The sequence below is a fragment of the Euphorbia lathyris genome, chromosome 4 (genome assembly GCF_963576675.1).
Source record: "Euphorbia lathyris chromosome 4, ddEupLath1.1, whole genome shotgun sequence".
Taxonomy (NCBI): Eukaryota; Viridiplantae; Streptophyta; class Magnoliopsida; order Malpighiales; family Euphorbiaceae; genus Euphorbia; species Euphorbia lathyris.
This window is the reverse complement of record NC_088913.1, coordinates 40,086,203-40,158,291: the sequence shown is the minus strand read 5'-3', so window position 1 is coordinate 40,158,291 and position 72,089 is coordinate 40,086,203. Positions and strand designations below refer to the sequence as shown.

Here is a 72,089-nt window from a genome sequence, read left to right as displayed (position 1 = left end):
GGTAGATACAGAAGAAGGTACTCTGTAAATACTCTTGGTACTGAGTATAGATTTGTAGAGGAAGGTACTCTGTAAATCTATTGTAAGAGTTTTGTGCTCTACCTAAAAGAGCTCAGTAGTGGATTAAAGCTCGGAAGGATTCCGAGGACTGGATGTAGGCAGGAGGCCGAACCAGGATAAATCTGCTGAGTAACATTTTCTAACCCTCAACTCCTTATATGCTTGCTTTATATTGTTCCTAGTAAAACGCTTAACTAAATTAACGCTGAGTTGTGCTTATTGATACTGAGCTCAGGAATAGACTCTTTAGTGCTATCTCTCGACTCAACGATAGAAGCAACCTTAGTCTTTGATTAACTAACGTTGCCTCTGACCTCACTCAATATCAAGTGCTAAGCATTAAAAGAAAAATATTAAGTGATATAAGAACTAAGTCAGCCTTTAAAGGATAAATTTTTTAAATAATTCCTTATCCCATTAGGAACTAATCCTTATATCACAAGGGACCAATAAGATCTTGGCCAATTACATTATTTCTTGGGGATTGCGGTCACACATCACAAAAATGGCCTATTCTTGTCTCAACACAAATATGTCGAAGAAATCATCGAAAGGGCTGGCATGTCTGCATGTAAGCCCACATCCACTCCTGTTGACACTAAACCCAAGCTTAGTGCCACCATGAGTACTCTCTTTACCGATCCTTCTCTTTATCTAAGTATTGCAGGGACCTTACAATATCTCACTTTCACCCGGCCAAACATCTCCTACGCGGTTCAACAAATATGTTTGTTTATGCACAATCTTATGGAGATTCACATGCATGCCCTTAAAAGAATTTTTTACTACATCAAAGGCACTTTGACATAAGGTCTCCATTTATATCCCTCCTTTATCACATCATTTTTGTCCTATACTGATGCAGATTGGGGCGGTTGTCCTGATACTCGCTATTAGATATCAAGCTATTATGCATTTTTAGGAGACAACTTACTCTCTTGGTCCTCCAAAAGGCAATCCATGTTGTCTCGGTCAAGTGCTGAAGCATAATACCGAGGAGTTGCAAATGTTGTATCCGAGACCTGTTGGCTACGCAACCTTCTACTCGAACTACATTATCCTATTCCAAAAGCTATTATAGTGTATAGTGACAATGTTAGTGCAATTTATCTTTCAGGAAATCCAGTGCATCATCAGAGAACCAAACATATAGAAATGGATATTCATTTTGTTCGCGAAAAAGTAGCTAAAGGTCATGTTCGTGTTCTTCATGTCCCCTCACAGTACCAGATTGCAAATATCTTCACCAAAGGCCTTCCCTTGGTTCTATTTGAGGATTTTCACAACAATTTGAGCATTCGACCGCCTCCTGCTTCAGATTGAGAAGGTGTAATAGACTCAATAATAGAATATGATAGTCAAACTTGTATTTAGGAATGTTTTGTATATATGGCAAGCATATATTTGTAGTTAATGTATTAGCATATTGATAGCCTTTGATCATGTAGCCAAGATAGTATATGTAACCCCTCGGGGAAAGAATCAATCAAGCAATCATATTCTCTCAGGATAGACATATGTGGATGTTAACCTAATATTAATTTTCTGCAGCTTTACGTGTATGTTTATAATAATTTTGTTGTCATATGAATTAATTAACACATGAACATTGGGTTAGCTCTTCCCTTTGCTAATTGCCATCAACGTGTTCCTAATTTATCATTTATTTGGTTTTATGAATTGAAAACTATATTAACACTAAGATGTGATTGAACAGTAGTGACGAAAGAATCATATGGTTGAACATTAGGTAAGCTGCAACTGCAAAGAAAGAGTTAACGGCGATTGTTGGCAACATGAGTGGCGTTGATATGCAAATGGTAAGTGAATGACCCTCATGATGGCTGGAGAAAGAAAATAAATAAAATAGGAAAGTGTTTTTCTTTAATGGTAATAGTCAGACAAATTGAAGAGATTTGGGGATCTAGATGTTTAAGGGGAGGAGTTAGAGAGAGAAAGGAGTTAGAGAAGAATTTGTAGAAAAAAATAGAGAGAGAAAGGGAAAGATGGAGAAATAAAGTTTCTTTATTTAGGAATGAGGTTATTTTTGTTATTACACTATATGTGGATCCCTTTTTATAAATGGATAAAATAAAAATGATGAGGTGACACTTTGACTTTGGGTTGACTGATCATTTTAACCGACCATACACCAAAGTGGAAGGTCACCTATAAAATCATATATATTAATGAGAGATATTGAAGGTTGTATACCAAAGTGTGAAATGAAGCAAAAGTTGTACACCATTGATGAAATTTACCCTAATCAGAATTGTGATTCCTCAAACATCATAATTTTCCCTGATATGTTTGCATCTCTAGTTCTCATTTTCTCAAATGTTTGAAAGAAATTGAGGTGAGAATTCGTTGTGGCTTTTATGAGAGGTGAAAATGGAAGATGACGGGGAAAAGATGGGTTGTTAGAGAATTAGATTTCTTAAAATTGTTTATTTTCATCCAATTGATTCGTGAGTTTTATTTTGCGTTATTATGCACATCGCTACCGTTGGAAATTTCCAATTTGAATGGAACGAGTGTCTGCAATTAAAATTCTGGAATGACATCAGTGGGGCTAGAGAACTCTAACTCTGTTATTTTTTCTCTTTAATTATCTATCTCTCTTTGTTGAAAAAAATAAGGCCAATGAAGAATTGGAGAACTGCAAGTTTGGGTGAGAGGTAGCAGTTGAATGACTATAATAACTTGGAAGAGGACTGCAATAACTTGGAAGAGGACTGCAATAACTTGGAAGAGGTTTCCATTGAAGATTGTTTTATTAAGATTCGAGATTTCCATAGACTAATTTTGAATTAGATCCTTGTTGTCTCATGTTTTTGTTAGTGTGGAAATTAGTATTGGAGTTTTATAGACATTCGAGTTTAACATATTATTATTGTCTTTGCCGGTGACAATGGCAACAACACCGGAACAGAGTTGAAAATGGAAGAGAGAAGGCTAAGAGAGGAGTAGGAGAGGATGATGTGTCTATGAGATAGTGTGTGAGGTGAAAAATAGAGATTGTAATTTAAATAGAAAAAAAATTATAATAAGAAACCGATAAATATACCCTATTGACTATTTGACCTAAATTGCCATATCAGTATTTTTTAACACTGTTAATATTTTGGACTCTATTTGTTAACAGAGTGAACCTCAAGGTACCCGTTTGCAAACTTTTAAACCACATAATTTATGTTTGAAAATGGCTCAAACCACAATGTTTATTTTTATATTTTTCTTATATTATATTATATTTTTAATCAGTAAAAAAAGAAGGGAGTGACACCTTAACTCCATCGTTACTGTTTTATATTATTTTTCTCTTGCTTTGACTCATATAATGACAAGAGTATACTAAAGATGAAAATTGTAAAATATATATTAAAACTATGAAGACAATTTGATGAAATACAACCAAACCCAGCACTTATAAAGAGTTCAAACAAGCTAACAAGTATAAGGAAAGAGATTTCCGCCCTTAGAGCTACCTAGCCAGACTCAAGTCATTGCGTCGAGTTTGGAGTTGGAACTTTTAAGTTTGAGGGGGAAAGATGGAGTCAAGACTTGTTCCATGGAGATGGCAGATATTTGGGATTATCATGCTCTTAAAGGGGAAGGATAAAAAAAAAAGGAAAAGCTCAATGCCTAGAATTAGATTCTAAGTTAGTTTATATAAGAAAATTAGGACATATTGGAATTGAAATTACATAAAATATAAAGACTGAAAATGCATCCAAAACTTAGAAGACTTTGAAATTTGGTGTTGGAAAATGAAGCCTACGCGAAGGAGGAAGCACATGGAGATAAGATGTAAAAATACTTCTAATGTTTATACCTAACATCTAAAAAGGTACAATTTTACCTTTAACATTGGCAGCAGAGAGCAATTTTACCCATAACTTTGACAAGTTGAGTCAATTGGAGAAATTATTCATTAAATTGTCTTCTCAATCATGAATCATGTCATTTACACTTCATATGCGCGTCATTTTATAACTCATTAGTAACAGATTGCAAACACATGATTAAACGTGAATTTTTTTTTATTTTAAATATACTATATTTTGTACGAGTTGAAAAAAAAAATTCAAATATTTTATCGAATTTAAAAATATTAATATTCAATTCTATTATTAAATCACAAAAAATGTCCTTACCAAAAAAATCACAAAAAATGTGAAATCTTTCTTTTAGAATCAACTTACGTCAATTGGTGCAAAATAAGAAACAAAATATATGTGTTTTATAATAATGTCTCCAGTTGACCAAACTTGTCAATATTAGAGGTAAAATTGCTTTTGACTACCAACATTATGGATAAAATTGAACCATTTTAGACGTTAAGAGCAAAATTGTTGCTGTCTGTAAATGTTAGAGGTATTTTTACATCTTATTTATTTTTATTGTTGTTGTCGTGTGACCAAGAGGTCACGGGTTCGATTCTTAGGAGCGGCCTCTTGCCAAATAAATTGGCAGGGGAAGGCTTGCCCCCAGTACACCCTTGTGGTGGGACCCCTCTCCGGACCCTCGCTCAGCGGGGACGCGTAGTGCACCGGGCCGCCCTTTTTAAAAAGTAAACTTCAATTACTTTATTGAAATTAAACAAAACAATATGGTCTGACCCTTCCATAAATTTCAATGAACATTTAGATAAATAGAAAAAGAATTTTATTTTTATTGAAATAAAAAGTAAATTTTAATTATTTTTATTGAAATAAAACAAAACAATATGAACATTTACCCTAACGGGGCGTTTAGTATTCTATGGAGATAGGGATAAGGATAAAGGTTGTGATAGAGATAAAGATAAATGGTTGGGACAAGGATAAAAATATGATAGTCGAGAATTATTATTCAACGTTTTGTATGTGGGATAGGGATAGAGATAAAATAATACATTTTACTATTTTAACCTTATTTAAACTACATAACATTAATTTGAATGATAAGATAGATTTTTCCATTCTATTAAAATCGTAGGAGCTTATCCCACCCCCTCTTGGGTATAGGATTTGAGGGATAAGAGGCTTATCTCTCATCTGTCTCAGTCTTCTATCCCTCAAACAAACACAGGATAACTTATCTCGTGTTTTTTTTTATCTCTATCTCACCTCCTATATCCCTTCTAACAAACACCCTATAAACAATTTAGATAAATAGAATTTTTATTTTTATTTTTATTAAAATAAAAAGTATATATCACTTCTAACAAACATCCTATAAACAATTTAGATAAATAGAAAAAGAATTTTATTTTTATTGAAATAAAAAGTAAATTTTAATTATTTTATTGAAATAAGACAAAAAAAAATATGAACATTTACCCTAAACAATTTAGATAAATAGTAAGTAGAAAAAGAATTTTATTTTTATTGAAATAAAACAAAACAATATGAACATTTGCCCTAAACAATTTAGATAAATAGGAAAAGAAGGGGGTTACAGCAAAACTTACAGCAAAACGACCACAGTGGGAGTCGAACCCACGACCTTCTGATCCGAAGTCAGACGCGCTAATCCACTGCGCTATGCGGTCTTGGATGTTGGTCTTTTAAGTATATATAATATGTAAATAGAATCTGTTCACCCACGGTCTGAATACTTAATTTAGCTATTGTGTGCATGTGATTAAATTTCAGAAAAAAAAAAATATTATAAACCACATTTTTCTCATTTTATTTTGTTTGAAATAAATATTTTTATCATCTCAATTTACTTAAGTGAATTACTATACCTAGCCACAAATTCCTATCTCTAGCCTCGGGAATTGACCGAACTACCCTTTGCACAAAAATTGAAAAAAGACAAAACCTCTCAAGAACCCTATACATTCTTCGATCAAATCCTGACTAATTTTTGAACCAAATCATGGATGATGACAGAGGCCGGAAAGGGAAAGCGAAAATAGTAAGATTTACGGTTTTATTTTGTTGATTTTCGCTTCGATTTGAGATTTGTGGGATCTTTTCAAAAATCACTGGAATCGCAGTCGGGCGTATGAACATCACGCCCGACAAGTGGTTCCGGCGTAAGAACATCACGCCCGACCAGTGGTGCGGGCGTGATAGCCACATGCCCGCACCATAGGTCGGGCGTGATGTTCAAACGCCCGAACCATAGACCGGACGTGATGTTCATACGCCCGAGGGTGTTTTAATTTTTTAAAAAAAATTATATTTACATTATTTACATTTAAATTAATTTAGTGTAATTTATAATTTATATGTTACAATTTTAGATTAACTTAGTGTAATTTTTTTGTAGACGGAGCAGCCTACTAGGGGTGGGAAATCCATCCCGTCATCTGCTCGTCGTCTAGATATGGACGACGATGATGATACACCACGGCATACGAGATTGCGTGGTATTGATATATCTACTCGTAGGCGGTGAGGGGCTGCGACGGAGCAGGTGAGGAGGGGGCCGATTGTGGATCAGCACGATATTCATGGATCAGAGGGGGCGACAGATTTTGGTGACAGAGAGCCAGATAGCGATTCTGTGGAGGACTACCTGGATGTGGTAGCCCAGGTACTGCGACAGTCTGCAGCTGCACGTGATCGCGAGGGTGAGGATATCGATGAGCAACCGACCCCGGTTAGACAGCCGGCCCAGCGCATAGGAGGTCGCTTTGCGAGTACATGTATTTTTTAGTATAATTTTAGTATAATTTTATAACTTTAGTATAATTTTATAACTTTAGTATAGTTTAGTATAATTTTAGTATAATTTAATAGTTTTAGTATAATTTTAGTATAACTTTAGTATAACTTTAGTATAATTTAATAGTTTTAGTATAATTTTAGTATAATTTAATAGTTTTAGTATAATTTTAGTATAACTTTAGTATAATTTTAGTATAATTTAATAGTTTAGTATAATTTTAGTATAATTTTATAACTTTCAGGGACCAGCAAACGTCCCAAAGCTAGTGAGGACGAGAGCTGGATAGTTAGTACACCGGTGGATGGTGGCCCTGTTGATGGTTCCGTGATTCCTAGTTTTCTGGGATATGTTGCCTCACGGATGCTGGGAGGAGAGCTTCGGTCGTTTCTGACATGCTACAACAGATCAACAGCATGTCAGAATTTGTGGGTGTGGTTTTCTGGTGCGTCACCCGATGTAAGAATAATTTAGTTTGTCAACATTTATTGTAATTTGTATTTTTAACTATAAACCTAAAAAACATTCAGTAATTGTATATATGTAATTTTACAGCTGAAGGATATAATCGAGAAGACTGGTTTGTCTCATCTTCCACATATCATGTTTAGGAACCTCGACACTCCGCTGTTGACTACGTTCGTGGAGCGGTGACAGCCCGATACGAACTCCTTCCACATGCCGTTCGGGGAGATGACTATCTAGCTGCATGATGTATGTCAGATTCTTCAGATCCCGATCGACAGTGCGATGGTGTCCGAGTCTCCCACTACTGACCGGCTGCATGCTATGTGCATGATGATGTTCGGGGTGGATCGGGAGTAGCTTCTATCGCCGAACCGACATCTCTGGAGTGGTGGAGGTGTATTTGTTGATGCTGTACACAAGCTTGTCATCCAGGGTAGGGATGACGCTACTCGGGCCACAACGTAGATGTGGCTTATGCTCGGATCCACTTTGTTTATTGACAATAGTGGAGATAGGATTAGGCCGGCCCATCTTGTTGAGGTTTACGGCGGTGTCAGAGGGGCAGCTGGATTTTCATGGGGGTCTGCTACACTTGCCACGTTGTACCGGCAGCTGGGGTTAGCGAGCAGAGGAGACTGTTCTGGTATATGCGGATGTTTGACCCTACTACAGGCGTGGATATACGAGTATTTTTCGGTGTTCCGGCCGCATAGACTAGCTCACGTGATCCCAACTGACCATGCCCGTGCACTAAGATGGGAGGTCGGGGTACCAGGCAAGACGACCACCCGACTTGATACCATACGCGGGCAGCTGGACCGTATGACGGCAGCAGAGGTATTTTATAAAATTTTAGAATTAATTTAAGTATTATTTATAGTATATTATTATTTATTATTGAGTATTTTTTTTTCAGGTGACGTGGTTGCTTATGGTCCTGTCCCCGATGATGATCGGCTTCGAGTGTCATATGCCGATTGGATACGGTGTAGAGACATCGTCGAGCCGTATATGCCCGATCGAGCGATGCGACAGGTCGGATATACTCAGCCTATCCCAGCTGAGCGTATTAGACCTGATAAAGCAGTACGACCATAGAGGTCTTTATCATACAAGCTCACGCATTCCTCTGTCACAGTTGAGGATACCTGACGGAGATTTCCATCGGCTCGGGACATTGATCGGAGGAGATGCCGGCCAGTTGGATATGATCCCACTGTTGGTCCCTAGTAATTAGTTCCAAGGGGGGGGGGATAGGAACTAATGTAACTTTTTCGCTTTTAATTATACTGACTTAATGTTATTTTAAGAGTTTGTTAACTCAGCGTGTTGGTCAGCACGGCCGATTGATTAGTTAGACAGTTTTAGTTCTATGATGACTAAGACTGCTTGACTTGAGAGTTGGGAATTGACACTTGAGAGGTCAGCTTCCAACTCAGCACTCAGATTTACTCAGTTTCAGTTTTAACAATTTATATGCTGAGTAAATGTTACAGGCAACGCATGCACAAATATATATATATATATATATATATATATATATATATTGAGAGAGAGAGTTTAGAAGTTACTCAGCACGACTTATCCTGGTTCGGCCTCTCTACCTACGTCCAGTCCCCAGTTCCTCCTGGGATTTTCAATCCAATACTGAGCTCTTTCAAGGTAGAGCACAAACCCTTTACAAGGCAGTGAGTATGCAAGAGTACGTCCTCTATTCGTCTACTCAGCTCCTACTAAGTACTACAACCCAGCACTTAGATTTTTCTACCACTGAATGCTTACAACCAAGCACTCAGCATACACTCTCAATATTACAATTGATAAACACTTGTTCTCTTTTCAGTAAAGAACACTTTAGAAGATTACACAGAATCACTCTAGCATTTACACAAAGAATAGAAGGTTTGGTGTAAGATCTTTGTATTTGAGTGCTTTGAAGATTTCTCTCTTGGATCTTTCTTGTTTTTTTGATTCGGCAATGATCCAAGGCTCTTGATTGTCCTTTTATAGATGGAAATCTGCAGATGGATCATTTGAATTGTTTTAGCCGTTAACACCAAAACGGCTCTTTTAGGGAACATCTTCTGGTCAGCTTCAGACTGTTCCGCCATTCCCTTCCTCTGTTTTCTTCAGGCGTCAGGTTTTGTCTTCTTGCATCAGACTTGTCTTTTTGTGCCAGTTGTCTTTTACCAATAATCCATTGACCCATGTTTCTTGGAATTAGTCTTCTGTGTATTTTTGAGGCTTCAATTATTGGTGCAGAAGATTGGCAGACTTTGTCCTTTAGTGAACGGATCCTTCATGCTGTCCTGACTGTCACTCAGCTTCACTCGTTATCTTCGAATGTTCAACTTCCATGCTGAGTTCCTTCTTAGTCAGCTCCGTTCTGTTTATATGATTCTGAAGGAGTCTTCTAATTTAGTCAGCTTCATTCTGGCAACTTAGAAGGAAGCTTCTGATGCTGAGTTCTACTCCACTCAGCTTCTATTCTTTTATGCTGAGTTCCGCTTCACTCAGGTCGGCTTATGCTGACTTTTGTCCTGTCTAACTTTATATATATATTTTTGCACTCAATATTGAACAAACACATTAGTACAATTAAATCAAAACATTTAAATTTAATTGCCTCTTAATCATGGATGATTTTGTCAAATCAAAATCTTGTGGAAAGGTGTTTCAACAAACTCCCTCATTTTGATGTTGGCAAAATACATAATTATGGAACTCAGTTATAAGTTACCCCATGATTGATTTATTTTTGAAATGACTCCCCCGTAAGGGTTGCACATATTGTCTTAACTTAATTCTAAACCTTCCAAGATTTAATTGAATTAACATTAAGACATTTGTGTATACTGACTTAGTTTAATGTTAGATTTTTCAAGATCTGAGCGAATTGGATTTAAGTCAGTTCTCAAAAATATTAGAAGTATGTTATTACTCAGTTTATTACATAAGTATTTTGGTGTTAATGTATACTGAATATGTTTTACTTCTTAATTTGTTTGTTCAATTTTATCAGCCAGATTGAGAAAATGGTACTTGTCATAGATTAAGCAAAAACATATGAAGAAAGATTCTATGCTAAGTTCTAAACATTGACTAGGCTATATCTAGTTCTTATTCTTTTCCTTCATATTGACTTGAGCTTGAGGGTCATCTCGAGCTACTCCTTTGCCTTTATCTTTACTTCCTGAGGCATTACCTGCAAGCTGAGTTCCTTCTTGGCTTGTCTCCCCCGTTTTGCCATCATCGGGTTTATAAAGGAAGGTATCGTTGCGAGCATGAGTGGAGAGGTGATTTGAGTAACGCTGGAGCCTCTTAGTACTTTCACGCGAGCCATCAATTATAGGAACACTGTCATCTTGGACATGGCGAGGAACCCGGAGAGAGCTGCTAATCATGCTGAGTAGGCATTCATGGGATTTGCTAAGCCAGGTGAGCGCGCTGGTGAGCTGACCAAAAGATTGGTGGTACATCTTTAGCAAGGCAGAGTCATAAAACATGCGCTGAGCATTGTTGATGTGCATTGCCTTCATAATTTCTTGGGAAAAGCTCAAGAGTTGACCATTAGAGACTGGATCAACATCCATCTGTGCTTTGTTGACGTTGAGTAGACTTACTGCTTCGCTCAGTTGGTCAATTGTACACTGAGAGGAGGAGGAGACTAACTCACGCGTACAAGTCAGCTCAGCATTGAACTTGGTAAAGCATTCTTGGAGTTCAGCAGATGTGGCATACTCAGTATTGCCAGGTGCGCTTGATTTGGACAGTTCTGCAGTTAACTTAGCAAAATAGCCTTGAAGTTCAGTGGAAGTTGCATACCCTGGATTAACTTCCGACGGTTGTTGGATTTTGCCTTCAAGCGAGTTCAGATGGTTTACCATTGTGAGTACCAATTCAGTCAGCTTTGCTATTTGGTCTTGCCTAGGTTGATGAGTCTGAACTGTGGTCATAACACTTACTAGATCCTTGAGTCCTCTAATTTCATTGAGAAGCTGAGTGATACCGGACAGTTGAGAGGACTCAGCATGAGAGGATCTCGGAGCATCAGCTTGAGGAGGGTTCAATTCTTGAAGCAAGGACTGAGCAGAGGCAATGATTCATCGGCCTGACTCAGTAGCATTCAAGTATGTGAATTGAGCAGCATTTGTCTCAGAGGCTGGAATGGAGCTTGATGGTGGTGGAGTTGGCTGTTTGCCAGATTGATCATCTTGCAGATTGGCTTCAGGAGCTGATTTATCAACATGCTGTGTTGGAGGTGGAGTTTGGTTAGTCATGTTGACCTGCTCATCCTGAGTGGGTGAAGTTGAAGCAGGATTTGTTCCATCTTGAGCAGTTTTTGGATTCTCCGGAGTCTTGGTTTGTTCCTCAATATGAGTAACAGAGGCTTGGTTTTGCACAAGATCCGTTGGAGGAGACTCAGGCTCAGCATCATGAGAGAAATATTTGAACTGAATTTTGGAGAGTTCAGCATCAATATCTTGAGGAGGGGAATCATCCAGAAGATCAATTTGCTTTTGTGCCTTCTTCTTGAGTCGCTTGAACTTGGTTTCTTTAGGAGGAGATGGTTCAGCATGAATATCCTCCTTGTAGGTATCAACTGTCTCTTCTTCCACAGTTGGATCAACATGATCCTCAATGGCAACATTTTCTTCTTCCTCAATTCTCCGCTCAGCATCATCATGATGTTGCTCAACATGAGTAGGTTGTTCCTGCTCGGTATTGACTTCTTCCTCAACATGAGTTTCTTGCTCGGCATCCTTGACCGGCTCAACATGAGTTTGGTCTAGGTCAATTCCATGATCTTTTAGAGGTACAACCCAATCCAAGGGATTAGCTTCAACTATCTTTGAGGTATGACCCTTCTTTCTTTTCATCAAGGGGGATTCCGGAGTTTCCTCTTCTTCATCCTCAAGCTCTTCTGGCCTCTTTCTTTTCTCTGCCGACTCAGCTTTCTCCTTAGCCTGGTCAGTATCAACATTCTTAGCTCTGGTCATAGCCCTCTTTTTCCTGGGCACTGAGTCAACATCTTTCGCATATGTTGCCAGCGCTTTTCTCTTCTTCTTGTCCTTAGGGGACTCAGCAGGAGCCTCCACTTCTTTCTCAGGCTCATGCTCAGGTGCAACTAGCTTCATCATTTTCCTCAATATCTTCAACTTCTTCATATCCTTTCAATGGTTGATTGTATAATAATCCAACCAGCAGAGCTGCTGTGATCTCACTTCCCAGGGAATCAGTCTCATTTATGGTCTCAATCTGTTTATCCTCGAGGATCTTAGTGATTAAAGAGCCTAACCTGAGCTTCTTTCCACTGCGTTGAAGAGCCCCAACCAGAAAGACGGGCATGTTAAGTGGAGTGTAGGTCAACATGTGCCAGATGAAGCACTGTTCAAAATTGGAGGCGGAGGAAGCTGAGCTTAGCTTGGGGAAGATGAAGTTGGTCAATATATAGTGAGCCATCTTCTGTTCTTGCCCCATATAGGTGCTGGGTATTTCACCTTTATGATTCTTGGGTTTGCAGAACCCCTTGATTGGGTCAAGTTTTTCTTTTGGTACCTTTTCTTTTGTTGTCCTAAATTCTATTCCTTCGTCTGGTAAGTTTAGCAGGGTGGCTAGATAGGCAGGGGTTATGGTGATTTTCTGTCCTTTGACCGTGGTCTCCAAATAGTCAACATCTTCTTCATCGACATACATGTTGGAATAGAACTCTCTGACCAACTTAGGATATGTTTTTCCGGTGAGTGAGAAGAGACCGGTCCATTTGTTCTTCTCGATCCAGTCAACGGTTTCTCAGAAGTGACGAATCCTGGAGAGAACCATCTGTTGAAACACCTTTCCACAAGATTTTGATTTGACAAAATCATCCATGATTAAGAGGCAATTAAATTTAGATGCTTTGATTTAATTGTACTAATATGTTTGTTAAATATTGAGTGCAAAAATATATAAAGTAAAGACAGGACAAAAGTCAGCACAAGCGAAGCTGAGTAAGAACGGAACTCAGCATAACAGAATTGAAGCTGAGTGAAGTAAAAATTCAGAAGCAAAACGAAAGTGGGAGACTTCTTCAGGAGCGGTTAAACAAAACGGAGCTGACCTAGAAGGAACTCAGCATGAACGTTGAACACTCGAAAAGAACAAACGAAGCTGAGTAACAGTCAGGACAGCATAAAGGATCCGTTCACTACAGGACAAAGTCTGTCAAACTTTTGCACCAATAATTGGAACCTCGTAGACACCTAAAAGACTAATTCCAAGAGTCATGGGACGTTGGATTATTGGAAACAGACAACTGGCACTAAAAGACAAACCAGACGCTAGAAGACAAACCTGTCGCCTGAAGAAAACAGAGAAAGAGAATGGCGATGCAGTCTGAAGCTATTCAGAAATTGTTCCCCAAAAGAGCCGTTTTGGTGTTAACGGCTAAGACATTTCAAAACGATCAAATCTATAGATTTCCTTCTATAAAAGGACAATCGATGAACTTGGATGGTTACTGAAGTATCAAAAAAAAAGAAAAATACAAGAGAGAAAGTTTCAAAAGCACTCAAATACAAAAAGGATCTTACACCAACTTTTCTATTCTATGTGTAAATGCTAGATTGATTTGTAATCATCTAAAGTGTTCTTTAGTTCAAAAGGAACAAGTCTGTGATCAATAGGAATATTGAGAGTGTAAAGCTGAGTGCTTGGCTGTAAGCATTTCAGCAGTAGAGAAATCTAGGTGCTGGGTTGTAGCACTTAGTAGGAGTTGAGTAGACGAATAGAGGAAGGTACTCTTGCATATTCAACTGCCTTGTAATCGGTTTGTGCTCTACCTTTAAAGAGCTCAGTATTGGATTCAAAAATCCCGGAGGACTCTGGGGACTGGACGTAGGCAGAGAGACCGAACCAGGATAAGTGATACTGAGTAATCTCTAAACTCTCTCTTATAATTGCATGTGTTATTTACTTTATTTACTCAACATATAAATTGTCTAAGCTGATCTTGAGTAAGTAAGTGGTGCTGAGTTAGAAGCTGACCTCCAAGAGTGTCTATTCTCAACTCACAAGAAAACAACTTTAGTCAACATCTGACTAAAGCTGTCTTCAAACATATCTCACCAAGCTGACCATAAGCTGAGTTAATAAACTCTCAAAATAACTTCCAGTCAGCTTAATTAAAACGTGAAAAAGTTAAAATAGTTCATAACCCCCCCCCCGTTGGAACTAATTACCAGGGACCAACAAGTGGTATCAGAGCATAAGCTCACTACTCAAAGATTTAACAATCTTGAGCTGATCCCGAAAAATGGGTGAGAATAGCACTCGGTTCCTTCCAGGAAACCAAACAACACAGATACTCCCTGAGGGACTATCAATCACTAGACCTCCCCTATTCTTTGGGTCAAATTATACATTCTGGAAGAATAGGATGAAAAACTTTATTCAAGCCACAAACATGAGTGCATGGCTTGCAATTGTTCAAGGTCCACATGTGCCATACAAAACTGTTAACGATGAGAAAATTGTTAAAAGTGAGGCTGAGTGGACAGAGGATGACCTCAGAAAATTACAAAATAATGCTTCGGCTATAAATATGCTTCACTGTGCGTTAGATGCTGCAGAATACAATAATATTTCAGGTTGCGAGTCAGCACAGAAGATTTGGAAGAAGCTTGAAGTAACCTATGAAGGCATAAGCAAAGTTAAGGAGTCTAAAGTCAATCAACATATGAGACTCTACGAGCTGTTTGAAATGAAGGAGAATGAAGACATCTCAGAAATGAAGGCAAGGTTCACAAACATTATAAATGAGCTAAGAAGGCTTGGAAAGAACTTCACTGAAGAAGAACAGGTGAAGAAAATTTTGAGAAGTCTGCCCAAGAGCTGGCAAGCAAAGAAAACAGTTGTAGAAGAAGCCCAAGACTTGACTACCTACAAATATGATGAGTTGATCGGATCCCTGCTGACCCATGAAATCTCTATGAAAAACTTTGAAGCCAAAGAGAAAGAAAAATCAGAAGACAAGAAACAAAAGTCACTTGTCATGAAAGCTGACTCAACTGAAGCAGAGTCAACTGACGATGAGGAATTGGCCATGTTCACCAGAAAGATGAAAAAGCTGTTCAGGCGAAATGATAGAAACAGCAAAAGGTCATTTAGAAGAAATGATAAGTATAAAGCTGAGTCAAGTGACAAGTACAAGAAGGACAGCTCAAAGTCTGTCATATGTTTTGAGTGTCATCAAACTGGGCACATCAAGTCAAGCTGTCCCAATCTCAAGAAAGAGAAGAAGGGAAGCAAAAAGGCTATGGTAGCCACATGGAGTGACAGTGACGAATCAACATTATCTGAAGCTGAGCAAAATGAAACAGCCAACATATGCTTTATGGCGGATGATGGAGCTGACCAATCCCAATCTGAGTAAGCTGACCTTTTTGATGAAACTGACCAGGAGGATCACAGCAATGAGGTAACATCCTTACTCTTACTTAGAAAAGAAATGGTAAATGCCCTGAGTGACTTGTATACACTAACCAAAAAGTGTAACAAAAAGATTAAGGCACTCAGCAGGCGCTGTGATGAGATTGAAGAGGTCAAGCTGAGTGACCTCCGATATCTTCTCCATGACAACTCTGACTTGCATAACAACATGCAAATCTTACATAAGTTTGTCACGGAGGTTCAATCTGAGTCAAAGAAACTTAGAAAGGATATCACAATATTACAGAGTCAAGGGAAGGGCTCAACTAGAAATAAACCCCATGCTGAGTACGCAAATACCAGTCAGCATAAGCAATTCACTCAATGTGAGTGTTGTGGAAAAAGGGGACACACGAAGGGTATGTGTTGGTATAACAAGCGGATTGTCCAATGTGACTTCTGCGGAAGAAAAGGGCACACCACAAAAGTATGTTGGCATGCCCAACACAATAATACTGACCATACTCAGTTCAACCCACAAAGGGTACCTTTTTGTGATTTCTGTGGTAAGCCAGGCCATACCATAAAAGTATGCCGTCACAAGTTAAAATATGATTTTGCTCCTGTTTATACTAACAAGAAAGGACCCAAAAGAAATTGGGTACCTAAACATGAATAGTTTAAACTGCAGGTCAGCTTGACATGCGTGGAGAAGTCAAAACTATGGTATATAGACAGCGCATGCTCAAGGCATATAACAGGTGATGAAACTCAGTTCATCACACTAGAGCTTAAACAAGGTGGAAGTGTAAGCTTTGGAGACAACAAGAAGGGTAAGATAGTCGGCTCAAGTACTATCGGAGGTAACCCAACTATTGAGTCTGTCTCCTTAGTTAAAGGTCTCAAATACAATCTGTTGAGTGTAGCTCATCTTTGCAAGAGTGGCAGAAAGGTTGTATTTGATGATACTAAGTGTCAAATACTCGAGGGAAATACAAATGAGTTAATTTTAACTGCCCCTCGTGTAGAAAATGTATACATGTTAAACTTAGAAAAACTGTTTTCTAAAAACATATGCTTAGTGACTAAAGAGGAAAACTCCTGGCTATGGCATAGAAGACTTGGGCATGTCAGCATGGACCTTCTTGCCAAATTAGCTAGAAAGCAATTAGTTGAGGGATTACCCAAATTAAAGTTTGAAAAAGATCAACTGTGTAAAGCGTGCCAGCAAGGCAAACAAACTAAAAAGTCATTTCATAGCAAAAATATTGTCTCAACCAAAAGACCATTGGAATTACTACACTTGGATCTTTTCGGACCTATCCAGCCACTCAGCTTGGGAGGTAAGAAATTTTCCTTGGTTATTGTAGATGATTTCTCTCGGTACACTTGGATCATCTTGCTGAGTAGCAAGGATGAAACCTTTGAGATGTTTACCACATTGATCAAAAAGCTTGAAAATGACAAAGACCTAAGAGTAGCTCACATTAGAAGCGACAATGGTGGAGAATTCAAAAATCAATAGTTTGATGAATTCTGTAAAACCAGTGGTATTGACCACAACTTTTCTTCTCCTAGAACACCTCAACAAAATGGGGTCGTTGAAAGGAAAAATAGAACCATTGTCGAAATAGCTAGGACAATGCTGAGTGAAAATAGGCTTCCAAAGTACTTCTGGGGTGAAGCTATTCACACGGCATGTTACATACTGAACAGGGCTCTAGTTAGACCTATACTTAAGAAAACCCCATATGAACTTTGGGAAGGTCGAAAGCCCAACATTGGATACTTTCGTGCCTTTGGGTGTAAATGCTTTATACTCAATACAAAAGACAACCTTGCTAAATTTGATGCTAAAGCTGACGAGGCGATCTTTTTAGGGTACTCAACAAACAGTAAAGCATATAGAGTATTTAACAAAAGAACTCAGGTTGTAGAAGAGTCTGTACATGTTGAGTTCGATGAAACTGACCCTACAGGTAAGTCAGCTCAGCCTGAAGAAGATGAACCAGGCTCAGCTTCCGCTGATCAACCAGAAGCCTCTGTGTCAACTATATAGGAGCTGACCCAAGGTAAGCAAGAAATTGAAACATCATTTGCTGACCAATCTATTCCTGTAGAGATTGTAGAAACACCTCTTCCAAACAACTCAACATTGCCCAAGGAAATAAAGATCCCAAGAGGACATACAGAACAAGCCATTCTTGATGCCGCCAACAACAAATTAATGACCAGAGATCAGCTTAGAAAATACCTCAGCAATGTTGCATTCGTCTCAATACATGAGCCAAAGAACTTTGCTGATGCTGAGCAAGATGAATATTGGATCAATGCTATGCAAGAAGAGCTTGACCAATTTATCAGAAATGAGGTATGGGATTTAGTACCTAAACCTAGGGATCAAAAGCCCATAGGAACTAAGTGGGTCTTTAGAAATAAGCTAGATGAGCATGGAAATGTGATTAGAAACAAAGCTCGTCTTGTAGCCCAAGGCTATAGTCAGCAAGAGGGTATAGACTATGGAGAAACATTTGCTCCTGTTGCTAGACTAGAAGCTATACGTATATTGTGTGCCTATGCTAGTTACATGAATTTTAAACTATATCAAATGGATGTGAAAAGTGCATTTCTTAATGGCTTTATAAACGAAGAGGTATATGTTAATCAACCTCTTGGGTTTGAAGATCCAAAATTTCCAAACCACGTTTATAAACTTAAAAAGGCTCTGTATGGCCTAAAGCAAGCTCCAAGAGCTTGGTATGAAAGGTTAACCAACTTCCTGCTGACCAGGAACTATGTTAGGGGAAAAGCTGACACAACCTTGTTTATTAAGAAAAAGGGTAAACATACCCTACTTGCACAGATATATGTTGATGATATAATTTTTGGTGCTACTGACGAATCTTTGTGCAAAGAATTTAGCCAACAGATGCAAACTGAGTTCGAAATGTCCATGATGGGTGAACTCAACTTCTTCCTTGGACTTCAAATCAAGCAAGGCAAGAATGGCATCTTTATAAGTCAGTCTAAGTACACCAAGGAAATGTTAAAGAAATTCAGCATGGTAGATTGCAAACCAATATCAACCCCCATGGGTACTGATACTGTCCTATGCAAGGATGAGAAGAGTAAGTCAGTTGATAGTAAACTCTATCGAGTTGATGCAGGTCTATGGTATCCAACCTCAAATGACTTCACACTCATTGGATATACTGATGCTAACTATGGACGAGATAAGCTAGAACGGAAGAGTACTTCAGGAGGATGTCATTTCCTTGGAAGCTGTCTAGTATCTTGGTTCAGCAAGAAGCAATCATCCGTAGCTCTGTCTACAACTGAAGCTGAGTACGTGGCTGCTGGAAGCTGTGTTGCACAAGTCCTATGGATAAAGCAACAGCTTGAGGATTACGGAGTCAAAACAAAGACAATAGAGATCAAATGCGACAACAAAAGTGCCATTGATCTATCTAAAAATCCAGTCCAACACAGCAGGATGAAGCATGTTAGCATAAGGCATCACTTCATCAGAGACCATGTACTAAAAGATGAGATCAAGCTGACCTACGTACCAACAAATGATCAGCTTGCAGATATCTTCACAAAGCCCCTGGCACGAGAGCAATTCAACACACTAAGGGAAGCAATTGGTATGTCAAATCCACTCTAACTAAATCTGTATTGAATAATTGTCACATGAGTGGAACTTTGAATAATCGTGCAAATGCCATGTTGAGTAAAATATCTACTCCTTACTAAGCTTGAAAATGAAAAAGCCACCCTATGCTGAATTGACACATATATTGAGTGATGATATTAAGTAGGTACAAAAGCGGAGTAAACATCCTATGCTGAGTAGATAAACATATTGAGTAATCACTCTATGCTGAGTAAATACACATGCTGAGTGAGTAACGTATGTTAAGTTAATTAGAGATAGAGAAATTATCTTCACAAAATTGAGGCACTCAATATCGTGGATGCTTCGAATTCTAGCTAAACCTAGTAAAAACCCACTCGCTTAAAGTGAACCTACATGTGTAACCTCTGGCACCTTGGGAAGACGCACATTAATGGCAAATCCCATGCGCCGAAGATGTCATAATTGACAGAACTTTTGTCGGTTGAACGTCCCCAGGTAAAAACGGCTAGTTAATGATTAAGGGCCGTCGTAAATTTATATAAAAAGTGGAAGAATCCCCACTCTTCATTCATTACGCCTGTAATCTCCTAAAATCGAACTTCCTTCTCTCTAAAAACTTCAAAACCTTCAAAAATGGCTTCCAGCAAAAACAAAACTCCTAAAACTCAAACCACAGACAAACCCACAGACCACGCTAGTCCTTCGACGGAAATAGAAAGGACAATGATCAAGGTACACTCAAAGGTCAACAATCTGGAGGTTTTAAAATGCCGATGGTTTTCTCCAAGTTTTGTCTCGTCTGAGAAACCTTTCTGTGAATGGATCGAGAAGAACAGGTGGAAAGGTCTCTTCTCTCTTTCAGGAACAACATATCCCAGGTTAGTACGGGAATTCTACTCAAATCTACGTGTTGATGCAGATGACTCTGACTATTTGGAAACCACTGTTAAAGGTCAGAAAATCGTTGTAACCCCTGCCTATCTAGCAACATTGCTAGACTTACCAGAAGAAGGAATTCAATTTAGAACGACAAAGGAGAAAATACCAAAAGCCACATCTGAGAAGCTAAAGGGGTTCTGTAAACCCAAAGATCATAAGGGTGAAATTCCCAACACCTGTATGGGTAAAGAACAAAAGATGGTCCACTTCATGCTGACCAACTTTATCTTCCCCAAACTCAGCCCAGCTTCATCCGCATCAAACTTCGAACAGTGCTTCATCTGGCACATGTTGACCTGCACTCCGTTCAATCTTCCCGTCTTCCTAGTAGGAGCGTTTCAACGAAGTGGTAAGAAACTCCGCTTGGGCTCACTCATTACAAAAATTATACAGGACAAGCAAATAGAGACAGTAAATGAAACAAGCACATTGGGAAGTGAAATCACTGCAGTCCTACTGGATGGACTATTGTATAATCAACCCTTGAAGGGATATGAAGGAGCTGGAGATGCTGAGGAAGATGAAGAAGCTGAGCAACAAGAAAATGAGCCTGAAGCTGAGCCTGCAAAAGATGTTGAGGCTCATGGTGAGTCACCTGAGACAGCTCAGCCTGAGAAAAGGAAGAAGAGGATGGCTGTAGAAACCTGCTCCAAAGACATTCAGGCTGTCCCAAAGAAAGTAAGGTTTTCATCAAGAGAAAAAGCTAAAGCTGACAAGGCTAAGGAGCAAGCTGAGAAAAGAAAGAGGCAAGAAGAGCCTGAGGACGAGGAAGAAGAAACTCCAGAATCCCCTTTAAAGAAAAGGAAAAAGGGTAACTCCTTAAAAATAGTAGAAGCTGTCCCACTAGTCTCCACTCAACATGAAGGTCATGAAACTGATCAAGAAAAGGAAACTGTGGAAGAAACTGAGCAACATGTTGAGTACCAAGAAGTTAATACTGAGCAGGAAGAATATCCCAATGTTGAAGGATCTCAGGATGATGCTGAGCAGAGAAAGAAAGAAAGTAATGCTGTTGAAGGTCCTGTTGAACAACTCGTAGAAGAGGAGACAGTTGCTACTGAGTCCAGTGAAGGTATTCGAATTGACCATTCACCGCCACGTGCTGAGACACGGCGGAGACTCAAAAAGAAAGCGCAAAAGCAAATGGATCTCATGAACGACTTTCCCACTGATGAGCTTGAAACTGACCTCTCTACAATCCAGTTCCAGTACTTCTCCAATGAAAATGAGTCACCACCAGAAATTCTAGTGGAAAAGCAAGCCTCTGTTACTCAGGATGAGGAACAAGCCAAAAACCCTGCAGATCCAATTCAAACTACTCAAGTTGAGCCAACTCATACCTCAACTCACCCTCCAACACAAAATGTTGATGATCCAGCTCATCCAATCAACCAAAGTCCAGGTACCAATCAAGGTACTCAATCTGGCAGAGAACCAACTCCTCCACCACCATCAAATTCTGTACCAGCCTCTGAGTCCAATACTGCTAAGTTTGCATACTTGAATGCTACTGAGTCTGGCCGACGGGTCATTGCTTCTGCTCAGTCCTTACTTCAAGATTTCCATACTACTCAAGCTGATGGTCACCAATCTACTCAAGCTGAGTCCTCTCACCTGACAGGTATTACTCAGCTTCTGAATGAACTTCGAGGACTAAAAGATCTGGTTAGTGTTATCACTGCGGTTCAAACTCAGCAACCTAATCAAAAGCAAATAGCAAAACTGACTGAACTAGTGCTTACAATGGCCACCCATATGAATTCGCTTGAAGGCAAAATTCACCAACTGTCAGAAGTCAATCCAGGGTATGTCACTTCCACTGAGCTTCAAAGCTACTTTGTTAAGCTAGCAGCGGAACTGACCACCTCTAGAGCACCTGCCAATCCTGAGTCTGTTACATCTGCTGAATTGCAAGACTATTTTACAAAGTTGAATGCTGACCTGACCAAATTAAGTCCTCCCGGCAATGCTGAGTTTGCTACCTCTGCCGAACTTCAAAAATGTTTCACCCAACTTCATACTGAGCTGACCAGTACACGTGATTTAGTATCCTCCTCTTCTCAGTGTACTATTGACCAATTGAGTGAGGCTGTCAGACTACTCAACATTGACCGAGCCCAAATGGATGTTGATCCCATTCCCAACACTGAACTCATGAGCTTTTCACAAGCTATCATGAAGGCAATGCGTATCAACAATGGCCAGCGCATCTTTTATGATTCTGCTCTGCTCAAACTATTCCATCAAGCTTTTGGTCAGATCACAAGCTCCCTCACCTGCCTGAGCAAATCTCATGAATGCCTCCTCAGTATGATCAGCAGCTCTCTCAGGGTTCCTCGGCATATCCAAGACGACAGTGTGCCAGTCATTGATGGCTTGGGTGAAAGCACCAAAAGGCTCCAGCGCTACTCTCAGTATCTCTCCTCCGCAGCACGGAATGAAACTTTCCTCTACAAACCCGATGATGGCAAAACGGAGGAGACAAGTAAAGGAGGAACTCAGCCTCAACCTACAGGTACTGCGTCTGGAAGCAAAGAAAAAGGCATTGCTCATGTTGATCCCTCAGCTCAAAGAAAGAAGAAGTAAAACTAGCCTGTGTCTAGAGACTTAGCATCATATCCCGTTTCCTGTCTTTGAATACTTGGTTGTCTACTGTTTAGGTCAATATGTTTTTTGTTGTTATTGTTTAATCTAATATCACAAGTATCAGTTTTCTTCCTGATCTGACTAATCAAACTTGAACAAACGAATCAAAAAGGTTAGACACATTAACACTAAAACTAAACTGAGAGACAACATCCTTCCAAAACTGAGTCAGTACACACGAATGTATCAAGTCTAATTAAATTAGATCCTGGAAGGTTTAGAATAAAATTAAGACAAAATGTATGCAACCCTTACGGGGGAGTTATATCAAGAATATCAATCATGGGGCAACTTATAACTGAGTTCCGTAATTATGTATTTTGCCAACATCAAAATGGGGGAGTTTATTGAAACACCTTTCCACAAGATTTTGATTTGAAAAAATCATCCATGATTAAGAGGCAATTAAATTTAGATGCTTTGATTTAATTGTACTAATATGTTTGTTAAATATTGAGTGCAAAAATATATAAAGTAAAGACAGGACAAAAGTCAGCACAAGCGAAGCTGAGTAAGAACGGAACTCAGCATAACAGAATTGAAGCTGAGTGAAGTAAAAATTCAGAAGAAAAACGAAAGTGGGAGACTTCTTCAGGAGCGGTTAAACAAAACGGAGCTGACCTAGAAGGAACTCAGCATGAACGTTGAACACTCGAAAAGAACAAACGAAGCTGAGTAACAGTCAGGACAGCATAAAGGATCCGTTCACTATAGGACAAAGTCTGCCAAACTTTTGCACCAATAATTGGAACCTCGTAGACACCTAAAAGACTAATTCCAAGAGTCATGGGACGTTGGATTATTGGAAACAGACAACTGGCACTAAAAGACAAACCAGACGCTAGAAGACAAACATGTCGCCTGAAGAAAACAGAGAAAGAGAATGGCGGTGCAGTCTGAAGCTATTCAGAAATTGTTCCCCAAAAGAGCCATTTTGGTGTTAACGGCTAAGACATTTCAAAACGATCAAATCTACATATTTCCTTCTATAAAAGGACAATCGATGAACTTGGATGGTTACTGAAGTATATAAAAAAAAGAAAAATACAAGAGAGAAAGTTTCAAAAGCACTCAAATACAAAAAGGATCTTACACCAACTTTTCTATTCTATGTGTAAATGCTAGATTGATTTGTAATCATCTAAAGTGTTCTTTAGTTCAAAAGGAACAAGTCTGTGATCAATAGGAATATTGAGAGTGTAAAGCTGAGTGCTTGGCTATAAGCATTTCAGCAGTAAAGAAATCTAGGTGCTAGGTTGTAGCACTTAGTAGGAGTTGAGTAGACGAATAGAGGAAGGTACTCTTGCATATTCAACTGCCTTGTAATCGGTTTGTTCTCTACCTTTAAAGAGCTCAGTATTGGATTCAAAAATCCTGGAGGACTCTGGGGACTGGACGTAGGCAGAGAGGCCGAACCAGGATAAGTGATACTGAGTAATCTCTAAACTCTCTCTTATAATTGCATGTGTTGTTTACTTTATTTACTCAACATATAAATTGTCTAAGCTGATCTTGAGTAAGTAAGTGGTGCTGAGTTAGAAGCTGACCTCCAAGAGTGTCAATTCTCAACTCACAAGAAAACAACTTTAGTCAACATCTGACTAAAGCTGTCTTCAAACATATCTCACCAAGCTGACCATAAGCTGAGTTAATAAACTCTCAAAATAACTTCCAGTCAGCTTAATTAAAACGTGAAAAAGTTAAAATAGTTCCTAACCCCCCCCCCTTTGGAACTAATTACCAGGGACCAACACCATCTGCATTTTAGAACCTCCAAGTTGTTGACCTTTTTATAGACCTTGATCATGTTCCTTTCTACTGGCTTTGATGAGTGGGGATCCTTCCACTACTTATAGGGTTTTGAATCATTCCTAATTAATGAACTAGCCGTTTTCTTCTTGGGACTTTAATCGACCAAGATTCTGCCATTTATGTCAGGTTCGGCGCATGGGTATTCATTATTACTTGTGTTTTTCTAGGTATGATTTGTTACACGTGTCATTGTTCATTGGTACAAGTGGGCTTTTACTCAGTTTGCCAGAATATGAATCGTTTATGATACCGAGTATTTAATTCTATGTAGATGGATTTTCTATTTCTTAGTAACTCAACATACATTAACCACTCAGCATGTACATCTACTCAGCATAAGGTGATTACTCAATATGTTTATCTACTCAGCACAGAATATTTACTCAACATTTGTATCTACCCAGCATAGACTATTAAGCTCAATGTGCAGTAGTTACTAGATTGATATCAGTCAGCATGACAATCACTCAACATTCATTCAAATATTTAGAATTATTGAAGAGGATTAGACATACCGATAGCTTCCCTTAGTATGTTAAATTGCTCACGAGCCAAAGGCTTGGTGAAGATATCTGCAAGCTGTTCATTTGTTGGCACATAGGTCAGCTTGATCTCACCCTTTAGTACGTGATCTCTGATGAAGTGATGCCTTATGCTGACATGCTTCATCCTGCTGTGTTGGATAGGATTCTTGGATAGATCAATGGCACTCTTGTTGTCACATTTGATCTCTATTGTCTCAGTTCTTACTCCATAATCCTCAAGCTGTTGCTTTATCCATAGGATTTGAGCTACACAGCTTCCAGCAGCAACGTACTCAGCTTCCGTTATAGACAGAGCAACTGATGACTGTTTCTTGCTGAACCAGGATACTAGACAACTTCCAAGGAAATGACATCCTCCTGAAGTACTCTTACGTTCTAGCTTATCTCGTCCATAGTCAGCATCAGTGTATCCTATGAGTGTGAAGTCATTTGAAGCTGGATACCACAAACCTGCATCAACTGAGCTCTGCAAATATCTAAAAATTCTTTTTACAACAATTAAGTGAGATTCCCTTGGGTCAGCTTGATATCTTGCACAATAACATACTGAGTACTGTATATCAGGTCTACTAGCAGTGAGATAAAGTAAGGAGCCTATCATACCTCGATAAAGTTTACTATCTATTGACTTACTTTTCTCATCTTTGCATAGGACAGTATCAGTACCCATAGGGGTTGATATGGGCTTACAATCTTCCATATCAAATTTCTTTAACATCTCCTTGGCGTACTTGGACTAACTAATGAAGATGCCGTTCTTACCTTGCTTAATCTGAAGTCCAAGGAAGAAGCTGAGTTCTCCCATCATGGACATTTCGAACTCAGTCTGCATCTGTTTGCTAAACTCTTGACATAAAGATTCGTCAGTAGGACCAAATATTATGTCATCTACATAGATTTGTGCAAGTAGGGTATGTTTACCCTTTTTCTTAATGAACAAGGTTGTGTCAGCTTTTCCTCTGACATAATTCCTGGTCAGCAGGAAGTTGGTCAACCTTTCATACCAAGCTCTTGGAGCTTGCTTCAGGCCATATAAGGCCTTCTTGATTTTATAAACGTGGTTTGGAAATTTTGGATCTTCAAAACCCGGAGGTTGATTAACATATACCTCTTCGTTTATAAAGCCATTAAAAAATGCACTTTTAACATCCATTTGATACAATTTAAAGTTCATGAAACTAGCATATGCACACAATATACGTATAGCTTCTAACCTAGCAACTGGTGCAAAAGTTTCACCATAATCAATGCCCTCTTGCTGACTATAGCCTTGGGCTACAAGTCGGGCTTTGTTCCTAACTACATTTCCATGCTCATCTAGTTTGTTTCTAAAAACCCACTTAGTTCCTATGGATTTTTGATTCCTAGGTTTAGGTACTAAATCCCATACCTCATTTCTCGTGAATTGGTCAAGCTCTTCTTGCATAGCATTGATCCAATACTCATCATGCTCAGCATCAGCAAAGTTCTTTGGTTCATGAACTGATACGAAAGCAACGTTGCAAAGGAATTTCCTAAGCTGGTCTCTAGTCATTACTTTGTTGTTGGCATCATCAAGGATGGAATTTTCTGAATGTCCTCTTGGAATTTTTATCTCCTTGGGTAATCTTGAGTTGTTTGGAACAGGTGTTGTTGGTCCCTGGTAATTAGTTCCAAAGGGGAGGATTAGGAACTATTTTAACTTTTTCACGTTTTAATTAAGCTGACTGGAAGTTATTTTGAGAGTTTATTAACTCAGCTTATGGTCAGCTTGGTGAGATATGTTTGAAGACAGCTTTAGTCAGATGTTGACTAAAGTTGTTTTCTTGTGAGTTGAGAATTGACACTCTTGGAGCTCAGCTTCTAACTCAGCACCACTTACTTACTCAAGATCAGCTTAGACAATTTATATGTTGAGTAAATAAAGTAAACAACACATGCAATTATAAGAGAGAGTTTAGAGATTACTCAGTATCACTTATCCTGGTTCGACCTCTCTGCCTACGTCCAGTCCCCAGAGTCCTCCGGGATTTTTGAATCCAATACTGAGCTCTTTAAAGGTAGAGAACAAACCGATTACAAGGCAGTTGAATATGCAAGAGTACCTTCCACTATTCGTCTACTCAACTCCTACTAAGTGCTACAACCCAGCACCTAGATTTCTTTACTGCTGAAATGCTTACAGCCAAGCACTCAGCTTTACACTCTCAATATTCCTATTGATCACAGACTTGTTCCTTTTGAACTAAAGAACACTTTAGATGATTACAAATCAATCTAGCATTTACACATAGAATAGAAAAGTTGGTGTAAGATCCTTTTTGTATTTGAGTGCTTTTGAAACTTTCTCTCTTGTATTTTTCTTTTTTTTTTATACTTCAGTAACCATCCAAGTTCATCGATTGTCCTTTTATAGAAGGAAATCTGTAGATTTGATCGTTTTGAAATGTCTTAGCCGTTAACACCAAAACGGCTCTTTTGGGGAACAATTTCTGAATAGCTTCAGACTGCACCACCATTCTCTTTCTCTGTTTTCTTCAGGCGATAGGTTTGTCTTCTAGCGTCTGGTTTGTCTTTTAGTGCCAGTTGTCTGTTTCCAATAATCCAACGTCCCATGACTCTTGGAATTAGTCTTTTAGGTGTCAACGAGGTTCCAATTATTGGTGCAAAAGTTTGGCAGACTTTGTCCTGTAGTGAACGGATCCTTTATGCTGTCCTGACTGTTACTCAGCTTCGTTTGTTCTTTTCGAGTGTTCAACGTTCATGCTGAGTTCCTTCTAGGTCAGCTCCATTTTGTTTAACCGCTCCTGAAGAAGTCTCCCACTTTCGTTTTGCTTCTGAATTTTTACTTCACTCAGCTTCAATTCTGTTATGCTGAGTTCCGTTCTTACTCAGCTTCGCTTGTGCTGACTTTTGTCCTGTCTTTACTTTATATATTTTTGCACTCAATATTTAACAAACATATTAGTACAATTAAATCAAAGCATCTAAATTTAATTGCCTCTTAATCATGGATGATTTTGTCAAATCAAAATCTTGTGGAAAGGTGTTTCAACAAACTCCCCCATTTTGATGTTGGCAAAATACATAATTACGGAACTCAGTTATAAGTTGCCCCATGATTGATATTCTTGATATAACTCCCCCGTAAGGGTTGCATACATTTTGTCTTAATTTTATTCTAAACCTTCCAGGATTTAATTTAATTAGACTTGATACATTCGTGTGTACTGACTCAGTTTTGGAAGGATGTTGTCTCTCAGTTTAGTTTTAGTGTTAATGTGTTTAACCTTTTTGATTCGTTTGTTCAAGCTTGATTAGTCAGATCAGGAAGAAAACTGATACTTGTGATATTAGATTAAACAACAACAACAAAAAACATATTAACCTAAACAGTAGACAACCAAGTATTCAAAGACAGGAAACGGGATATGATGCTAAGTCTCTAGACACAGGCTAGTTTTAATTCTTCTTTCTTTGAGCTGAGGGATCAACATGAGCAATGCCTTTTTCTTTGCTTCCAGATGCAGTAACTGTAGGCTGAGGCTGAGTTCCTTCTTTACTTGTCTCCCCCGTTTTGCCATCATCGGGTTTGTAGAGGAAAGTTTCATTCCGTGCTGCGGAGGAGAGATACTGAGAGTAGCGCTGGAGCCTTTTGGTGCTTTCACCTAAGCCATTAATGACTGGCACACTGTCGTCCTGGATATGCCGAGGAACCCTGAGAGAGCTGCTGATCATACTGAGGAGGCATTCATGAGATTTGCTCAGGCAGGTGAGGGAGCTTGTGATCTGACCAAAAGCTTGATGGAATAGTTTGAGCAGAGCAGAATCATAAAACATGCGCTGGCCATTGTTGATACGCATTGCCTTCATGATAGCTTGTGAAAAGCTCATGAGTTCACTGTTGGAAATGGGATCAACATCCATTTGGGCTCGGTCAATGTTGAGTAGTCTGACAGCCTCACTCAATTGGTCAATAGTACACTGAGAAGAGGAGGATACTAAATCACGTGTACTGGTCAGCTCAGTATGAAGTTGGGTGAAACATTTTTGAAGTTCGGCAGAGGTAGCAAACTCAGCATTGCCGGGAGGACTTAATTTGGTCAGTTCACTTGCAATTCAGCAGATGTAACAGACTCAGGATTGGCAGGTGCTCTAGAGGTGGTCAGTTCCGCTGCTAGCTTAACAAAGTAGCTTTGAAGCTCAGTGGAAGTGACATACCCTGGATTGACTTCTGACAGTTGGTGAATTTTGCCTTCAAGCGAATTCATATGGGTGGCCATTGTAAGCACTAGTTCAGTCAGTTTTGCTATTTGCTTTTGATTAGGTTGCTGAGTTTGAACCGCAGTGATAACACTAACCAGATCTTTTAGTCCTCGAAGTTCATTCAGAAGCTGAGTAATACCTGTCAGGTGAGAGGACTCAGCTTGAGTAGATTGGTGACCATCAGCTTGAGTAGTATGGAAATCTTGAAGTAAGGACTGAGCAGAAGCAATGACCCGTCGGCCAGACTCAGTAGCATTCAAGTATGCAAACTTAGCAGTATTGGACTCAGAGGCTGGTACAGAATTTGATGGTGGTGGAGGAGTTGGTTCTCTGCCAGATTGAGTACCTTGATTGGTACCTGGACTTTGGTTGATTGGATGAGCTGGATCATCAACATTTTGTGTTGGAGGGTGAGTTGAGGTATGAGTTGGCTCAACTTGAGTAGTTTGAATTGGATCTGCAGGGTTTTTGGCTTGTTCCTCATCCTGAGTAACAGAGGCTTGCTTTTCCACTGGAATTTCTGGTGGTGACTCATTTTCATTGGAGAAGTACTGGAACTGGATTGTAGAGAGGTCAGTTTCAAGCTCATCAGTGGGAAAGTCGTTCATGAGATCCATTTGCTTTTGCGCTTTCTTTTTGAGTCTCCGCCGTGTCTCAGCACGTGGCGGTGAATGGTCAATTCGAATACCTTCACTGGAATCAGTAGCAACTGTCTCCTCTTCTACGAGTTGTTCAACAGGACCTTCAACAGCATTACTTTCTTTCTTTCTCTGCTCAGCATCATCCTGAGATCCTTCAACATTGGGATATTCTTCCTGCTCAGTATTAACTTCTTGGTACTCAACATGTTGCTCAGTTTCTTCCACAGTTTCCTTTTCTTGATCAGTTTCATGACCTTCATGTTGAGTGGAGACTAGTGGGACAGCTTCTACTATTTTTAAGGAGTTACCCTTTTTCCTTTTCTTTAAAGGGGATTCTGGAGTTTCTTCTTCCTCATCCTCAGGCTCTTCTTGCCTCTTTCTTTTCTCAGCTTGCTCATTAGCCTTGTCAGCTTTAGCTTTTTCTCTTGATGAAAACCTTACTTTCTTTGGGACAACCTGAATGTCTTTGGAGCAGGTTTCTACAGCCATCCTCTTCTTCCTTTTCTCAGGCTGAGCTGTCTCAGGTGACTCACCATGAGCCTCAAAATCTTTTGCAGGCTCAGCTTCAGGCTCATTTTCTTGTTGCTCAGCTTCTTCATCTTCCTCAGCATCTCCAGCTCCTTCATATCCCTTCAAGGGTTGATTATACAATAGTCCATCCAGTAGGACTGCAGTGATTTCACTTCCCAATGTGCTTGTTTCATTTACCGTCTCTATTTGCTTGTCCTGTATAATTTTTGTAATGAGTGAGCCCAAGAGGAGTTTCTTACCACTTCGTTGAAACGCTCCTACTAGGAAGACGGGAAGATTGAACGGAGTGCAGGTCAACATGTGCCAGATGAAGCACTGTTCGAAGTTTGATGCGGATGAAGCTGAGCTGAGTTTGGGGAAGATAAAGTTGGTCAGCATGAAGTGGACCATCTTTTGTTCTTTACCCATACAGGTGTTGGGAATTTCACCCTTATGATCTTTGGGTTTACAGAACCCCTTTAGCTTCTCAGATGTGGCTTTTGGTATTTTCTCCTTTGTCGTTCTAAATTGAATTCCTTCTTCTGGTAAGTCTAGCAATGTTGCTAGATAGGCAGGGGTTACAATGATTTTCTGACCTTTAACAGTGGTTTCCAAATAGTCAGAGTCATCTGCATCAACACGTAGATTTGAGTAGAATTCTCATACTAACCTGGGATAGGTTGTTCCTGAAAGAGAGAAGAGACCTTTCCACCTGTTCTTCTCGATCCATTCACAGAAAGGTTTCTCAGACGAGACAAAACTTGGAGAAAACCATCGGCATTTTAAAACCTCCAGATTGTTGACCTTTGAGTGTACCTTGATCATTGTCCTTTCTATTTCCGTCGAAGGACCAGCGTGGTCTGTGGGTTTGTCTGTGGTTTGAGTTTTAGGAGTTTTGTTTTTGCCGGAAGCCATTTTTGAAGGTTTTGAAGTTTTTAGAGAGAAGGAAGTTCGATTTTAGGAGATTACAGGCGTAATGAATGAAGAGTGGGGATTCTTCCACTTTTTATATAAATTTACGACGGCCTTTAATCATTAACTAGCCGTTTTTACCTGGGGACGTTCAACCGACAAAAGTTCTGTCAATTATGACATCTTCGGCGCATGGGATTTGCCATTAATGTGTGTCTTCCTAAGGTGCCAGAGGTTACACGTGTAGGTTCACTTGAAGCGAGTGGGTTTTTACTAGGTTTAGCTAGAATTCGAAGCATCCACGATATTGAGTGCCTCACTTTTGTGAAGATAATTTCTCTATCTCTAATTAACTTAACATACGTTACTCACTCAGCATGTGTATTTACTCAGCATAGAGTGATTACTCAATATGTTTATCTACTCAGCATAGGATGTTTACTTAGCTTTTGTACCTACTTAATATCATCACTCAATATATGTGTCAATTCAGCATAGGGTGGCTTTTTCATTTTCAAGCTTAGTAAGGAGTAGATATTTTACTCAACATGGAATTTGCACGATTATTCAAAGTTCCACTCATGTGACAATTATTCAATACAGATTTAGTTAGAGTGGATTTGACATACCAATTGCTTCCCTTAGTGTGTTGAATTGTTCTCGTGCCAGGGGCTTTGTAAAGATATCTGCAAGCTGATCATTTGTTGGTACGTAGGTCAGCTTGATCTCATCTTTTAGTACATGGTCTCTGATGAAGTGATGCCTTATGCTAACATGCTTCATCCTGCTGTGTTGGACTGGATTTTTAGATAGATCAATGGCACTTTTGTTGTCGCATTTGATCTCTATTGTCTTTGTTTTGACTCCTCAAGCTGTTGCTTTATCCATAGGACTTGTGCAACACAGCTTCCAGCAGCCACGTACTCAGCTTCAGTTGTAGACAGAGCTACGGATGATTGCTTCTTGCTGAACCAAGATACTAGACAGCTTCCAAGGAAATGACATCCTCCTGAAGTACTCTTCCGTTCTAGCTTATCTCGTCTATAGTCAGCATCAGTATATCCAATGAGTGTGAAGTCATTTGAGGTTGGATACCATAGACCTGCATCAACTGAGCTTTGCAAGTATCTAAAAATTCTTTTTACAGCAGTTAGATGAGATTCCCTGGGGTCAGCTTGATATCTAGCACAATAGCATACTGAGTATTGAATATCTGGTCTACTAGCAGTGAGATAGAGTAAGGAACCTATCATACCTCGATAGAGTTTACTATCAACTGACTTACTCTTCTCATCCTTGCATAGGACAGTATCAGTACCCATGGGGGTTGATATTGGTTTGCAATCTACCATGCTGAATTTCTTTAACATTTCCTTGGTGTACTTAGACTGACTTATAAAGATGCCATTCTTGCCTTGCTTGATTTGAAGTCCAAGGAAGAAGTTGAGTTCACCCATCATAGACATTTCGAACTCAGTTGGAATCTGTTGGCTAAATTCTTTGCACAAAGATTCGTCAGTAGCACCAAAAATTATATCATCAACATATATCTGTGCAAGTAGGGTATGTTTACCCTTTTTCTTAATAAATAAGGTTGTGTCAGCTTTTCCCCTAACATGGTTCCTGGTCAGTAGGAAGTTGGTTAACCTTTCATACCAAGCTCTTGGAGCTTGCTTTAGGCCATACAAAGCCTTTTTAAGTTTATAAACGTGGTTTGGAAATTTTGGATCTTCAAACCCAGGAGGTTGATTAACATATACCTCTTCGTTTATAAAGCCATTAAGAAATGCACTTTTCACATCCATTTGATATAGTTTAAAATTCATGTAACTAGCATAGGCACACAATATACGTATAGCTTCTAGTCTAGCAACAGGAGCAAATGTTTATCCATAGTCTATACCCTCTTGCTGACTATAGCCTTGGGCTACAAGACGAGCTTTGTTTCTAATCACATTTCCATGCTCATCTAGCTTATTTCTAAAGACCCACTTAGTTCCTATGGGCTTTTGATCCCTAGGTTTAGGTACTAAATCCCATACCTCATTTCTGATAAATTGGTCAAGCTCTTCTTGCATAGCATTGATCCAATATTCATCTTGCTCAGCATCAGCAAAGTTCTTTGGCTCATGTATTGAGACGAATGCAACATTGCTGAGGTATTTTCTAAGCTGATCTCTGGTCATTAATTTGTTGTTGGCGGCATCAAGAATGGCTTGTTCTATATGTCCTCTTGGGATCTTTATTTCCTTGGGCAATGTTGAGTTGTTTCGAAGAGGTGTTTCTACAATCTCTACAGGAATAGATTGGTCAGCAAATGATGTTTCAATTTCTTGCTTACCTTGGGTCAGCTCCTATATAGTTGACACAGAGGCTTCTGGTTGATCAACAGAAGCTGAGCCTGGTTCATCTTCTTCAGGCTGAGCTGACTTACCTGTAGGGTCAGTTTCATCGAACTCAACATGTACAGACTCTTCTACAACCTGAGTTCTTTTGTTAAATACTCTATATGCTTTATTGTTTGTTGAGTACCCTAAAAAGATTGCCTCGTCAGCTTTAGCATCAAATTTAGCAAGGTTGTCTTTTGTATTGAGTATAAAGCATTTACACCCAAAGGCACGAAAGTATCCAATGTTGGGCTTTCGACCTTTCCAAAGTTCATATGGGGTTTTCTTAAGTATAGGTCTAACTAGAGCCCTATTCAGTATGTAACATGCCGTGTGAACAGCTTCACCCCAGAAGTACTTTGGAAGCCTATTTTCACTCAGCATTGTCCTAGCTATTTCGACAATGGTTCTATTTTTCCTTTCAACGACCCCATTTTTTTGAGATGTTCTAGGAGCAGAGAAGTTGTGGTCAATACCACTGGTTTCATAGAATTCATCAAACTGTTGATTTTTTAATTCTCCACCATTGTCGCTTCTAATGTGAGCTACTCTTAGGTCTTTGTCATTTTCAAGCTTTTTGATCAATGTGGTAAACATCTCAAAGGTTTCATCCTTGCTACTCAGCAAGATGATCCAAGTGTACCGAGAGAAATCATCTACAATAACCAAGGAAAATTTCTTACCTCCCAAGCTGAGTGGCTGGATAGGTCCGAAAAGATCCAAGTGTAGTAATTCCAATGGTCTTTTGGTTGAGACAATATTTTTGCTATGAAATGACTTTTTAGTTTGTTTGCCTTGCTGGCACGCTTTACACAGTTGATCTTTTTCAAACTTTAATTTGGGCAATCCCTCAACTAATTGCTTTCTAGCTAATTTGGCAAGAAGGTCCATGCTGACATGCCCAAGTCTTCTATGCCATAGCCAGGAGTTGTCCTCTTTAGTCACTAAGCATATGTTTTTAGAAAACAGTTTTTCTAAGTTTAACATGTATACATTTTCTACACGAGGGGCAGTTAAAATTAACTCATTTGTATTTCCCTCGAGTATTTGACACTTAGTATCATCAAATACAACCTTTCTGCCGCTCTTGCAAAGCTGAGCTACACTCAACAGATTGTATTTGAGACCTTTAACTAAGGAGACAGACTCAATAGTTGGGTTACCTCCGATAGTACTTGAGCCGACTATCTTACCCTTCTTGTTGTCTCCAAAGCTTACACTTCCACCTCGTTTAAGCTCTAGTGTGATGAACTGAGTTTCATCACCTGTCATATGCCTTGAGCATGCGCTGTCTATATACCATAGTTTTGACTTCTCCACGCATGTCAAGCTGATCTACAGTTTAAACTATTCATTTTTAGGTACCCAATTTCTTTTGGGCCCTTTCTTGTTAGTATAAACAGGAGCAAAATCATATTTTAACTTGTGACGGCATACTTTTATGGTATGGCCTAGCTTACCACAGAAATCACAAAAAGGTACCCTTTGTGGGTTGAACTGAGTATGGTCAGCATTATTGTGTTGGGCATGCCAACATACTTTTGTGGTGTGCCCTTTTCTTCCGCAGAAGTCACATTGGACAATCCGCTTGTTATGCCAACACATACCCTTCGTGTGTCCCCTTTTTCCACAACACTCACATTGAGTGAATTGCTTATGCTGACTGGTATTTGCGTACTCAGCATGGGGTTTATTTCTAGTTGAGCCCTTCCCTTGACTCTGTAACATTGTGATATCCTTTCTAAGTTTCTTTGACTCAGATTGAACCTCCGTGACAAACTTATGTAAGATTTGCATGTTGTTATGCAAGTCAGAGTTGTCATGGAGAAGATATCGGAGGTCACTCAGCTTGACCTCTTCAATCTCATCACAGCGCCTGCTGAGTGCCTTAATCTTTTTGTTACACTTTTTGGTTAGTGTATACAAGTCACTCAGGGCATTTACCATTTCTTTTCTAAGTAAGAGTAAGGATGTTACCTCATTGCTGTGATCCTCCTGGTCAGTTTCATCAAAAAGGTCAGCTTACTCAGATTGGGATTGGTCAGCTCCATCATCCGCCATAAAGCATATGTTGGCTGTTTCATTTTGCTCAGCTTCAGATAATGTTGATTCGTCACTGTCACTCCATGTGGCTACCATAGCCTTTTTGCTTCCCTTCTTCTCTTTCTTGAGATTGGGACAGCTTGACTTGATGTGCCCAGTTTGATGACACTCAAAACATGTGACAGACTTTGAGCTGTCCTTCTTGTACTTGTCACTTGACTCAGCTTTATACTTATCATTTCTTCTAAATGACCTTTTGCTGTTTCTATCATTTCTCCTGAACATCTTTTTCATCTTTCTGGTGAACATGTCCAATTCCTCATCGTCAGTTGACTCTGCTTCAGTTGAGTCAGCTTTCATGCCAAGTGACTTTTGTTTCTTGTCTTCTGATTTTTCTTTCTCTTTGGCTTCAAAGTTTTTCATAGAGATTTCATGGGTCAGTAGGGATCCGATCAACTCATCATATTTGTAGGTAGTCAAGTCTTGGGCTTATTCTACAGCTGTTTTCTTTGCTTGCCAGCTCTTGGGCAGACTTCTCAGAATTTTCTTCACCTGTTCTTCTTCAGTGAAGTTCTTTCCAAGCCTTTTTAGCTCATTTATAATGTTTGTGAACCTTGCGTTCATTTCTGAGATGTCTTCATTCTCCTTCATTTCAAACAGCTCGTAGAGTCTCATATGTTGATTGACTTTAGACTCCTTAACTTTGCTTGTGCCTTCATAGGTTACTTCAAGCTTCTTCCAAATCTCCTGTGCTGACTCGCAACCTGGAATCTTATTGTATTCTGCAGCATCTAACGCACAGTGAAGCATATTTATAGCCGAAGCATTATTATGTAATTTTCTGAGGTCATCCTCTGTCCACTCAGCCTCACTTTTAACAATTTTCTCATCGTTAACAGTTTTGTATGGCACATGTGGACCTTGAACAATTGCAAGCCATGCACTCATGTTTGTGGCTTGAATAAAGTTTTTCATCCTATTCTTCCAGAATGTATAATTTGACCCAAAGAATAAGGGAGGTCTAGTGATTGATAGTCCCTCAGGGAGTATCTGTGTTGTTTGGTTTCCTAGAAGGAACCGAGTGCTATTCTCACCCATTTTTCGGGATCAGCTCAAGATTGTTAAATCTTTGAGTAGTGAGCTTATGCTCTGATACCACTTGTTGGTCCCTGGTAATTAGTTCCAAAGGGGGGAGGGTTAGGAACTATTTTAACTTTTTCACGTTTTAATTAAGCTAACTGGAAATTATTTTGAGAGTTTATTAACTCAGCTTATGGTCAGCTTGGTGAGATATGTTTGAAGACAGCTTTAGTCAGATGTTGACTAAAGTTGTTTTCTTGTGAGTTGAGAATTTACACTATTGGAGGTCAGCTTCTAACTCAGCACCACTTACTTACTCAAGATCAGCTTAGACAATTTATATGTTGAGTAAATAAAGTAAACAACACATGCAATTATAAGAGAGAGTTTAGAGATTACTCAGTATCACTTATCCTGGTTTGGCCTCTCTGCCTACGTCCAGTCCCCAGAGTCCTCCGGGATTTTTGAATCCAATACTGAGCTCTTTAAAGGTAGAGCACAAACCGATTACAAGGCAGTTGAATATGCAAGAGTACCTTCCTCTATTCGTCTACTCAACTCCTACTAAGTGCTACAACCCAACACCTAGATTTCTCTACTGCTGAAATGCTTACAGCCAAGCACTCAGCTTTACACTCTCAATATTCCTATTGATCACAGACTTGTTCCTTTTGAACTAAAGAACACTTTAGATGATTACAAATCAATCTAGCATTTACACATAGAATAGAAAAGTTGGTGTAAGATCCTTTTTGTATTTGAGTGCTTTTGAAACTTTCTCTCTTGTATTTTTGTTTTTTTTGATACTTCAGTAACCATCCAAGTTCATCGATTGTCCTTTTATAGAAGGAAATCTGTAGATTTGATCGTTTTGAAATGTCTTAGCCGTTAACACCAAAACGGCTCTTTTGGGGAACAATTTCTGAATAGCTTCAGACTGCACCACCATTCTCTTTCTCTGTTTTCTTCAGGCGACAGGTTTGTCTTCTAGCGTTTGGTTTGTCTTTTAGTGCCAGTTGTCTGTTTCTAATAATCCAACGTCCCATGACTCTTGGAATTAGTCTTTTAGGTGTCTACGAGGTTCCAATTATTGGTGCAAAAGTTTGGCAGACTTTGTCCTGTAGTGAACGGATCCTTTATGCTGTCCTGACTGTTACTCAGCTTCGTTTGTTCTTTTCGAGTGTTCAACATTCATGCTGAGTTCCTTCTAGGTCAGCTCCGTTTTGTTTAACCGCTCCTGAAGAAGTCTCCCACTTTCGTTTTGCTTCTGAATTTTTACTTCACTCAGCTTCAATTCTGTTATGCTGAGTTCCGTTCTTACTCAGCTTCGCTTGTGCTGACTTTTGTCCTGTCTTTACTTTATATATTTTTGCACTCAATATTTAACAAACATATTAGTACAATTAAATCAAAGCATCTAAATTTAATTGCCTCTTAATCATGGATGATTTTGTCAAATCAAAATCTTGTGGAAAGGTGTTTCAACAGGTGTTTCTACAATCTCTGCAGGGACAGATTGGTCAGCAAAGGTAATTTCAGTTTCGATTTTACCTTTGGTCAGCTCTTGTGCTGATGGCTCAGCACCTCCAATTATGTCAGTATGAGCTGAGTTCGGCTCATCCTCCATGGGTTGAGTTGTCTTACCTGCAGGGTCAGTTTCATCGAAATCTACATGGACTGACTCTTCTACAACTTGAGTTCTTTTATTATAAATTCTATATGCTTTGCTGTTTGTTGAGTACCCTAAAAAGATTGCTTCGTCAGCTTTGGCATCAAATTTTGCCAAATTGTCTTTTGTATTGAGTATGAAACATTTACACCCAAAGGCACGAAAGTAGCCAATGTTGGGCTTTCGTCCTTTCCAAAGTTCATAGGGAGTTTTCTTTAATATGGGTCTAACTAAAGCCCTATTCAATATATAACATGCTGTGTTGACAGCTTCTCCCCAGAAATACTTTGGAAGCCTATTTTCACTCAGCATTGTCTTGACAATTTCTACTATTGTCCTATTTTTCCTTTCAACAACTCCATTTTGTTTAGGAGTTCTAGGGGCAGAGAAATTGTGGTCAATACCATTGGTTTCACAGAATTCATCAATCATTTGGTTTTTGAATTCTCCACCATTATCACTTCTAATGTGAGCTACTCTTAGGTCTTTGTCATTTTCAAGCTTTTTGACTAATGTGGTAAACATCTCAAATGTTTCATCTTTGCTACTCAGCAAGATGATCCAAGTATACCTAGAGAAATCATCTACAATAACTAAGGAAAATTTCTTACCTCCCATGCTGAGTGGTTGGATAGGTCCGAAAAGATCCAAATGTAGTAATTCCAATGGTCTTTTGGTTGAGACAACATTTTTGCTATGAAAAGACTTTTTGGTCTGTTTACCTTGCTGACAAGCATTACAAAGTTGATCTTTTTCATACTTTAATTTGGATAATCCCTCAACTAATTGCTTTCTAGCTAGTTTGGCAAGGAGGTCCATGCTGACATGCCCAAGTCTCCTATGCCATAGCCAGGAGTTGTCCTCTTTAGATACTAAGCATATATTATTTGAAAATTGTTTTTCTAAACTCAACATATAACATTTTCTACACGAGGTGCTGTTAAAATCAAATCGTTTGTTTTTCCCTCGAGTATTTGACATTGAGTATCATCAAATATAACCTTTCTTCCACTCTTGCAAAGATGAGCTACACTTAGAAGATTATATTTGAGACCCTTAACTAAGGAGACTGACTCAATTCTGGGGTTACCTCCGATAGTTCCTGAGCCAACTATCTTACCCTTCTTGTTGTCTCCAAAGCTTACACTACCTCCTCGTTTAAGCTCTAGTGTGATGAACTGAGTTTCATCACCTGTCATGTGTCTTGAACATGCGCTGTCTATGTACCAAAGTTTTGACTTCTCCATGCATGTCAAGCTGACCTGCATTTTAAACTATTGATATTTAGGTACCCAATTCCTTTTGGGTCTTTTCTTGTTAGTATAAACAGATGCAGAGTCATAATTTTAGTTTGTGACGACATACTTTTGTAGTATGGCCACTTTTACCACAAAAGCCACACTGAGTTACCCTTTGAGGGTGATGTTGAGTGTGGTCAGCATTGTTGTGCTGAGCATGCCAGCATACCTTAGTAGTATGACCTTTCTTACCACAGAAGTCACATTGGACAGTCTGTTTGTTATGCCAGCACACAGCTTTTGTGTGTCCTTTCTTCCCACAACAGCTACATTGAGTAAACTGTTTATGCTGACTAGTACCTGAGTACTCAGCATGGGGTTTATTCTTAGTTGAACCTTTTATTTGGTTCTGTAAGATGGTGACGTCCTTTTTCAATTTCTTTGAATCTGATTGGACTTCCAAGACAAACTTGTGCATAACTTCTATGTTGCTATGCAATGTTGAGTTGTCTTGGAGGGGATATCGAAGATCACTCAATTTGACCTCCTCAATCTCGTCGTAGCGCCTGCTGAGTGCCTTAATTTTTTTGTTACACTTCTTAGTTAGTGTATATAAGTCACTCAGGGCATTCACCATTTCGTTTCTAAGCAAAAGTAAGGATGTTACCTCATTGTTGTTTTCCTCCTGCTCAGAATCTCCAGAGAGGTCAGCTTGCTCAGATTGAGATTGGTCAGCTCCATCATCTTCCATGAAACATATATTGGTTGTTTCATTTTGCTCAGCTTCAAATGATGTTGACTCATCACTGTCACTCCACGTGGCCACCATTGCCTTTTTCTTCCATTCTTATCTTTCTTCAGATTAGGACAGCTTGACTTAATATGCCCAGTTTGATGGCACTCATAACATGTGACAGGCTTGGAGCTGTCCTTTTTGTATCTGGTGTCACCGGACTCAGCTTTATATCTGCCTCCTCTCTTGTATGGCAGCTTACTATTTCTTTCATTTCTTCTGAACAGCTTTTTCATTTTTCTAGTAAACATGGCCATTTCCTCATCATCAGTTGACTCAGCTTCTGTGGAGTCAGCTTTCATCACTAGTGATTTCTGTTTCTTATCCTCAGATTTTTCTTTAGCTTCAAAGTTTTTCATGGAAATTTCATGGGTCAGCAAGGAACCGATCAGCTCATCATATTTGTATGTGGTCAGGTCCTGAGCTTCCTCTACAGCTGTCTTCTTAGCTTGCCAGCTTTTGGGAAGACTTCGTAAGATTTTCTTCACTTGTTCTTCTTCAGTGAAATTCTTCCCGAGTCTTTTGAGCTCATTTATTATGTTGGTAAACCTGGCATTCATTGCTGAGATGTCCTCATTGTCAGTCATCTCAAACAGTTCATACAGTCGCATGTGCTGGTTTACTTTAGACTCCTTGACCTTGCTTGTGCCTTCATAAGTCACTTCCAGCTTCTTCCAGATCTCCTGTGCTGACTCACAACCTGAAATCTTATTGTATTCTGCAGCATCTAGAGCACAGTGAAGCATATTGATAGCCGAAGCATTATTTTGTAATTTTCTGAGGTCATCTTCTGTCCACTCAGTTTCACTCTTGACAACTTTCTCATTATCAACAGTTTTGTAAGGTATATGTTGACCTTGAACTATTGCAAGCCATGCACTCATGTTTGTGGCTTGAATAAAGTTCTTCATCCTATTCTTCCAGAATGTATAATTAGATCCAAAGAATAGGGGAGGCCGACTAATTGATAATCCCTCAGGGAGTATCTGTGTTGTTTGGTTCCCTGGAAGGAAACGAGTGCTGTTTTCAGCCATTTATCGGGATCAGCTCAAGATTGTTAGATCTTTGAGTAGTGAGCTTTTAGGCTCTGATACCACTTGTTGGTCCCTAGTAATTAGTTCCAAGGGGGGGGATAGGAACTAATGTAACTTTTTCGCTTTTAGTTATGCTGACTTAATGTTATTTTAAGAGTTTGTTAACTCAACGTGTTGGTCAGCACGGCCGATTGATTAGTCAGACAGTTTTAGTTCTATGCTGACTAAGACTGCTTGACTTGAGAGTTGGGAATTGACACTTGAGAGGTCAGCTTCCAACTCAGCACTCAGATTTACCCAGTTTCAGTTTTAACAATTTATATGCTGAGTAAATGTTACAGGCAACGCATGCACAAATATATATATATATATATATATACATATATATATATATATATATATATATTGAGAGAGAGAGTTTAGAAGTTACTCAGCATGACTTATCCTGGTTCGGCCTCTCTGCCTACGTCCAGTCCCCAGTTCCTCCTGGGATTTTCAATCCAATACTGAGCTCTTTCAAGGTAGAGCACAAACCCTTTACAAGGCAGTGAATATGCAAGAGTACATCCTCTATTCGTCTACTCAGCTCCTGCTAAGTACTACAACCCAGCACTTAAATTTTTCTACCACTGAATGCTTACAACCAAGCACTCAGCATACACTCTCAATATTACAATTGATAAACACTTGTTCTCTTTTCAGTAAAGAACACTTTAGAAGATTACACAGAATCACTCTAGTATTTACACAAAGAATAGAAGGTTTGGTGTAAGATCTTTGTATTTGAGTGCTTTGAAGATTTCTCTCTTGGATCTTTCTTGTTTTTTTGATTCGGCAATGATCCAAGGCTCTTGATTGTCCTTTTATAGATGGAAATCTGTAGATGGATCATTTGAATTGTTTTAGCCGTTAACACCAAAACGGCTCTTTTAGGGAACATCTTCTGGTCAGCTTCAGACTGTTCCGCCATTCCCTTCCTCTGTTTTCTTCAGGCGTCAGGTTTTGTCTTCTTGCATCAGACTTGTCTTTTTTGTGCCAGTTGTCTTTTACCAATAATCCATTGACCCATGTTTCTTGGAATTAGTCTTCTGTGTATTTTCGAGGCTTCAATTATTGGTGCAGAAGATTGGCAGACTTTGTCCTTTAGTGAATGGATCCTTCATGCTGTCCTGACTGTCACTCAGCTTCACTCGTTATCTTCGAATATTCAACTTCCATGCTGAGTTCCTTCTTAGTCAGCTCCGTTCTGTTTATACGATTCTGAAGGAGTCTTCTAATTTAGTCAGCTTCGTTCTGGCAACTTAGAAGGAAGCTTCTGATGCTGAGTTCTACTCCACTCAGCTTCTATTCTTTTATGCTGAGTTCCGCTTCACTCAGGTCGGCTTATGCTGACTTTTGTCCTGTCTAACTTTATATATATATTTTTACACTCAATATTAAACAAACACATTAGTACAATTAAATCAAAGCATTTAAATTTAATTGCCTCTTAATCATGGATGATTTTGTCAAATCAAAATCTTGTGGAAAGGTGTTTCAACACCCACTGCCTGTGATCCTGCTTACATGGATTGGCATATGCGATATTCGCATCCTCATCTTCTTCATGCACCACAGGCTGGACCGGTCCAGTTTGCTCGCGCCAACGGCGAATTTGTAAGTTTATTATTATTTAATATTATTATTTAGTATTAGTTTATATGTGTTTATTTTTTAATATTTATTTATTTATTTTTGCAGTGGGTTAGCTGGTTGTGGCGTGTCACCCAACTAGCGGCTACCCACCGATCTGACGAGGATGCTCCACTCATTAAGAGGGAGATGGATGAGTTTATGGATGCGTGGCATCGGGCGAACTAAATTATTTTAGTAGAACTTTATACATTTTAACACTTTTGATATTATATGTACTCTTTTATGTTTATTAATTTTTATTTTAATGTTTATGTTGTTAAATTTTATTTGTTAAAGGGTAATTCGAGTTAAAATGCCGTAATTTTTATTTCTAAACGGATAATTCGAGTTAACCACAATCATCAACCATTTTTTTTTGGATTTATTCATGCGGGCGTGAGGTAATCACGCCTCACCACATGGTGAGGCGTGATTACCTCACGCCCGCGTGCCAGGAGAGGTTTTTTTCATCCATTTCCCACCTCAAAGCCTCAAAGGGTACTTTCGTCCTTTCACGGGGCTAGAGGTGAGAAATTGGGGCTGGGTTTAATAACACCCTTACTTAAACTAGCTTTTTGCATCACCTCAATTTAATTAAAATATTAGTGACACCTAAGTATATAATAATACTTTCACATAAAATAAAGAGTTAGTCAGAATCATAAATAAAGATGTACAAAGAGTCTCATTTGTAAAACATCCGAATTCCAAATTTTAAGATCAATCTGATTTAATAAAAATATTATATTAAATTACAAAAATAATAATATAACGGTTCATTTTTCACCCTTCCATTATATTAGGTTCATATATAATATAAGCCTTCAAAATTGCCACCATTCCAATTCATTCATTTATTTCATATAGTTTCTTAATAAAAGTTATATTAATATCTAAAGGTCCGATAATAATTTAATATTAGACCTCCAAAAAGTTTAAAGACCTCGAATTATCAAGGGTTCGATAACAATTTAATATTAGACCCTCAAAAAGTTTAAAAAGGATCTCGAATTAGTAATGTTAGTTTAAACAAGTTGAGAGCAGGGGCGGAGCCAGCCCAAGGCCCGGGGGGTTGGAGCCCCCCGGCCACCGGCTCCGCCCTTGAGTAGTAGTCGTTCCGCCCCTTGTAGCCCCCTCTAATATTAGGTTATATAGACTTTATGTAGAATTATATCAATAATTTGAAGTAGATGAGATGGTTGGAGATGTATGGTTTAACTCAAAAGGCCATAATTTCAAACCCCACTAGTCTCTCATTTTACACTTAATTTTTGAAGTTTTTATTTATTTGAACATCAATATTTATAACTATGTTACCATTGTTAATAAATTTTAATGGATTAGTTATTTTCATAACACTTTTGAACTTATTTTTATTATATCTATTTTATATTAAAAAATTATTTTTTATTTTTGAGACTCAAATAACTTAATTTTTTTTATTAAATATGTCTACGATTTTCACATTGGACACTTTTAATTTTTTAGACATCACACTAAAACGATGATTTTTAACGTGGCGGAAGCTAAAATTTTTTTGCACATTGGACACTTTTAATTTTTTAGACGTCGCACTAAAACGATGATATTTTAACGTGGTGGAAGCTAAAAAAAATTTGCCCAGCCCTAACGGGCTGGATTTTGAAAAACTACTCCCAACCACACAAGTAAATTTAGCATCCCAAATTGAAATTCCTGACTCCGCCACTGGTTGACAGCGTAAAAATATAGTTTTGAAAGGTTAGAAAGTCATTATACATTTGGATACAAGTTAGAGTTAAATTGGATTAAGGGTTAAGATGCCCATTAAAGTTGACAATAATAATCAATTTAGTCCAAATTGGAGTTTAAATATCAACACAATCACCAAGTTGGCATATTTTGAAAATTTGTTTTTTTTTTTCTCATAAAACTTGTGCAAATTTGTCAAAATAAAAGTTAGAGTTTTTGCTCCCCCGCTTTTCTAATATTTGGTTGCCGCTTTTTTATTTTCGTATAACAATGACAATCATTTATTCAAAGTGTCGTCTGATGGTTAAGTGACTTTTCCATAAAAATCGCGTTTTTTTGGGATGACAACATATTGTAATCGTAACGTCATCTGAGAATCGAGCGCATTTTTTATTTCGCCTTCAGATGACATAGAATTAAAATACTATCACGAAAAATATTCAGATGACACGAAAACAAATGTCTGTCATGTATCTTGTGTCATCTGAAAGGGAAAATGGCATAGTGACGTGTGTAATTCGTTTTAAACGATATCACTATGCATGTTCATTTATTGCATGTCTTTTAACAAGATGGTTCTTACAGCTTATAATTAATTACAGAGTCTTGACTTTTTGGATATATAAGTTATATATTTACAAGTTTAATAATAGAACTTATATTTACTGCATATATTTTCAGAAATTAAGATAATAGTGATAATATTTCATGTAGGATCTTGTTAGACATCCCACATTACTAAATGAGGAAGCTATATGGCTCCTTAAAAATGTGAGCAATCCTCACCTTTGAGTTACCTTTCGGGATGAGTTATGCCTTTGTTTACAGGTCTTTTTACATTTTATTTTCGTTAGTTCCTGATAATATTCCGTTAGTTCCTTAGGGTCTCTTTTCATTTTATTTTGTAGTGTTGTCAAAATTGTATAAATATATATATATGTAATTATTTAATGGACTAGTCTTGCATTTAAATTGAGTTTTAACGCAAGGTGATGATGAAAATTCTTCTTAATTTTACTTTTAAATTTTTTTTCTTTTCGGTTAATTAATCCATTGATTGCAATATTTAAAATTTCATTCTTATATTATATATGTTTTCTTATTGACACTTTATTTTTATGCACTTCTTTTTATATAGAGTCAATACAATTTTAATATGCACTTATAAATTTCGAGGACGAAATTTCTTTCTAGAGGGAAAGAACTGTAACGCCCGCAAAATAATTTACATAGACATCAATTATATTTATACATTATTATATTTCATTATAATTTTTTTAGCATTAGAATTAAAAAAAACAATAAATAATAATTTTAAAAGAAATTTCAATCTAAATAAATAAGAAAATCTCTTACTTTTATTTTTCTCTTCTTTTGTTTTTTTTTTCTTATTAGGATTTGTTTTAGCCTATAAAAAAAATATAAATTTTAGCCTATTTATTTTCCAATTTAATTAGTAGTAGTATTTTTTTTGAATGCATCTTGGAATTAGTGTTCTGGAAGATTATAACTACATTATTAGATAAACTTAAACTTGTATCAACGTTTTTTTTAAATACAAAAGAAAATAGAATTTTTATTATATATAAATAGATGTAGAAAACCTAAGGAAATAAGAACGAAGTCACTTCCAATAGCAGCCGCATGGAGGTTTGCAATTTTATACAAAAGGTTATTTTTTTTTATGGAGAGGACATGTCGGTTAAGTAGAAAAATAAGGTATAAGAGTTCGTTGAGTAGTTAGATTTGACGTTGAATAGTTAAGGTGAGTAGTTAATTAAATATACAGTACCTTTCATTATATGTTTGTCGCCATGTTGATTGGTTGAGATAAATTGTTTATTGGTTCGATCTTCGTGTTTGATAGACTGGGTGTATTAATTGCCTATTGATTCGATGTATATGTTTGACATGTATACTTGTAATTTATGACGACTACGGTGACGTGAATGAATTGAATTTGATATTGATGGTTGTGAGGACATAAATAATTTTTTTAGACCGAGACTTATTGGGGATAGAATGGAAATCGATTATGATACGGTTGATAAACTTTGGATAATATGAAACACTGGAAATTATAAGAATAAGAGCTTATCTAGGATAGTATATTCAATGGTTGCGACTGAAATGAGAAAAATGAATGTTGTGATCACGTGAAATATAAACACCGGGTATTTGTTACGACAAGGTGTTAAGGTACCGAGTATTTGTTACGATAGGGTATCCCATGATATGATTTTACTAGCCAAACAACCATTGGGTATTACTATACTAGAGTAAGCATGGCCCTTTAAATAAATTAATAGTGATTTATCAATTATTGGTTTGTTTGCTTGATAACTAATAAATTTAAATGCACAAAACTATTGTATATGCATATGGTTGAACTGTGTATTTAATTAACTATCTTATTGAGTCGGCATCTCACCCCTTGCCACCACCACTTTTCAGGAATAAAAGACTAGCGACGCTCGTATGGATCGGCCAGTATGTAGAGTCGTCCTTATTAAGATTTTATTTCTAATAGTCTAGCTTATCTGTACTTTTGAATTTTATTAGTATATTAAATGTAATTTATTATTGTTTCAAAAATTGACGGTTTCTAAAAAGGGGTGTTACAAGTGGTTTCTAAGATTCCCATGCAAATGATAGCCAATTGGCCAACATTCGTGACTTGAATGTACTCATTCATTATCTCCACAACCAGTGCTAAAAAATGTGCCATTACCAGTACATCAAACAGAGTAGTTTACACTCAAAACTTTTCCTTTGTAATTACAAGTTAGAAACATTTATAAGTTTACAAGAATCTGCTTTTATGAACATTAAGAGCTCGGCAACATTTCATTTTTTCTTTACTGTACATGTTTGAATTTATAGGTCCTTCATTTATGTGGTGAGAGCATCAGGAAGATTAGTTGGTGCTCCAAGAATTTTGCCACCAACATCTGGAAACGTATCATGGCCAGGCAAAGCTGTCACTTTCCCATCTTCGCTTACATTAACTGGGTATTGCATCAAGTGTCCCCTCATTTCTATGCTTTCCTCGGACACGTATGCTTGCCAATTATATTTAGCAATCTCATTCACATGCTTCACGCATTCATGAGTCTGTGGTTCACTAAAATCTTCCTTTAGACTACCTAAGTGCTCTGCCCATAGCGACATACGATAACCGTATACCTGATATCCACCATAATTAGTAAGAACCCAATAGGTGTTGCTTAAAATGTTCTTATTTGAAATGTTTAGTTCAATTTCTTATGTTCCATTATTGAATACATTGTTTTTCTGCTCTAACATGAATAGAAGAGCGAAAGTTACAAACCTGGCCACGTGGATGACCGTCTTTTTTTGCCCATGTATAACTCGGTTGATAAGCACCCATTGCAATTTCTGTGTCCCTTGAGCCATCCAAGGATCTCTGGTTAATGTTTGCTGATCCAATGATTACATATTCATCATCAACTATCATTCCTTTGGAATGGACATAAATCATAAACCGACCATTCTTTTGACCCGTTGTCTGTTAGAGAAAGTAAGAGATTTTTTTTAAAGAGTGTTGAATTTAAGATCACATTTACAAAACATGTTGAGTTTGAGTGCTTGAAAATAAATGGGAAAAGAGAAACATAATACATAGTTCCGTCCGAGAATGGACGAGACGAGCATTACCGGAGAAGTGTTTTCAGAATCAATCTGGGAAGAGTTTTGCTGAGATGAAGATTCACATTTTCCAAGGCAATAAAAGTTTAAGTAGTCTTGTGGATGGTACTGATGAGAAAGGTCTGCATCTTTGAGTGCATCTGCAATAATATTGTACATCATACTCATTGTTTGCCCCTGCAGATATTTAACTTGGAACATAAGTTTGAGACATCACCACTATAATATTGCCTTTCATTTCTCACCAGAAAATCACAATAGCATAACATGATTTTAAAAGGTCATAGTGTAATAAGCACAAATACAACATTAAGAGTATATTTGTAAAAAGGAAAATGATCTAACCTGCCAGAACAAAATTTCCTGCACAGAAGCACTAGAAGGGATACCTTCAGGCCACATCGGTATTACGACATACACTGAGAACTGCTGGTGTTCAAGGATTTTGCTACGTATTTTTAATGCAATTTCCATAGGGACCAAATTATCAGCACCTGCACATAGAAAATTTTTTCATGGATCCAATATACAATGAATGAAACAAGAAAGAACACTAAAGCATTTTTCTTTTGTTCATTAATGTCAATTTTTATGCAGTAGATAGTCATCATCAAATAAATTGATTACATGAATAGAAATGGGGACTCTGTGGTTCAAATACCTGCATTTTTGTACGATGGCCAATGGTAGGAAGATCCAAGAAAATACTGATTTTCAATGTAAATGAAATGTTGTGCTGATCTTATTGCTTTTATATATGCCGTATGAATGCTTTTATCTACTTTTAGGTTCTTTCCACAGACAAGATTCTGTAAAAAAAAATTTGTTGAGATCTTATATAAATGTAAACTTCAAACATACTAATGAAGTCTAGTTGTCAATGAGCAAAAAGATAAGAAAAAAATAAAAATAAATAAAGAAGCTCAACTCCATATGTTATGTCTAAGAATTCTATAAACCTGGTGCAAAATTTTAACCTGAGCCGTAGCTTCCTCAATCACCTTTGGAAATCCCCTGACAGATCCCGAGTCAATGGATCGGAATATCTACAAAGGTAAAATAATTTTCTGGTTCATATCAGAGGACTAATATAAATTAATGATCTTCAATAAACAAATTACAATTATAGTTTCTTGCCTACCTGGACATGCCAATTCTCTGGATCATCTTCCTCAGAGACACGGACATTTTTGTCACCATCTGGGCCAGGAGAGGGAGTGGATATCCATGATATGCGGTCAAGCTTTAACAAAGCATCCTCATTCCAATGTGTAACTTTTCTGAGCCTAAAATCACGCCATTTAGCTGCTTTTTTCCACCGTTGTTCGAAATTTATCAATACATCATAGGCAGCTGGACCCTCAATTTTGCAATGCAAATCATGCCAGGGCTGCCTTGGATTTTTACTACTAGACTGCAAGTTTAACATAAATATAATCATTAACACTTGTCCTCTTATTCACTTTCTACATTTTCATATTTGGTTTGAAATTTTGATGTTCAACCGGACAAACATGTAAGACAATCAAATAATGAAAAAGGGACCCCTTGACAATTCTATTAGCATCAAAAAAAAAAATGTCTCTTATATCATGTTGAAACTGAAATGTTCAATTTCATAAGTCTACTTATGAAACATAAATGCTAATCCAAAATTCAATTTTATATATTCAGAGATGAATAAAGTAAATTTTTGTGCAAATATTCCAATTGTTCTAATTCCCACCATTATTCATGCATTGTTACATATAGAGATGGTTGTATGTGAAGAAAAGAACTTACTGGAAATGTAGGATTGTGAAAATCATCTTGAAAGGTGGTGTCAAGATCCTTATAAAGTCTATGCTCAGGAGTGTCATATCTTCCATCACATAAATCCAGGCCACCAATGAAAGCAGTAATTTTCCGGTTATTTCCACTAGCTTGAGTGTCAAGAACCACACACTTTTGATGATGTGTAAAAAGAGTTCCTACAACCTGGACTAGGGGGCACCCATATAAATTAGAAAACCAAATGTTTTAAATAGATACAATAACATCTAACTACATAAAAGTTTGGATTCTGGACACAAGTTCTCCACACCTTTTGCTTGAAAATGCTAAGCTTGTTGCTAGCATAACGAGGCGCAAGAACACACTGAACACTGGAGTGTTTGAAGTACTTTTTAGTTTCTTCATCATGGGTCTGCATTACACCTTCCTACACTCAAGCCCAAATTGAACAAAAAAAGAACTGTCAAAAGTCGTAGATAACAACAATTTAGCACCCGAAACATCATAGAGTACATACATGAGCTACTTACAATATAAATAAAAACTAATTACCGTTTTCAAGTAAAATTTATCATGTGAAGTTTTGTCATCCCATATTAGCATAACCACACGGACGCCTTCTTGTGATTTATATTTTAATAATTCCCCCAAAGTAAGCTCTCCTCCAGACGGCAATGGCTTTGTTGGCTCCCTCACAAGCTTGATTGGATGGTATATTGACCACCCGACTACATATATCAAGTGATGAGCTTCCAAGATTGAATGGCATATATCTTCCCAACATCCATTATGCTTGTAACTACTTCCATTATCAAGCACTATATTCGGCAATGCACCTTCAGGCACATGAGCATCTTGATATAAAGTCATCATCCCTCCTTTGCGAAGTGGAAAGTATGTACCAGGGACTCCTGCATATTCAGGTCCAGCACCAACACCATCTTTATATAAAGGGTTTCCACCAACTGGCTTAAACTTAATAGAAAAATGTAATTCAGGTAAAGGCTTCATGCAATTTGCAAAACTGCCAACAATAGGAAACCAATCATTAATAAGATTTCCTGTTAGGATTTTTTGAACAGGTATATCTAATACTCCAATTAGTTCAGCCCCAAGTACATCATTATCCTTAACATGGAACTCCACTTTATCAACAGGATGAGCAACCTCCACACAAAAATGCTCGTCCCATAATGGGTTTTCACAGTTGGGAATAACTCGAGTTTGAGCTACTGTAGCCCCTGCAAGGCAAACTGATACATAAGGGTCACTTGTGATAACTGAACGTTTTTTGCTTGAATTACTAATATGTGCCTTTCCACATTGATATGTGGAACTTTCGAATACGTTGAAGCATTTTCTCATATGTTCTGAAGGTAAATCCATATTCGGAAGAGATTTTGCTTCAATTATCCATATATCCAATTCACCATGCAAAATAGCAGGACTGCATGAAGCCACTACTAAGGCAGTAGATGGATTGGTTTCTGACACATTGCTACAACGATCCATTTTGATTAAAGCAAGTATCAAATTCTCCTATCTCCAAGTTTGGTTCAAAAAAAAGCCATTGCTCATCAAATAGAACAAAATATTATGATGTACCCTATATATTGCATACTTCTATGGACATCTTGAAGCTTGTAAGGTTCACTGCTTCATAGATGTTCCTTTCCCATCATTAACCAATCGGGCAAGACCGATTAGACATATGAAAGTATCAACAAGAGTCTAAAGTCTCCAATAGCTGACTTCCAAATCGTCTCTTCCTGATAAGAAAATTCAACAAACACAAGGTAGGGGATTAGATTATAGAATAAGAACCTAAACCCACCTTATCAACACAGTTGGAGAAGTGCATTTTGTCTAGATCCAAGCCTAATTAATGTACATGGAAAAACGTAAGCAAGTACTTTTCAGATTCAGCTACATATAAATCATATGAAATGTCCCCTATTATATTTGCTTGATATAAACTTGACTGATGAAGAAAAGTTAAACTGTGAAGATTATCTGAAAATTTATGTGAAAACATCATATACTTTGTGTAAAATTCAATGTGTAGCTAAAGATTAGTCCTCATTCGAGATTCTTGAACATGAAAATAGATATTAATTATGTTTTATTTCCTGTAAGGATAGGTATAATATTAAGAACAACAATGAATGCCTCTAAAAAGACAATTCGCAATCTTTAATACTTTTGATTCTTCATATTGGTAAACCTAAATAGCCATAATAGGTGTCATAATGATGAATGGAGAACATGCCATAAGCTAGAAACTTATATGTGCACCTCCAAGTTCTCCATATAATTGGAAACTGTTGAAAAATAATCGAGATTGATGAAATTAAATGAAATGACTGGTCAAGGAGATTTCAAATACTTGTAAAAATGTCTAATTTGTTAGCATTGCCTACCAATCTATGCTACATTAAAATAAAAACTTATGCATTTTGGTTTTGTGATTGTTATTCACTCCATTTTTAAAATTCAATAGCATCCTAAAAATCAATAAGGAAGAATTAAAGAAAAAGAAGATCAGAAAATGAAGGTAATTATATTCTAAAAGGAAAAAAATCATAATTATGATGAGGCTAGAAAGAAGAAGGCCAGAAAATAAAGATAACATGATATTTTAAGGAAAAAAAGGGAAAACCTTATATGAATGTCCCCATCAGAGAGATGAAGTTATTAAATATAGTTACCTGAGGAAAGGGAGGAAGAGAAGAGACTTGTAGGATCAGAGGAGAGACATTAGGAAGGAGATTAATTGAAATGGCGTCAAAATATTTATATTTATATATTTAGAAATGAAAAATGTTATTCTTCAGAGGATTTTTTTTTTGGTTGAAAAACAAGAGAGAACATGAAGCGAAAATAGAGGGAAAACCCTCCTCTTATTCTCTCCCAACGGTTTTGCCATGTCATTTGGAATTGGAATTTCATCACCATCATTCCTTTACTTATTTTCTTGTTTCCAACACTTTTGTCATCGTCTTTTTTTTTTCTTACAAAACCAACTATTAATAACATGACGTATAAGTTTTCCAAAAAAAAAATAATAAAATAATATGACGTATAACCATTTCAATTATTTTATCATTATTACAACTATCCATCTCATAACATTATTCTAAGAGATAGATATTTATATCTTATTTTCATCCTACTTAATTCATAAGTACCTGTAATACTCTTATTCATATAAATATACAAAATAAATCAAAATTTTAAAAAATATGCATAAACTTTATATATAGAGAGAGGTTCACTTTTGATGGGTATTATCTAGAAAAATATGTAAATCAATTAATGTAATTTATTACCCAATTATTTTGTTTTAACTTATTTTCTTGCTCATAATAAAAAAAAAATTCTAGAAAATAAAAAATATGAATTTTGAAAGTTAGTATCTTGTTGAAAAAAGTAATTTGAATTAATTTTATTTCATGTGACACATTAATCAATACAAAATTACTCATGTATAATCAATTAGTTAATTATTTTTAATTTAATTATTTATATGAAATTCTAGACCACAAAATATAATTCTAATCCTTAAAATATAAACACTAAATCCTAAATTGTAAGAAATAAATTCCAAATATGTAACATGTCATCAAATTATAAATATATGATGTGTCATCAAACCATTAGTCTAATGTACCACGACATCCCTACATCGAATGTATACTAAAATTTCTTTTGCTTAATCATTACATCCATCCACACTGCTAGTAATTTGATGGCATGCAACACATAAACCAATAAAAAATTAACATGTATACGTTTGAAAAATGTATAAATTTATTAAGATGACTTGTAATACCAAGTTACAAAATATAGTGGATTATACATCTTTTCCAAAATAAAAAATAATAATAATTATACTCTAAGAATTACTTAGGAAACCATTATACATTTCTTGAATGAAACACCATTATATTGTACTAAGAGATGTTTGATTGCTCATTTTCACCTCACGTTTGCATTTTCAATTTAAAAGTGAGAGTTTAAGTGTTTGTTTAGATATCTCTTGTTTGCTTTTTGTAGCTTAAAATTAGCTTTTTTTTTTATAAAAGTAAGAGGTCTTTTTTTTAATGAAGGTTGGGCCTCTACGAAAGACTGGACATCCCAACTATGTTGGCACCCCCAGCACAACCGACCACCCTATTATTAATAAAAAATGAAAATGAATTACAGAGGAAAGAGAGAAGAAGAGAAAAAGGTAACAGAAAAGCATGAGATTACATGACTCGAATATGCACAATATTACACATGTCATCAAACACCAGATCTTGACAAAATTAAGGTGCTGAGTGCCACCAGCAAGTGGAAGAAGCCGACTGCCCATGATTTGCTAGCCTATCCGCGGTTTGGTTCCCTTCTCTGAAGATATGAGTGGCTCTCCAGTTCATCGTCGATAGCTGATTAAGGCAAGTTTGTCAATCTCTTCTTATTCTCCAAGGAACCTCTGCCTGATTGTTATTGAGCAAGTTAACAGCGTAAGATGAATCTGACTCTATCCAGAGGTTATTCCAGTTCCTTTCCCATGCTGCTTTGACCGCGAAAGTGATTGCATTGAGCTCTGCAATATGTGCAGGAGAGTTCTGAGTGGGGAAGGCAAAGCATCCTAGAGCAAAACACCTGTAGTTTCTAAACATACCTCCCGCCTCGGCATTACCAGAAATGCTCGAAGCTCCGTCCGTGTTGACCTTTAGCCAGTTAACCGGCGGAGTAATCCATCTCACAAACACGAAATCAGGTTCAGGGGGAGGACGGCTATCAGCAACAGCAGCGGCTGATCCCTCGTATATCAGATGCAATAGTCTGTTTTTTAACATTTGGATTGAAGGGAGCTGTCCATCAAATATAGCACGATTTCTAGTAAGCCAAATAAACCAGATACATGTTATAACTGAAAATGTCCACCCTCTCCTCCTACTGCGTCTAACACGAGTATTACGAAGCAAGGAGAAAAAGTCAGCACAACAGGAACTGAAGCTACAGGTAACGTTAAAGACATTAAAGATCAGCGTCCATAGTTCTCTAGCAACCGTGCAACAAACAAACAAGTGAGTAGCATTTTCTTCATAATTTTTGCATAAAGCACAACGAGGAGCCAGCGAGAAACCATATTTTTGAAGGAGGGACTGCAAAGCAAGCTTACCGTGCAGAAGTTTCCAGCAAGTGGCGGCACGGGATGGAGGAACAAAAGAATTCCATACGAACATGCTCCACGCAACCGGATTTCCTTGGAGGATTTGAGAGTAAACCGAACGAGCTGTAAGTTTACCAGAGTCCGAAGGTCACCAAATACAGAGATCATTTCCATCAAAATCTTTCACTTGCCTGATGCTAGCTTGAATATGTGGAGGAAGCTCTTGCAAGTTAATCCAATAAAAGTAAGAGGTCTTTACTTTTTGGAAAAGCAGCATTTACAAACAGCAAACTGTAACAGCAAACAACAGGTAAACCAAACGAGCTCTAAGTTTTAATACAATTTTGGTTACTTTATACTTCCAAGACTAATTAAAGTATTGATTCAACTTTAATTGTTGTCTTTTTTTTAAAAGAACTTTAATTATTGTCTTTAATTGAACTTTAATTGTTTTTTTAAATAATTGTTTTCAATTAAACACCATTATTATATTGTAATATTTAATATAATTGTAGATATAGACAATTTAACGGTTTAATACATTATTTGTCTTTTAAATTTGTCCAAAAAATTTGATTGGTGTCCTGAATTTTCAACGTGTTCTGATAGCCGCTCAATTTACGTAAAATGTTCAGATAGCCCTCTCAACTTAACGAAGCATAACATAATGTAAAGTAATTTAACGTAATGCAACATAACGTAATGTATTATACCGTAACGTAATATACCATACCGTAACGTAACGTACCTTAGCGTAACGTAACGTACCTTAGCATAACGTAACATAACATAATGTAATTTAACCTAACTTAGCATAACATAACTTAGTGTAATGGTAAGTTATATTATATTACGCTAAATTACGTCATGTTACGTTACACTATATTTAAAAGTGAATTATAATAAAGAAAAAAATCAAATTAATTTGTTGTATTCGCTAATTAATTAAGCATTAATTTATTACGAGATTTAGAGCTTTGCTCTATCTCCTTTATTAAGCGTTCAACGAATTCGGTTGCCCATGCTCTAGCAAAAGCGGTCAATTCTGTGTCTGTTCGGGGTGAGTGAGCATGTCCATCATAATTTCTTAGCAATATTCTTTCATCTGATTTAAGTTAATAAAACTTGGTATTATTTCAAAATAAAAAATAAAAAATTAAGCATTGATTTCTAAAATTATACGTGGACTCAATTTTGATTCCCTTATAATTATGATTTGTGACCATGAACATGTTTTTGATCTCTTACACTTCGTACATGTTTTTTTTTTTACTTTTTTTTCCATTTTTTGGGTTCTTACAGGTACACCAAAAACATGGAGCAAGTCATATGATTTAGATTACTCATTATGCTATAATACGATACGATACGTTACATTAAGTTGCCTTAATTTTGTCTATGCCAAGGAGGAATCTTAGTATTGATGATGGATGGTACTGGTTTTTTTTTGACAAATTTGGTAAATATTATGTGAAGAGTGGATATAATGTGATTAGGAATGTATTGGACTCTAATATCTCCTCCTCTATCTCGGTTAATTGGAACAGAACTTGGAATTTGAAGATTCCACCGAAAGTGAAGAATTGTATTTGGAGGCTTCTCTCTCAATGTTTACCGAATTTGGCGAATTTAGCTCGAAGGCATAGTTCTCTTCCAAATATTTATCCAATTTGTCAAATGGATGGAGAGGATGAAAATCATACTTTTATTCAATGTTCTTTTGCTAAGGATGTATGGTTCATTGTTTATGGTGATTATAGAATGAACAATGTGGGTAATTTTTTGAACTGGTTTATGAATTCTCTGATATTGATTGTTGTGGATAAATTGGCTGATATTGTGATGATTGTTTGGGGAATTTGGAGGCATAGGAATGTTGTGGTGTGGGATGGAAAAAAGTTACATCCATGGGGCTTGATTGCTAGTGTTAGGAATGAAGTTAGGGAGTGGAGGGAAGCTCAGATTTTTAGAAATGTTCATCTGTCTCAGGGACGGGCTGTTCCTGCTAGGTGGATTCCGCCTGTTAATAGTCATTATGCCTCTAATATTGATGCTGCTATTTTTGTGGAGTCGGGTTATTGTTCGGCTGGCTTTACGGTAAGGGATCATAATGGTTTGTGTTTATGGGCTGTCCAGAAGGCTTTTGCGCGTTATTTTGAACCTGTTCTTGCTGAGGCAATGGCGATTAAGGAGGCGCTTTCCTGGATTAAAGCGGCTGGTCTTTGAAATGTAGATTTTCGCTCTGACTGTCTGGTTGTTGTTCAAGCCATCCAACATCATATTCCTTCGTTATCTTACCTTGCGGATGTTGTTACTGATTGTGTGATATTATTGAGAGATTTAGATAGTTGTTCGATCTCATTTGTTAAGCGGACAGCGAACTCTGCTGCTTATTGTCTAGCAAGAGCTGTAAGTTCTATGTCTCTCTGTAGAGAGTGGTCTATTCCACCTTCATTTCTTGTAGAATTTTTGACTGACGATTTAATTCAATAAAGGTATCGGTTTCATTCAAAAAAAAAGTTGCCTTAATTTACATTAAGTTACTTTATGTTTCAAGTTACCTTAATTTACATTAAGTTACTTTATGTTAAATTGCATTAAGTTACATTACGCCAATTTAAGTAACGCTAAATTACGTTATGCTAAGTTACGTTACACTAAGTTACATTAAATTACGTTGTGTTACATTATATTATGTTACGTTACGTTATGCTACGCTAATTTACACTAATTTATATTACGCTAAGTTAGGTTACGCTATGTTAAGTTACGTTATGTTAAGTTACGTTAATTTACAATAAGTTACATTATGCTAATGTAAGTTACGTTAAATGATGGTAAGTTACATTAAGTTATGCCAAGTTAAGTTATGTTACATTAAATTATGTTACGATACGTTATGTTCCATAATTTTACGTTACGTTACGCTACGTTACCTTAAGTTAAGTTAAGTTATCTTAAGTTACATTAAGTTACCCTAAGTTACATTATGTTATGTTACATTATGTTACGATATAGTACATTATGTAACAGTATGCTACATTACGTTACATTGAGTTACGTTCTGTAATGTTATGTTGAGTTACATTCTGTAATGTTACGTTACGCTAAGTTACATTACGTTCCGTTACATTATGTTACGTTATGTTTCTTTAAGTAATTTACACTAAGTCATGTTAGGTTATGTTAGATTACATTAAGTTACCTTACGCTAAATTACATTACATTTCATTACATTACATTGTTACGTTACATTACATTACCTTATGTTACGTTACTTATGCTAAGTTACATTAAGTTATATTAATATTATGTTAAGTTACCTTACGTTAGGTTATGTTGTATTGCACTACATTACGTTACGTTAAGTTATATTATTCTAAGTTAGCTAATGTAAGTTACATTACATTAGGATACACTACATTATGTTATGCCATGTTACACTAAGTAACGTAACATTATGAAACTTAATGTAACTTAATGTAACATAACTTAGGGTAAGTTAACTTAATGTAACTTAAAGTAATGTAACATAACCTAGCGAATTTAATACGTGCGAGTGGGAGATGTATGAATTTATGCCCGGATTAACCGTTTTGGTCATTGGATGCCGTTTTTGGTCGATTGTTGCCGTTCTAGTCTTCTGGGGTAATCAGGGACGATTGATTTGTGCGAAGTCTGGGTTCGTTTTCTTTCAGTCGTGTTTTATTTCTTGCGAATCCAGCTTGTTTTTCCTCTCATCCTGTTTTGATCGTGTATGATGCATTTCTGGTTTTATAGGGTAATACAAGACGGTTGTTTGTGTGAAGCTTGGGTTTTTCTTTTTCTAAGTCATTTTTTATTCCTTGTGAAACCTAGATTTTCTGTTCAGGTTGTGGTTTGTGAGGCAACATCAATTTTAATCCCCAATTTAATTGCAACATTTAATCCCTCTGCAACTATCACAACATCTTCATCCCTTTTATTTTTGCCTATTTTGTTTACATCCAAAGATGCCGCACGATTTTGAAACCCTATTGGATAAATTCAATTTGAATAAGGGAGAAGAGGAGGTGGTCGATCACGTTGAATTTGAAATCCCAGTGGAGCGTTGGTGCGTTGCTGGTAGAATTTTATCTCAAAAACCCCTCCATATTAAAGCCATATCAAATGCATTTAGTGGACAATGGAGGATGCAGAAATTCACTATTCAGGAAGGGGAAGAGGGAAGATTCGTATGTGAATTCAATCACATGAGAGACCGTGATCAGATTCTGAGGGAGGGGCAATGGTTATTTGAACGTAATATTATTGTTCTGGCAGGTATATATGGGGATGATAAACCGTCTGAAATTGTACTGTCTCATGTTGCTTTCTGGATTAGAATATATGATTTACCCCTTAATCAGCGTAATAGTAAAATGTTGCAAGCTATTGGTGAAAAATTGGGTAATGTGGTACATGTTAAAGAACAAGAAGCATCTGCAGCAGGTAAATATGTCAGGATTCGGGTAAGTCTTGACGTTAGTAAGCCTATGGTTCGTAAAATCCAAATTCGTAACAGTTTGGGAGAGTTATGTTGGATTTTTTTCAAGTATGAGAAATTGTCCAACTATTGCTACTGGTGTAGAATAATTGGACACAACCATGACGAGTGTGAGCTCAAGCCCGAAGAGAACGATGTTGAGGATTGGCCATATGGTTCCTCTTTGCGAGCATCACCTACCAGAATGTGGATTGCTAATCCAGGTAAAATGTCTGAAGTAAAGAAAAGCTATCCCAAAAACTTAATGGATAGCAAATCCCAAAAATCAAATGTTAACAGAAGTCTTGATAACGAGTTACTGGTTTCTAGTAAGGTGATTGAGGAAGTTGTTGTAGTTGATAAGGGTAAACTACATCAATGGTACCTGAACTTTACATAGTTTACACTTTGGTACCTAGATTACATTTTGTCTCAAAAATATACCTGAAGTAATGATGACCGGACAATTTAGTATATTTTTACCGGTTATGACCGGTCAACGCGAGTTTCATGAGTTAATTATATTAATGGTACCCGAACTTTACCATAATTCACACTTCGGTACCTGGATTTTATTTTATCCTAAAAACATAACACAAGTAAAGGTGACTGAAAGGTTTAGTTCATTTGATCAGTTAGTGACCGGGTAACATAAACTAAACATTGGGACTGACCATACACTCAATTAACATAAAATTATAATATTGGCATTTATGAGCTAAATGACAGTATTATAAATTTATGTTAATTGAGTGTATGATTGGTCTCAATTTTTAATTTAAAATGGTCAAACTCGGGTTGATCAATCACTGATCGGTCAAATATACTAAAATATTGAGTCATCTTTACTTGAAGTGTATTTTTTGGACAAAATGAAATCTAGGTACCAAAATGTGAATTCGGGTAAAGTTCAGCTACCATCAGTGTAATTTACTCGTCAAAATCGCATTGACCAGCCATTAACCGGTAAAATATACTTAATTGTCCGATCATCGTTACTTCGGGTATATTTTTGAGACAAAATGTAATCTAGGTACCAAAGTGTGAATTAGGGTAAAGTTCAGGTACCATTGGTGTAATTTACTCTAGTTGATAATGTGAAACAGAAATGTATACAGACTGATACAAGCACCCTAGAATGTCCAGGAAAGAAGGATAAACAACTAAGAACTGTTACTATTCGACGTGATAGGATTGGCATTATAATTCCCAAGAGATTCATAAGGAGTCTCGAAAAAGACAGGCCTCTGACAGTATGGAGATTGATGAGGAATGTAGTAAGAAGAGTAAGTGTGTTAATACAGGGGTGGAGACCGCTCAATGGTCCCACCCGGAATTATGAAAACCATAAGTTGGAATGTCCAAGGGATGGGCAACCCTTGGACATTCCGTACCCTCAGGAAGATCCTAAGGGATAATAGCCCGGATATACTCTTCCTCATGGAAACAAAGTTAAGAGGGAGGTAATGTGATCATATTAAATACTGCTTTTCTAATTATAATTTCTTTATAATTGATGTTGTTGGAAGAAGTGGAGGGCTCATTTTTGGGTGGAAAAAGGATTTGTCTGTTGATATAGCAAGATACTCCGTACATAGTGTGTATTTCACTGTAAGGAATAGTGAGGGTGTTTTATGGAGGGGATTAGGTATATATGGATGGCCGGAATCACGGAATAGTGATAAATGAGTACTTCCAAATGGATACCTATCCTTTCCTTGTATTTGGAGATTTCAATGAAGTTTTATGGAGTTCTGAAAAAAAAGGAGGGAGGATTAGAGATAATTCGGAGATGCAACACTTCCAAGATTGTATTGATCAGTGCCAGCTAAGATATTTAGGATGTACGAGACCACAATTCACTTGGTTTAACAGACGTTCAGGGACAACTGCAATTTGGGAGAGATTGGATCGTTTTCTGGCATAAGAAGAGTGGTCTCTTCTTTTTTCTTCAGCAAATGTACGTCATTTGGCTCGAATGTCATCAGATCATTGCCCTATACTACTCAATACTGATGGTCTGATGGGATTGACACGTCATTCTCGTGTGTTCCGTTTTGAGTAAGCTAGGCGCAGGGATTTTGATTTCGGAAATGTGATTCGGCAGGCATGGTTGGCTAGGGAAATTTCAGTCATGGATAAAATCTCTAGATGTGCAAAAAAATTACAACAGTGGAATAATTCGTCGTTTGGCAATATTGGAACTAAATTAAGGGCTGCACACCGTGAATTGGAGACATTTCAGGCTATGACTGTTGCAAATCTAAAAATTGAGAAAGTCCAGTGCCAACGGAAAATTGCTGAATTGTGTGTGATGGAGGATGTGCTCTGGAGACAGAGATCACGCGCAGAATGGCTGAAAGAAGGCGACAAAAACACTGCTTTCTTCCACCAAAAATCATCTGCCAGACGTCAAAACAATTTCTTGAAAAAGCTTTATGACGGTTCTGGTAATTGGCATGAGGGGGTGAACGATTTGATGGGTCTTATCACCAACTATTACTCTACTATTTTTAAGATCGCCGGGACCCAAGACACCTCGAATTTTGTCACTGCTATTGATACTGCGCTAAATGTGGATCAACAGGTTGATCTATCGACTACCTTCACTAGAGAGGAGGTTATACACGCTGATCTTATTTCTCTCAGCCTTGAGTTCTCCTCTTGTAATTTTTCTTTGATTCATAGGGAAGGGAATAAAGTTGCACATGCACTAGCTAGATGGGCAAAGGGTTGCCCAGCTAGCATTTGAAGCCTTGTTTGTAATGATTCTTCTTGCCTTTAGGCTTAATATATTAATCCATTTTTAATCAATTTTTTTTATTAGGAATACTAATCTAATCAGGAAATTAGAATTAGTATCTGAACATGAATTAATAATTGTCTCATCCTTGAAGAATAAGGAAACTTAGCCTATAAATAGAGTTACACATGAGACATAATAAATTCAATAAAATCAGAGAAAACCCACTCCATCTCCTCGCTATAATTTGGCGCCCTCTCTCTACTCTGTGGACGGGGCTGTAATAGAGCAGAGCCGAGCTGAGCTTTGGCATGCTTAGACTTGACTCATCATAATGTTAATGAGCTCGAGTCGAGCTTTGAACTTGGTTTGAGCTCGGCTCTTTTAGAAGCTCGTTTATTCACGAGCTGCTCACGAGCTAGCTCGTTTATCTTGTTCATGAGTTTAGCTCGCGAGTTGTCCATTTATTTATTCACGAGCTTTTCGCACAAACAACTCATTAAGCATGTTCATGAACAAACTCATTTATTGTGTTAAATAAAATAATAGCATGTTTAGCAAATGAAATAATACAATTTTACACGCATAAACATTAAAAAAATCTCCTTTTGATTATTAAATAAAAAATGGTATGAGGAAAGGGATGCGGAAATGAAATGAGAAATGGGAGGAGGAGAAGTGAACCATAAATCATTTCCATATCGTAATTTATATTTTACTATAATATCAAATAAAAGAATTTTGGAATGAGCTATATATCAAATTATAATTATTAAATATAAATAATATTCTCTTACCAAAAAAAAAAAATATAAATAATATTCAATATTATTCATGAGCTTCTATCAAGCTTGTTCACGAGCCTTTGTCGAGACTGTTCGTGAACATTATAATCGAGCTTATTCATGAACTTATTCACGAGTCTATAACTGAGATCGCTCACGAGCTTTCGAGCCGAGGTTTATCGTGCTCAAGCTCGACTCGTTTACGAATCAAACCTCTAAATCGTGCTCGCGAGCATGTTGTTTATAAATTTAACCAAGTCGAGTCGAGCTTTTATCGAGCCGATAACCGAACCGCTCATAAGCGACTCGTCTATAAATCGAGCTAAGCTTTTATCGAGCCGACCATCGAATCGCTCATGAGCAGCTCATCTTATTTACAACCTTATATGTGAGACTTCGTTCTTAGTTCGTGAATTTTTACGGTTCAAAATAAAAAAAAAAAATACTAGCATTTTAATACAAATTCGAACATAAATAAAATAAACAACGTTCTATTAATTGGTTTTATGTCTTAATCTATTAAGATGAAAAATCAGTTTTTAATTATCAAAATCAAAATTAGCATGATATTAATTCTTAATTTATCTTATAAATTATTTTCATTTGCAATCAAAGCCATTTGCACGAAATACAAAAAAGTTAATCAGGGGAAAAAACATATTAAAAGTATTATCCCTGTAAAGTTTTTTGTTTTTGTTCTGATAATTGATGGAAATAAAAATAGGTCATTATAATCATCAGTTAGCTATTTATTTAATAAAGTACCACCCCTGTAAAAAAATCTATTCTCCAAAGACAAAGCAAAAAGCTTTGTCATTAATGGTGGTCCGAGAAGAATAATTTTGAAATCTGTAAATTCATAATTGTTTTTAGTGGGTATAAAAGAAAAAATCAAATTGAAGGTCACCTTGATGAATTTACTGGAAGACTATTTGAAAATTAAGAAACAATGGAGGGTTATTTCAAGATTAATTGAGATGATGCCAACTCCTTTGGCCATTAAAGGAGAAATTTTAGTATGTATACCACCTCAACAATATGACATATTTCATTTCATCTTGTTAAATTTAAATAATTAAAAATTAAATTTTACAGAAAACTATTGTGACAATATTTCACTAAGATCCATTACAAACTCAGTAAATATTATACCTCAAGATCCATTACAAACTTGTAAATATTATGCCTCAGTCATCTTAAGACTGTAAATTGGAAAACTGGAAAGGCCAAACTTTTTCTCCCACAGATCAGATGAGTGATGAGAGAGAAGTTGAAAGGCCAACCTTTTTTTGCAGAAGAAATAAATTATTTGAGAAATCTGATAAAATTGCCAAATTACTAACTCAAAAATAATTACAGTCAAATTACATGTATTATGAGTCCCCTGAGGCAAAATATACAACTGATTTGGTTTCTTTTTATCTAACCACAGTCGGAAAGCAGATGAAAATCGATTGTGAAGTCAGATCTAAATCTTTTAGGCAGTGGTTTTCTGATAGCAGATGTGTGTTTTGGTGTTTTATTTTTATTTATAAAAAAATGTTCTAACGATTGGGTAATTCAGGATCACTTTTCTCACGGTTCTCTTCCATCACCTCCAAATTTAGAGATTTCAGCCTTTTGCCATTAACAATGAAGATCCGATCGACCACCGATTAGATCAGAAAATTATTTTTTTAAAAAGCGATGAGAAAACAATTGCTTCTTCTATCTCTTCGTGTGGCTCCGTGGATCTGACCGGCGACGGCGATTTCTGATAGCAGGAAAGAAGGGAAGGGTGTTGATTAATTAGAGAAGGAAAATATACCATTTTAAGTATTCAACTTAATTAAAAATTCAACATGTCTTATTTAAATTATTTTGAACACATAGCTTGTTTTTATTGGCCAGACATACCACCTCATATTGTTGATTTCTCCAATTAAAGCCACTGTTGCTAGCTGAATTTGATGGTGTTGTGGGATATCGCAGATCCATGAGAAAGTATAGTATAAAGAGAAGAGACGCTAGAAAAGGAAGGAGAAATAAGATTAGACGTTTCTGTGAATATTTAATTAAAATAATTTTTTAATTATTAATATTTTCTCCAGATGTCATATTTCTATTAGTTGTGGCATACCACGTTATAATCTGATATGGTATGGTATGCCAGACGTACACTATAATTTCTCAAATTAAATAGGGGTGTTTAAGTAAATTAAATCAGTTTTTGTGTGTTCTATCCGGATAGTTTTTTTTGTTAAAACTTTAGGGGGCGTTTGGTTCACAATGGGTAAGGGAAAAAGAATCAAGAAATGGAAACCAAAGGAAAGGAAAGGAATGAGCATTCATACCCCTATGTGTTTGGATATGTTTAGGAAAGGGAATGCAATTTCACCCTATTCCCTTTGTGGATGTTTGGTTCAAATAGGGAATCAAAACTATTTTTTTTTAATTTCATATATAATCAAAAAAAAAAATTCAACTCTTTTACTATAGTTTCTATAAAATGTGAAATAACTTCATATATGATCCCAAACAATCCAAAACATCCTTCACTTGCTACCCTTATTGATAATAATATAAAGTTCATAAAAGTTATAATTAATCAAAGAAAATGCATAAATATTATATTTAAAAAGAAAATAATTATTTTAAAATAATTAAAAATAAATATTAAAACTGAATAATATGATAAAAAGAAAAAAATTTAGTCAAAATTATTTTTCAGGGTAAAAAGGTAAAAATAAATAATTATAAGGATCAAAAGTGAAATTAATCTAGTGATAAAAAATATAAGGATTAAACAAAAATTAAAAAAAAAGTAAAATTTAGTCAAAAAATATTTTTTGAGTAAAAAAATTAAAAATATATAACAAAAATGAAATTAATCCAAAGATAAAGAAATGTAAAAATAAAAAAAAATATAGAGACCAAAATAAAAAATAAAATAGGGAGTAAAGTAGAATTTTATAAGGAGTGTAGGTTAGAAAGAGAGGGGAAATGGAATAGAAAACCTTAGGGGGAAGTGGGGAATGGGTTAGAGGAGTTAGGGGTAAACCCAAACTAAAAAAGGGTAAAGGGAATCATTTAATTAGCAAAACAAACACCAACAAAGGGAATGAAGTCTCTCCTTTCCCTTACCCTTTCCTGAAACCCCCAAACCAAACGCCCCCTTAATGTATAATGCTTTCTTTACTAAGAGCATTTCCAACCGTCTTTTAGTTTGACTCTTAAGTTAAAATTTGAAGAGAGAGAATAAAAAATCAACTCTGAACAGTCTCTTAGTGACTTCTCAAATCACTAAAAGCCCTTTCATCCTCTCTATTAATAGAGAGTCTCTCTCTACCTCTTAGTTCTTTCATATTTCATTTTTATTAATAATTTATTATTCAGTACTCTCTATCTCTTACTATTGGTAAATATAATAATAATAATTAATAACTTTAGTGATAAAATAATAAATAATAAGTGAATATAAAGAGTATTGTTGGAGATGCAATGCATTAGTTATTCTTAAATCATTAAGAGTTAATTATTTATATTATTTTTAGAGAGTAAGCTAAGAGTTTTTGGAGATACTCTGATTTTTAGAGTATAAATATTTTTTTTCTTGTTGGAAAAGATGTATAATGCACATACTTCCATATTGTATTTATAGCACTATTTTATAACTTGTTATTATAAGTTATTCTAATAAATTTACACATTTTTCAAAGGTGCCCATAGATGGGTAATACCCATTGAAAAATAATCCATATATATATATGTATTTAATTAAAATTTTGATTTAATTCAGTTAATACATTATCAAATCTAAATTAATAATATATACATATATTCCATCCAATGAATAAATATCCCATTATAATATTCTATTTCTTTTCTAGTTTACGTCTCGAGTCTGATTTAATCCAATCAAATCATCCTTAAATATATATACATCAATGCACATAACTTATCCAAATTATACCGAAGAATATATATATTTTTTATTCTCCTAAGCGTGCGATCCCGTAGGCCCATTCTAATATGGTAGTGAACCTTTATCCATCATTCGGTCCACATTTCATACATCAACTCTAACATGTTGGTATATCAATCCAGATTGAATAGTTATCTCGTGTACATATGTAACAAAAACCTAATATTAACGTTATGTGATCTCTGCTAATCGGATATCAATGCTCAGTTGAGACATGGACTAGTCACCCTTGCAAGCTTTTTGAGCATGTTTCGGTTCTCTGATAAACTGATAAGAATCAAATGAGCTGCAACACTACAGCCTCATTTGGGTATTATCGTACATTTCTCAATCTCACCAATCGAGTGGTCGATGATATCCATTCTCCAATCGGAAAGAAGAAATCCCTTGCTTCACCCCTAGTTTATAAACATGACATACAACACCTAACTAAACCTATACTTAGTATCCTATTACAGGTACGTTAGGCGATTAATGAAAGTGAACTATAATTTATTTAGGCCCCACAGTAAACTCCAGTCTAAGGACTCTACAATAAGTGTTACAATGAGGCACACATATAACTAGGTTCCATGTGGTGTTCTCATTTGGTGGATATGTCCAACGCTTACTATTTCATAAGCTCTTATTCATCTGACTTGACATCCAATGTCTGCGACTGATGAAACACCATCATAATCCGAGCATATATTAGTCTATAGTTGAATATCGTCCCCACGATAATCAATAGACTATGGACACTTATTGCTACATGGTTTCACTTATCCGGGTCATCAACCCTCCAAACATGCACGTATCACTATACTCTGTATACTTTATTAGATAATTTAGCACAAGATAAATGAACCGAAAGCTTAATCCCTTTATTTATTAAAAAAATGTCAATGTATAATGTTTTGGGACTTTGGGCATACATTAACATAACTATCATTACTTGCTATCATGTCTAACTCAAAACAGGATTCTCGTCAAAGAGGGCATTTCCCAAACTATCTGCAATTTCCTTCCTTTTATTGAATAAGCCTTGTAAATGAAACAACTCCTTCTCCGCCACTATAGTTGTTATGTTCCTCATTTTTAACTAGTATCCATTGGAATATAAAAAAAAAAAGTGTTAAACCAATTTATATTTTTAAAAACAAATTAGACTATTTAATATAAAAATTATTATTTAAAACTACTTACTAAATAAGAAGGAAGACTGAATATTTCTTTTCGCAACTCTTTCATGTGCGGTTTTCCAATGGAAGGCCAATTCAATATTCATAGGACTATATTCTTCCAATCATTTAGCGAATTTACCATTTATTGCACCACAATATTTATAAAATCATACCTGCAATGCTATTTGACGACTTAATATGTGCTACATTTTGTTAGAAAATCATAATGAACATAACTCTTATGCATTTCTCTTTCATTGACTTAAATATGTAATCAAATGAAACTTTTCCCCATAGAAAAACATTTCAATATGGAGTATCAATTATATGAAAATGCAAATCAAGAATGCTTTGGTTTGGTAGGTTTGATAACAAATAATGATGCAAACAATATAGAAACGCAAGCTTCACCGCATCCTTATTACAATCCCCATTTTTATTTTTAAAACACTAAAAAACTGATAGCTAGTCACCTTTTCTAAACCTCCAAAATATTTTTTTCAACCTCGAAGATTCAGTAGATGCATGATAATTTTCAACTTGTCCCACATATTGTAAGCCATTCACTAATGCGAACTCTTCAATTCCAAATTTTATCCTAATCCAGCAAAAATTAAACCACATTTCACGATCAATTTTTTTTTATTTACCTCCCGCAATAGTAAAGCATGCAAAATCTGAGGTTAGACAATGTATCTAATTTTAAAAAACTAACCAAAACTGGTTTTTACGAATAAGAATAATTGAGTTGAAGATAACGATTGTTTAATACATGAATAACATCAACTGTTATGGTTGTTGTCACTAAACATAAATAGAAAGGCTCAAGCTTAATAAGGCGAGTTTGTTGCATTAATAAACCAAAACATTGTTACATAGACAATTATATTTTATAATGTGGATAGTAAATTTAAATAAAATAACTTTCTAACCTTTAATTCTTCTTTTTTTTTTCCTCGTGAACCATCATTTACACTCGTTCACTTGTACTGTATTAGGAGACCCGTTGTTGTTCTTACTATCTCTACTTTGGATTTTTGAATATGGAGTAACGTTAGATTTTTTTTTTAAAACTCTAATATCCTTTTCTATTTCATTCTACCAATTTTTTTATAAATTGGAAAATTTTGAAGCAAATTATTTACTCTTTTCACCATAGTTAAAAAAAGGATATAAATAGCATGAAATAGATAACATGAAACATTAAAATATCCCCTTTTATGCTCTAATTTTTCTTATTAAACTAAAAAAAAAAGCATGAAATTGAACTAATGTAATTTCAATTATGGCTTAACAATTTTGGTATCATTAAAAAAGGGAAATGACATCTTTTTATCCTAAAATAAATGATTCATTTATTTAAGGCTTAATATATCATTTGCCCACTGAACTTATCCAAAAAGCTTGATTGGCCCCTTGAACTTTCAAAGTGTCCCGATAGCCCCCTGAACTTGCATAAAATGTTCAGTTAGCCCCTTGAACTTGCGTAAAATGTAATCAATTGATCATTCGGTCTCAAAAAAAGTAAGTTAAATGCGGAAGATGTATTCCACGCATCTTAGAATATTATTACATAATTAAAAAATAAATTAAAAATGAAGTTATTACTTGCTCAACTATACAACTTGTCTTCTCTAATATTAGAACTGCATACCCCGATTTTGGTAGTTTTACTTTTTTTTTAAGACTCGTACAATACATCTTCTATATTTAACTTATTTTTTTTGCGACCGAGTGATCAATTGATTACATTTTACGCAAGTTCAGGAAGCTAACTAAACATTTTATACAAGTTCAATGGGCTATCAGGATACTTTGAAAGTTCAGGTAGCCAATCAAACTTTTTGGACAAGTTTAGGTAGCAAATGTATTAGGCCTTTATTTAAAAGGAGCAGCATAGAATAATACAATAACCCTCTTTGAAGCACTAATTTTTCTTATTCAATTAAAGAATGCCATGCTAATGGACTATTGTTTATCAATTATTATATAACAATGTTTTTTATTACCAATTATGGATATATCAATAATAAATCGCCTAAACAGGATTTCGGATAGACAGGCTGTTTGTCTTAAGAGTCAGAATCTTATTAAAGCCATCTTGAGGCTTCGTCCTGCCTTCGATTCTCTTACCTTCTCCCATATTTATAGGGAGCAAAACCGCGTGGCGGATCGCTTGGCAGCTGCTGGGCATGGGGGGATGTTAGGTGTTTCTACCCTTTCCGTTCCTCCTTCTTTTCTGTTACCTTCTCTTCTTGAGGATAGGATTGGGGTCAGTCTTCCTAGACTGATCCCGGGTTAGGTTTTTGTTTGTTTGTTTTTTTTTCTTCCCTTCTTACCAAAAAAAAAAAATAATAATAAATCGCCTAAACAACATAATTAACTTGGTTTTTGTCCACGTTTCACAGTCATGCAAAGTAACAAGAGAAAAAGTCACACAATAAAATGAGAGTCTAATACATTCTCAAATTGATATTTTAAGACCAGTGAATCATTTGGTTTTTATGTTAGGGTTTTCATGACTGTTTTTTTTTTTACTATTGTTAATATGTTTAAGGGGGTGAGATTATATATATTATATCTATATTATAATAATGTGTGAAAAATATCTTAGTGAACAACAACCAACAAAAGATTAATAACTATTTCAAGAGCTCATATGAACCGCAATTGAAATGTATTAACAACTTATGCTTTCTATATTCATATAGTATTAGTAAAAAAAAACGCAGATAAACTGTAGTCAACTCGAAAATGTGGTAAGAAAAACATGCCAAGATTGTATAGTCGGAATGCAGTTGAATCTTAATAGAACTATTTTGCACAAAATTTGTTTCATCAATTGGTGGAATTAAGAAAATCAAATAGAAAGACTCCTCAACAAACCAAACAACAACGCGAAAAAACTCCAAGAAACCATAGATTCATAATGAGCACTTCGAATACTATGATTTTCAACAATAGTATAAAAAAAATCAACAAAAAGGAATACGAAAAAACAAACAACCAAAAAATAAGGTAGGAAAACCCTGCAGAAGGAATAAGAAAATACCTTGCTAAATAAAAAATACTTCGGCCATGAAAATTTTCAAAAAAGAACACACTTGCAAAAGAAACTTAGAAATTCAAAGAACACACTTGATTCTGAAATTCATGTAACTTAATAGAACAACAAAGTCAAAATC

At 36.5% G+C, this 72,089-nt stretch overlaps 1 protein-coding gene, 1 long non-coding RNA gene and 1 other non-coding gene across 3 annotated transcripts in view; all 3 read right to left on the bottom strand.

Annotated features, from left to right (window-relative positions):
• Nucleotides 1–5,522: 5,522 nt before the first annotated feature.
• On the bottom strand, nt 5,523–5,596 carry TRNAR-UCG (transfer RNA arginine (anticodon UCG)). Its single transcript has one exon. It is a non-coding gene; the product is annotated as a tRNA-Arg (tRNA).
• Nucleotides 5,597–47,866: 42,270 nt separating this feature from the next.
• On the bottom strand, nt 47,867–53,391 carry LOC136226806 (phospholipase D delta-like). Its single transcript, XM_066015462.1, has 11 exons — nt 53,290–53,391; nt 51,134–52,350; nt 50,892–51,008; nt 50,591–50,785; nt 49,950–50,222; nt 49,786–49,854; nt 49,470–49,617; nt 49,154–49,302; nt 48,818–48,985; nt 48,471–48,668; nt 47,867–48,325 (listed from the first exon to the last, which is right to left on the bottom strand). Exons 2-11 carry the CDS (start codon nt 52,091–52,093, stop codon nt 48,032–48,034), a joined length of 2,571 nt encoding a protein of 856 aa, XP_065871534.1. The 5' UTR covers nt 52,094–52,350; nt 53,290–53,391; the 3' UTR covers nt 47,867–48,031.
• Nucleotides 53,392–68,525: 15,134 nt separating this feature from the next.
• Nucleotides 68,526–72,089, bottom strand: part of LOC136226829 (uncharacterized) — a 4,576-nt gene continuing 1,012 nt past the window's right edge. Inside the window, exons 2-3 of the long non-coding RNA XR_010687873.1 lie at nt 68,927–69,077; nt 68,526–68,822 (exon numbers count right to left, since the gene is read on the bottom strand). This is a non-coding gene — a long non-coding RNA (uncharacterized lncRNA). The remainder of the gene's footprint in view (nt 68,823–68,926; nt 69,078–72,089) is intronic.

Coding starts and splice junctions, on each gene's coding strand:
- LOC136226806 (XM_066015462.1), bottom strand. CDS start 52,093: ATGGATCGTTGTAGCAATGTGTCAGAAACCAATCCATCTACTGCCTTA. Junction 50,786..50,891: donor TTAGCATTTTCAAGCAAAAG/GTGTGGAGAACT, acceptor CCCCTAGTCCAG/GTTGTAGGAACTCTTTTTAC. Junction 49,303..49,469: donor GCCATCGTACAAAAATGCAG/GTATTTGAACCA, acceptor TTCTATGTGCAG/GTGCTGATAATTTGGTCCCT.